The 72,089-nt window shown below is 35.5% G+C and overlaps 5 protein-coding genes, 1 long non-coding RNA gene, 1 other non-coding gene and 2 pseudogenes across 8 annotated transcripts; 2 read left to right on the forward strand and 7 right to left on the reverse strand.

Annotated features, from left to right (window-relative positions):
* Positions 1–2,767: 2,767 nt before the first annotated feature.
* Positions 2,768–7,492, reverse strand: LOC147520075 (putative amidase At4g34880). The gene is made up of 5 exons (XM_086591529.1): positions 6,913–7,492; positions 4,957–5,171; positions 3,923–4,165; positions 3,331–3,529; positions 2,768–3,244 (listed from the first exon to the last, which is right to left on the reverse strand). Exons 1-5 carry the CDS (start codon positions 7,453–7,455, stop codon positions 2,867–2,869), a joined length of 1,578 nt encoding a protein of 525 aa, XP_086447655.1. The 5' UTR covers positions 7,456–7,492; the 3' UTR covers positions 2,768–2,866.
* Positions 7,493–7,704: 212 nt separating this feature from the next.
* LOC147520076 (putative amidase At4g34880) lies at positions 7,705–25,716 on the reverse strand (annotated as a pseudogene). Its single transcript, XR_015212409.1, has 5 exons — positions 24,709–25,716; positions 24,381–24,595; positions 15,857–16,099; positions 8,814–9,011; positions 7,705–8,092 (listed from the first exon to the last, which is right to left on the reverse strand). The product of XR_015212409.1 is annotated as a putative amidase At4g34880 (transcript).
* Positions 19,585–19,964, forward strand: LOC147520077 (uncharacterized). Its single transcript, XR_015214370.1, has 2 exons — positions 19,585–19,658; positions 19,744–19,964. It is a non-coding gene; the product is annotated as an uncharacterized LOC147520077 (long non-coding RNA).
* Positions 22,426–23,943, reverse strand: LOC147520078 (fructose-bisphosphate aldolase 1, cytoplasmic pseudogene; annotated as a pseudogene).
* A 62-nt stretch (positions 25,717–25,778) lies between the features above and the next one.
* TRNAV-AAC (transfer RNA valine (anticodon AAC)) lies at positions 25,779–25,852 on the forward strand. The gene has a single exon. It is a non-coding gene; the product is annotated as a tRNA-Val (tRNA).
* Positions 25,853–25,953: 101 nt separating this feature from the next.
* LOC147520080 (uncharacterized) lies at positions 25,954–27,200 on the reverse strand. The gene has a single exon (XM_086594918.1). It carries the CDS (start codon positions 27,065–27,067, stop codon positions 26,117–26,119), a length of 951 nt encoding a protein of 316 aa, XP_086451044.1. The 5' UTR covers positions 27,068–27,200; the 3' UTR covers positions 25,954–26,116.
* A 1,336-nt stretch (positions 27,201–28,536) lies between these two features.
* On the reverse strand, positions 28,537–34,941 carry LOC147520081 (protein PSK SIMULATOR 2-like). Its single transcript, XM_086591528.1, is given in 12 exon segments — positions 28,537–29,198; positions 29,335–29,379; positions 29,566–29,642; positions 30,402–30,435; positions 30,437–30,516; positions 30,973–31,073; positions 31,340–31,409; positions 31,573–31,670; positions 33,138–33,231; positions 33,763–33,853; positions 33,941–34,362; positions 34,450–34,941. Coding segments are annotated over 12 exon segments (1,881 nt in total). The 5' UTR covers positions 34,720–34,941; the 3' UTR covers positions 28,537–28,699.
* A 24,344-nt stretch (positions 34,942–59,285) lies between these two features.
* On the reverse strand, positions 59,286–65,979 carry LOC147520082 (Pollen Ole e 1 allergen and extensin family protein). The gene is made up of 3 exons (XM_086594920.1): positions 65,744–65,979; positions 64,849–65,290; positions 59,286–60,097 (listed from the first exon to the last, which is right to left on the reverse strand). The coding sequence occupies exons 1-3, from the start codon at positions 65,895–65,897 to the stop codon at positions 59,740–59,742; spliced, it is 954 nt and encodes a 317-aa protein (XP_086451046.1). The 5' UTR covers positions 65,898–65,979; the 3' UTR covers positions 59,286–59,739.
* Positions 65,980–67,879: 1,900 nt separating this feature from the next.
* Positions 67,880–71,974, reverse strand: LOC147520083 (eukaryotic translation initiation factor 4B3-like). The gene is made up of 2 exons (XM_086591530.1): positions 70,593–71,974; positions 67,880–68,282 (listed from the first exon to the last, which is right to left on the reverse strand). Exons 1-2 carry the CDS (start codon positions 71,789–71,791, stop codon positions 68,216–68,218), a joined length of 1,266 nt encoding a protein of 421 aa, XP_086447656.1. The 5' UTR covers positions 71,792–71,974; the 3' UTR covers positions 67,880–68,215.
* Between the last annotated feature and the right edge of the window lie 115 nt (positions 71,975–72,089).

Consider the following 72,089-nt stretch of genomic DNA (forward strand, 5'->3'; position numbering starts at 1 on the left):
CCATTTAGGGTCCATTTATGGGTTAATTTCGGGGTAATTTAGTCGAGTTGCATACTTGCATGTCCTCTAATATGGCAACAAACAAATTACATTGGGTTTGACAAAGGGTCAAAATTCACTTCATTTTCTAAATTAATTTGGTCTTGCCTGTCCCTTCATTGTTTGTGTGTCATGATGACCATTTACGGTACATTAAGAAAGGTGAAAAGAAAACTAACCACCCCACATAATTACAACGCCTCGTTTCCCGCAAACATTTATCTTTGAAATAGTCATCTAAAATTTGATCTCTCTCACATTCTAATATTCTTTCATAGCAACAATCTACCAAAGTTAAAACTTTTCTCTCCATCGTTTTTTATCAACATGCCTCTTCCCGGATGTTCAAGCGGTGAAACCAACCGATTACTCAAGTGACGAAAGCACGAGAAAATGTGGGATAGTTATTTCTTGATGGATGACTAATCGATGAAGAAGAAGACGATGAAGAAGAAGAGATGTATGATCCTTATTTTGTTGAAGACCCTACCGATTACATGTGGGGAAGACCAACATGATGATGATAGTTCGGTTAAGGGGATGATGGCGATGATGAAGACGAGGAGGAAGATGAAGACGATGAAGATTAAGGGTTGTTATGTTCTGTTTTTATGTTCAGTTTTTATGTTGGGGTTTATGTTTTGTCTTAGTTTCTGGTGCTTTTGCAATTTTTGTTGATGATAGTTGTAGAACCAGAACATGTCCTGTGAATGCTGTGTAGATTTTGCTTAGTTTTAAGGGTTTAATACATGGGTTGGTTTAATTCATGATTTTTATCTTATTATTTTTACAAGAATCTTATTATTTTTTACCATTATTCATGTTTTTTACCATTATTCTTGTTATTTTTACAAGAATCTTATTATTTCTACATTTTTCTTATTAAAAATAATTTTTTTATAATAAAAATAGTATATGAACAGTGTTAATGTAAATAACCGTCCATCTTAACGTTTTTAATCTCGAGGCTTTTAAACCACGGATCGTTTCGTGACCGTTTTTGCATCTCTTCATCTCTAAGATAATCGTGATATCTATCCACACACCCATCAAATCACTTCAAATCACTTCAAATAAGGAGAGTGTTTGTTGAGAGAGAGAGAGTGTTGCATGTCCACGTGGGCATTGTTTGAAAATAAGGAGAAGGGCAAAAGTGTCAAAAGTGAGGTTGAAAAGTCAAAATTGAAGAGTGGTTACTACTTGGGAACAGATTGACATTATGGGTTACTAATTGGGAAATTACCCAATAGTTTTTTAACTTGAAAAACAAGTTTTACCTAATTATCATAAAACAAGTTTTTGGGATCAAAAAATGTTTTTTGGATGAAAAACTATTTTTTTTTAAAATAGAAACCAAACACATTTATTTTTTCAAAAAATGTTTTTTCACTAATAAACACTTTTTGGCAATAAATAAATAGGATCCAAACACCTCCTTAGGTTTTCAGCGCTTAGTACCAAAGTGTGTCCAAAACGGGTTTGGAAACACACATTTGGGTTTTTTTTGTTTATTTTTTTAATTTGATGAAAACTTTTTTTGTGAAATTGCTGATGTAGAAAAAGAATTTGTGGTTGAGAACCGCTTTAGACTCACTTAGGTCCTAAGCGGTGAGGATTGAAGCTTTTCTCTAATAGTGGATAGCTGTGACATTATACTTAACTACAGCGTCACCTGTCGTTGAATTGAAGCTATAGGTATTCACAAACGCTACACCACGAGCAAACCTGAAAAGACCGGTTCCACCTACAATCGGCAATTCACGGGGCGACTGTGACGCACCATTCCGGCCCAGAATGCTAAGATTGCTCCCATTGTATTTCCCCTCCATTAAGTGAAGGGTCAATGCCATGACGAGACCAATTTCTTGTTGGTCCGCTGAACCATAAAGCCCCTGCGCTCGGCCCACTATCTTTGATGTCAATTCAGGCCCAACGGTTAACGGATCGTCGACCATAAACAGTGCACCAAACAAGGATGGGGAGTGTTTGTGTTATTTGGTTGAGCTATTTGCATTGCAGTTGGCTTCTTTCCACTTAGTATGTCATGGAAGTAGAAGTGGAGTAGATTCACATGCAAGTCTTTCTCATGTTGGGTCGTAGACCAGTTCTGATCATCGCCTTCAACACAAATCGCAGCTGCAATCATCAAAGACACTAACAGAACCAATATTGTTACCTTCATCATATTTTTTCCTCTCTCTTAGACGAGTTTACAAGTTTGAAGAGGTTAGAAAGGTAATTATAGTCGGCAGAGTATCAAATATAGAAAATATAGAAAGAATGCTGCTACCAAGCAATCTCTTAAAACTTAAAAAGGGATAGACGTGCCGGTGGAAGTGGAGTACGGGAAGGTTGACCTCTAATTCGGTAAGAATTTAAGGAAAAATGGGAAAGAGTCAAGACATAAATAAAAACCAAATAAAAAGTGGACCTCTAATCATTACCATCCTCTCCGATGCGATGCATATTTGCGCGTGTACACGTGGTTGGACTTCGTTGAACTTGGACATATGGAGCCAAATGCCCATTTACTACCCAAGCCAAGTTTTACAGAGTTCCACTTAACTCACCTGGTATATTAGACCATGATGCTTGCGGTTCTTTAATGGTGTCTAAGGGGTGCCATTTACTTTATTTCTATTTCTATAGTTCAGGTTCATGTGGTGAAATCTTGTGATTTTTTATACATACATTTACCTAAATTAGATATCGAGCTACTTCTCCAATAAAACAGCAGATTTATTCAGGCCGTTATAATAAAATAAACTCTGAAGATATTACAGAGATTTTACATTACAGAAAAGTCAGAAAGGCACTTGAGCTAGCTTTAAATTGTAAGTTTGTAATCGTAAGGCTTGAAGGAAGGAGGTTTCCTGATCTTTGTTGCCTGCTCAAAAGAATAAGCAATCTCTATCAACTTAGGTTCTGAACCTTTTAGTCCTCCAAAATTGATACCAAATGGCACCCCTTTCGTATCGTATCCGGCCGGAACGTTAATTCCTGGAAATCCTCCAATGGCAAGAACTGGGGCAATATCAGCACCAGGAGTCACTAATGCATCCAACTTATTCTCCTTCATCAACTTCACCAATCCATCTTCTGACAGTTTCTTCAAATTCTTCAAAACCTGCTTTTCCACGTCCCCAAACCCATTTGTCGTCTCAGATATTAAAAATATCTCCTGACCAAATTCATCAATCATTTCCTGAATACAAGCGATATGTTGTCAGTCCAGTGATTTTATAGTTGCTTGAATCTGAGCCTACAAGTTAAAGCATGTGTCGGTCTTACCAAGTCTGAGACTTTGTCATTGAAGGCTATTATATCTGCCAATGATCTCACTGGAGAAGTTACCAGCTCCTCTAAATAAGCATTTATGTATAACTTGAACTCTGTCACCAAAGCTAAAGCTTCACCACTCACAGTTGAATTCAGGATAATGTCTACATTGCTTATATTCAGATTGTCTACCAGAATTGCACCTGCTTGCCTTTGGGAACAGTAAAGTTATACCATATATCAAATTAGATAGATCAAAGCCAACAAATTTATTTTTGAATTTGCAATTGGCAAGAAAAAAATTCTATGAATCTGTGATTTCATTTTCCTAGTAACTTAGAAGATCACACTCTAAGATTTTGTGTTCAAAAGAGTCGCATTCACATCCCCAGCTGAGTGCTACGCTTTTTGTCTAAGGAACTTATTAAGGGACTTATAGGACCACTTCAAGGGGAATGTCTAGTTACATTCATTTGCAGGAAATAACCTAATTCATGCTTAAAATCCAAATCTAAATAAAACTAGTAATATGCAACACTATGTTATCTAGCAAAATTCTTAGTTCATGTGAGCGGTAACTCCCTAACTGAAGATCAAATTGTACCTTAGAGTGTTGAAATGGTTCTCAAAAGCTTGACTAAGAGCTGATTCACCAATGAAACTGAAGAAGGGATTCCTCACTATGCCCAGTCTCTTCCCTTGGAGCCCGTCTAACTTGAGAAATTGTTGGTAACCTCCATGAGGAATAAACTTCGAAGCTTTTCTTGTTGCTTTGGCATCTTTTGGATCAAAGCCCACAATCGCATCCAGCACATAAACTGCATCTGTTACTGTCCTGCAGATTGGCCTGCCATCCCAGTTCTTACTTTAGTCCAAAAAAACCATTTATGACGAAACAAATGGCAAACCTGAACATAGGGGGATTTACTAAGCATCAAGATTTTTATGAAATCCTAATTTTTCTTGAAAATCCTGTTAGATCTTCCAATATTATTTTCTTAACGTTATTTTATCCCATGAAGTTTGATTAAAATTCAAACCCTTGGCAAACCTGAACGTAGGGAGATTTACTAAGCATATACGCTAAAGCTTGTAAACGGCTTCTTTCGTGTTCTCGTAAACGGCTTCTTTCGTGTTCTCATTTCATTTCGGGTGTGTTTGTTAAATTTTAACTCATGGAAAGGAAATAAAATAGGTGGTCCACTATGGAATAAAATGGAATGGAATGGAAAGGAAATAATTTTAAATGGTATGTGTTTGGTAAATTGGGAAAAAGAAAGTAAAAATTGGAGAAATGAATAATCATGGAAATGAATAATTGTATTGTTGGGTCATGGCCTCATGGGTGTGTTAGTAGTAAGTCCCTAGCTATCTATTTCCTTTTCTTTCTACAAAATTTTCAGGAGTTAACTAAGGACACAAAATTTTTTCCATTTCCATGATTTTGTTTCCATATGGAAAAACTCATTTCTTTTCCATTCATAAACAAACGCCTTAAAAACTATGGAAAATGTGGACTACTCTTATTTTCCTTTCCTTTCCATAGTGTTTCCATCATAACAAACACACTCTTATAACACATTAACACACATAGTTCCACTGTTAGAACTGCTAATGCTGCAAAATCAAATGACATACCCAATGGTGTCCTGTCTAGGAGAGATTGGGATCACGCCAGATCGGCTTGTGAGTCCAACAGTAGGCTTTATACCCACAACAGAATTAGAGCTGGAAGGGCATAGTATTGATCCATCTGTTTCTGTCCCTAATGACACGGACACCATATTTGCGGCCACCGAAATGGCAGATCCACTGCTGGAACCACATGGATCCGCCGATAGAACATAAGGATTCTGCAAAGTTCCCAAAGAAAAACATTGCCTCTATAAATGTTTGATTAGCCTCGGTGAAATATATTTACTATTCTGAACTATAGGACAGCCAAAAACATAAACCAAAGAGAAGAACCAGAAAAATCTAATAATGAGCTAAATGTGTTATGCGACCACTGAAATCTCGACATATGTCGTTGACGACTAAAATTTCGACATAAAAATGCGAACTCGTTATTTTCGCACTCCATATTGCAATCAACTTGTTTTCTTATGGGTTTTGAGACCATAAGAAAGAATCTAACCTTTCCAAGGCCACAGAGCACTCCAACCATTGGGTATATCAAACGACCGAAAATGAGCCCACTCACTAAGACTAGATTTCCCCAATATAATAGCTCCTGCATTTCTCAACTTCTCCACAACACCCGCATCTCGAGGCACAACTGAACCCAACAATGCGAACGACCCGGCACTGGTATTGAGTTTATCTTTCGTACCAATGATATCTTTGATCAAAATTGGTATGCCATGTAACCCAAATGAACTCGGATGTACCATATCCTTTCTTTCCTTATCAGCCTTATCAGCTTGATATAGTGCATCCGGATTCACTTCAATCACGCCGTGAACGAGTGAGTTAAGTTTGTGAATCTCGTCTAGGTAGAACTCAACCAGTTGTCTTGAGTTGAGTTTCTTTTGTTTAAATTGGTTGTGGATTTCAGTTATGGTTGCTTCTTTGATTGAGAAAACATTATTTGTCACTTTGGGCCCTGTTTGATTTAGTATTAGAAATGTTGATGAAAGGAATAGAAAACTTAGGATCGAGTAAGGGAACGCCATCTCACCGATTTAATGAGTGGCCTTTTGTTTTTGGTCGAAACGATCTACACAGTATACATGCAATGCAAGTATGCAACATACACAGTCCAGAAAGAGATTTTTCGATAATTACAGTGTTTGGACTTTGGTCAACTGGTACAGTGATCGAGACGATAGACATACAAATGGAGACAAATACAAACGGGCAACCAAAACAGTACGTGGCGGGTACATGCTCGCTCAAACTCGGTTTTAGGAATTAGGACTTGTTCACAACTTAATTTAGATTTCTTTTTTGAGTAAACCGCATTAAACACATAATTACCAAGAATTAGGTTGTTTCATTATTACAAGGAAAGCTCCCCTAAACTAATAATCAACTTCCGATTGCGAAAATCGAGCTCAGTCCCGTAGTTATGTGTTTTGCTACCCGAAATGACGACCTATGATATCTCGGCATATATCGACATTTTGAAGGAAACATTAGGTCATTAGCTGCTGCACATTGATGCTCACCTCCCTGCTCTAGTAACTGCTGATTTATTTCGTTGTTTACAGGCCTTGGTTAATTTTTTTGTTAATATATTTCATCCTAACAGTCATAATTTTATTTTATTTTGAAATTATCACTTTGAAGAGTTTACTGTTTACCTCGCAACAGTGTAGATGAAGCCATATATACTTAAGCCGGGGACTAAGTCCGCCGTGTCAGTAAATTGCACTGACATTTTATCTTGAGGTTGAGGCTCAAGTGTATAGGAGGTTTAATCTGTTTATAACTGTGAAATGGGTCTCTTCAAAGTAATGTCTTTACAAGTTTAGAGAACTTTTAGTTTTTTTTTAACCATTTGAAGAACATGGAAGACAAAATCCACTTTATTTTTATTTTTATTTTTATTAGAAATAATGGTATCCATAAGCTTGTGAATTGTAAGTTTACCTTTCCTTGGCTACCTCTAGCACTCCAACCATTAGGTGCATTTAATGACCGGAAACCAGCCCACTCGTTAAGATTAGTTTTTCCAAGTATTATAGCTCCTGCTTTTCGTAACTTCTTCACGACACCTGCATCCTGAGGTACAATCGATCCAAGCAAGGCAAATGACCCTGCTGTGGTATTAAGTTTGTCTTTGGTAGAAATGTTGTCCTTGAGCAGAATTGGTATTCCATGTAACCTACTCAAAGACCCGCGTAACTCTGCCTGTCTCTCCTTGTCAGCCTTATGAGCTTGATAAAGCGCATCAGGGTTCACTTCAATTATGCCGTTAACAATTGAGTTGAGTTTGTGAATCTCGTCAAGGTAGAACTTAACGAGTTGTTTTGAAGTGAGTTTGTTGTGTTTGAATTGGTTTTGTATTTCACTTGTGGTTGCTTCTTTGATTGAGAACTTATGAGTGTCTGTGGCACTTAGCGTTGTTTGACTCAATGTTAGTAATGTGGATGAAAGAATGAGAAAGCTGAGGATAGGGTGAGGGAATGCCATGGTACCTTAGCTCAAATGGCGATTTAATGAGTGAAATTGATGTGTTTAAATACATCATTGAAGTCAGGGGCGGATCTATGTGTTTAACTTACCATTGTTTGAGTTGTTTCGGATTGCCCTGCTAAGTTATAGAGATAGATACCATATTCTATTCGATGCACCAAGACGGCTTGGGAAAATTTGTGGTGTTTAGAGTACATGACAATATGACATACTATCGAACCTTTTTATTTTCGTTAAGGACATACTAGTTCAAACTTCAAACTAGTACTTTATGATTTTAAGGTTTAAAAGAAGGAGGTTTCCTGACATTTGTTGCCTGTTCAAAAGCATAAGCAATCTCGATTAACTTGGGTTCTGAACCCTTTAGCCCTCCAAAACAGATACCAAACGGCACTCCTTTCTTATCAAATCCGGCTGGAACGCTAATTCCTGGAAATCCACCTATGGCGAGAACAAAAGAAATATCATATCCAGGAGTCACCACTGCATCTAACTTCTTCTTCCTCATCAACTTCTCTAACCCTTCTCTGGAGAATTTCTCAAAAATCTTCCGAAATTGTTTTTCCACGTTCGCTGTCCCATTTATCATCTGAGCTGCTAAAAAATTGGCTTGTCCATATTCATTAATCATTTCCTGAGGATAAATTTTTTTATTGATCATTAGACCATTAGTATTTGATAGTCTCGTAATGTAAGGATTTTCATATAGACCACCACTGATTTTAACAAGAGCATCACACACTAACTACAGGCACAAACGGGTCCTAGAATTAAAACGGAAATCTACTAAAATAGTTTATTAACAATCAAAACACAATTTTTCTTTTATGAAATTTTTTAATATTCAAAATCAAATAAGAAAGATTTATAAAACTTATCATTAATTGAAGATACTCATTGATTTTATTTTATTTTTAAATTGATTGAATTATAAATTTTATCAAAGTTTGAAGAACCCCAACATGAAAACAAATAAATCTCATAATAATTTACAAATCAAATCTATAATCTTTTCTCCACATTATTACAATTGAAAGCAGAGCAAAACATTTAATGAAATTATTCGCCATTTGAATATGTCTATTCATTCAATTTTATGGAATATGATTAAAATTTTGAATTTTGTCAACATTGAAAAAGCACATTCATTCAATGGAGCCTAAGATAAAACCAAACAAATCAAAATTAATCAATTTTTTTTATATAAAAAAAAAATAAAAATCTTAAGTGGTGCCCCATTTGGTCTCAGGATCTGTTTGGTTTTGTTTTGGGTATGGACAGCCCTTGGTAAAATAAGTGGTGCATTTATGAAAACCCTATTCTAATCTAAATCTTGTGAACTCAACTGATCTTACCAACTTTGAAAACTTGTTATTGAATGCTATTAAATCTGCCAATGATCTCTTTGGAGAAGCCACAAGCTCTTTTAGGTAAGCATCAATGGAAGACTTGAACTCTAGGAGCAAGGTGCCACTCGTTCACCATCACTAACATTCGAAATAATGTCCGTGTTGCTTAATTTCACATTGTCTACCAGAACTGCACCTCCTTTTCTAGAGTTATACAATAGGATAAAAACATTATGAATCAGTATTTCAGAATTATAATTATATACTAAACAAATAGTAGTTTATTTTTATTTTATGGTAAAAATAGTCACTTAATTGGCATAGTATACAACGTACTATACATGTTTTTGCACTTTGGATACTATATAATTTTCTAGGCACTAAACTACATTGTACTATCAAAAAAATTCAGTTATGCACGGGCAAATATTCGCCAAAATCACCGGACGTGGCCAAATTTGGAGGTTTTATAATCCCACGTGGAGACATGTCATTTTATTTATTATAAAAACGTGTGTTGACATTTGCCACACAAGTTGAATAGCCAACAAGCATTTCCCCGTGATTTTCCCTCTCCAACTTTTTCACTCTTTTGATTAGCTTCAAAAATTGGAGATTTCATCGTAAAACCCTAATTGACCAAAATTTGTTGTCTTTAAGATTAAATTGCCTAATTCACACAAACCATAACCTATATAAAACACTAATCCATAGGAATCTAGTCCGTTATTAAAGTAAGTTAATGTTTTTTTATATTGTTTTTGTCATATTGTTGTCGGCTATTATACATGAATATTATACTATGATTGTTGTTATATTATTGATATATTGTTGCTAAATTATGCGAAGGGAAACAGTTGTAATTAATCTCCATCATGGGGGTTCATTTGTTACTAGTCCGGACCTTCATTACCTTGGTGGTAGGATAGAGTGCTTGGACAATATTGATCCAGATAGGTTTGGATATTTTGATTTAAAATCAATGGTGGAGGAGTGGGGTATTATAATGTGAGTAAAATGCACTATGGTCAAGCCAGCCATAAGGGTTATATGTTAATTTTGATGATACTAGTATTATGAAAATGCCAAGAAGAAGCTAGGTGGGAATAGAATTGAGGTATACATTGAACATGATGTTGAGGTGGATTCAAGTGAACAAAATGTTGTGCATGATATTGAAGCGTAGTTGAGTTAGAGAATGGAGAAGACATTGAGATACAAACTCGATTCTGAGTGATAAGGTTTGTATTTCAAATGATAATGAGTCAGGATGAGGAAGATTTTAGGTTTGAGGATTTGCCCGAATTGTCCGATAATGATGAGGAGCTTTATGAAGTTAGGAAAATGATAGAAGAAAGGAAAAACGAAAAAGACTTGAAAGAATGAAATCAATTTGGGATGATGGTGATCATGAACCCGGTGAATGGTAATCGAGTCGAAAGCAAGCAATGAATCTTGAAGGTGATGATGATGTTGAAGCAATGAACGCTAGTATCGGTCTTTGAAGAAGTGGATGGGCTTTATGTTGATGAAGGCAACAATGTGTTTATTAGTGATGATGAAGTTGACCATGGGGATGTTGATAGTGACTATATAGATTCAAGTGATTATGAAAGTCAGATAATCGATTTGAGGATGATGGTATTAGAAAACCAAGAAGTTTAGGTACCCTAGTTTTGATCCCAAAGACTGATGTATTTCATGTGCAACCAAGACTAGGGATGGTGTTTGCATCCCCCCTAATCGGCTCAAAGATTGTTTGAAGGATTTTGCGAGTTGCTCATGGGTACCAACTTTGGTTGAAGTTAAACAACCGAAAAGAATCCTTGCATTATGTGGCCGAGGATTGCCCATTTTAGACTATATGCTAGTTGGATGACAAGCAAGAGAAGCTTCCGTGATAAAGTCCTATATAGAAGAACATAAGTGTTCAAGGATATTTGATGTCCGTGATTGTTAACCGTAAATGGATTGCTAGGATATATGGAGAGAAGATAATGAAGTATCCTAAAATGAAATTGAAGGATTTGAAAGAGCATATTATGCACAAGTTTAAGCTTGATGTGACATTGTGTCGTGGTAGCAGAGCTAAGCCTTAAAAGTTCTAGATGCAAATGGAAAATAGCCGGCTGGGTGTATATGCAAAGTTGTGGGACTACCAATTTGAACTAAGAAGGAGTAATCCCGGAGTACTATTGAGATAGAATTATTTCATCCTACACCTAATGAACCCGCGCAGTGTTCGCCGCATGTATATAGGGTTTGTTGCACTTATAAATGCATGGAAGAGTGGTTGCAGACCAATTATTGGAGTTGATGGATGTTTCTTGAAGGGGTACTGCAAGGGGGAGCTACTGGCAGCCATTGGTAGAGATGCAAACAATCAAATGTTCCCAATAGCATGGGCAGTTGTAGAAGTGGAAAACTCAGATAGTTGGATGTGGTTTTTGGATTTGCTGATGCAAGACTTGGGTTATAGTGAGGGTCAGGGTCTTGGGTTGACTATTATTAGTGACCAGCAAAAGGGTCTTGTACAAGTGATAAAAGACTATTTGCCTTTTTCGAAAGCAAGAAATTGTGCCGCACATGTATATGCCAATTTCAAGAAGACATTCCCTGGTTTACAGTATAAGTTTCTGTTTTTTGGAAGGCTAGCAAATGTGGAACTCCTCAAGAGTTTGAACAAAACATGGATGAAATGAAAAAGTATTCTGAGGATGCATATCACCACTGCATGGTGAAGCAAAACACAAGACAGTGGTCAAGAGCTTTTTTTAGCATGTTTCCTTGTTCGGATTCTGTTGACAACAACATATGCGAGACATTTAACTCAACAATAGTGGAAGCAAGGGAAAAGAACATCATAGAAATGCTTGAGGATATCAGATTGCAAGTAATGGCTAGAATGCAAAAGAAGATTGCAGCAATGGCTAACTGGAAGACTGCCTTTTGTCCTATTATAATGCAAAAGTTAGAAAAAAATAAAGAAGATCATAGGTTTTGGGCTGCATATTACAATGGAAGCAACTCATTTGAGGCTAGGAAGAACAAATATGAGGCCTTTACTGTGGATGCAACTGCTATGAGATGCAGCTGTAAAATGTGGGAACTGAATGGCATCCCATGTCCACATGCCATTTCAGTTATGTATTATCTCAACATTGATCCATTGCAGCATGTATCTAGTTGGTATAGTGTGGCAGAGTACAAGAAGATATATAGTCATGTGTTACAGCCTTTGAATGGTCAAAACATGTGGCATAGGACAAAAAGGCCTGCTATTTTGCCTCCCATAGCAAGGAGGATGCCTGGCAGACCCAAGAAGAATAGAAGGAAGGAAGGAGTAGCAGTGGGAACTGGAAGAGTGACAGAAGACAAGGCTTCTCACCAACTATGCAGGAAGGGTAGGAAAATGCATTGTTCTAGATGCAATAGTGAGGAACACAACATAAGGTCATGCAAGTCTACAGACCCACCACTTAGAAAGAAACAAGTGAGTATGCATTTGTCTTTTACTTTTATAAGTTATTTTTACAAGTGGTTTTGATTGTATTTAAATATGTTAATATAATATTAGGTGAGGAAGAAGAAAGGAGAAGTGAATAATGTCCCAGCTGAGGATGCAACTAATGAAGGGCCAACTAATGTAACAGCTGAGAATGCCAGTAATGAAGGTAGGCATAAAAAAGAGAGAGGTACAAGGGTAGAGGTCAAAAGAGGGAGAGGAAGAAGGGAACCAGTCCCTATAGGCTTTGGAGTATACACTAGTCCCGGAAAGGAGAAACTTACATCAATGTGAGTCTTCTAATATATTTAATGTATTTTTCATTTATTATATTTTGTGCATTATCTTATTCATAGTGTATTATGTGTAGATCTGCTTCAAGATTGACACCCCTTGAATTCAAATGAACCATCTCCAAGTAATGAAGGGTCAAGTACTTTAAACAGGATGAGAGTGCAACTAATCAACAACCAAGTACAAGGGGTAGAGGTACAAGGGGTAAAGGTACAAGGGCTAGGGGTGAAAGAGGAAGAGGAAGAGGAAGCAATGAGCCAACCATCGTTCCACTTTGGTGTAAACACTAATACTATTGATAGAGAAGCTCGACATCAATGTGAGTGTTTTAGTTTAGTTTTTTCAATAAATTAGTTTGAGTGCATTGGCTTATTCATTGTGCATGACTGTGTAGATCGCTTCAAGATTAGTTTGTTCCATTTGCACCAAGAGTAACTGTGTCAATGGGTGATGGAGTACACATATTACCTCCAACTGGAAGAAAATATTTTCATGTAAGTTATTACTTTAAGTTTTTATTCATTTAAGTGTCGCGAATTTAAAATTTAGTTTAGTTTATGTCTTTATTCTTTAGTTTAGTTTGGTAAGTTTTTATTAATTATGCTTTATTTCTTATATAGCCACCACAAGAAAGGAGAGTTGTACAAAGGAAGACTTCAAGTGCAAGTGATCAAGTTGGAAGTAGTCAAGGGTCAAATAATACACCACTTGGAACTCAGGAATCAAGTACTGCAAAGAGTACAGCATAAGGCATCCCATGAATTATTTGGTAAATTAAAATTGATCTAGCTCATTTTGGTGTTTTAAGAGTGTATTAATGGTTTCAAACTTGTTGCTTTAATGAACAAGTGTCACGTTTTGTATGTTTCTCTCAAACATGGTCATGCAAAGAACAAGTGTCATATTTTGAATGTAAGAAAACAGTTTTTTTTTTTTGGTCAAAGAGAATGCTTTAATGAACATATTGAAAACTGATTTGACTAATGTCTTGTAAATAGTGTTATAGTTTTAATTTTGGACTTTATAGTTGGTGATAATTAATGGTGTTTGGTATGCAATCTATAAAACCATCCTAGAGGGGTAGAGGCTGTATGCAATAGGTTTAGATTCGAAAAACAATGCCCCAAGGGTCAGATGATCCATGTTGAGGGTAAGGGAGAACCCAAAACTTTTGAAAGAGCATTGGTTGCAGTTTGGGACCTCATCAAAACAAAGGAGGGGAAGAGAGTGTTCATGGAGGTTGTTTATGAGAATGATGTCATTAATTTGAAGCCTTGTGATGACTGTGGAAGGGTGTGCATCATTGAGCTGTTGGAAGAGGGAGAGTCAAGTCGACCTAGAGAACCAAGTCCAGAAGTTCCACCTGGATTCGAACATAAGCTCAGGAAATCGCCAAGGTTACCAGCAGCAGCAGTAAATGAAGCAAAGATAAATGAAGCAAAGAAGTGGAGGGAATCAAAGACCAACACCATCCAAGCAAAGAAGTTCAAGAGGTTATCCGGGGTCTTCTTGGCTGCTGCAGCCTTATCCCGGTTTTGTATGAAGTCCAAGAAGTTTAAGAAGTCTAAGTCTAAGAAGTGAACTGATGTTTGATGTGTTGTTTGATGTGTTGAAGTGTTGAAGTGAACTGATGTTAGGTTTATCTAGGCAGTGTCTTGTGTCTTGTTCTTGTTTCTATGTTTTGATGTTTTTTTAGCTTGGTTGTCTTGTTCTATGTTAAATTATCAAGTCATGATGTAGTGTAGTGATGTTTAATGTTTGCTTTTGCTATGTTAAATTATCAAATGCATTTTTCATTACATACATACAGTGACAGAAATACAGAAACTGGAAAACTCTACAATTTCATTCCATTTTCATTTTCATTCAACTCATTACATTATAAAAACCATGTTACAGAACATTACAGAAACACAGAAACCAGATAACTCTACAACTTCATTCCATTTTCATTTTCATTCAACTCATTACATTACAAAACCATGTTACGTAACATTACGTAAAACATAGAAACCCGAGATTCAACTCATTACATTACAAAAACCATGTTACGTAACATTACGTAAAACACGTAATCCGTGAGAACTCTATAATTTCATTCCATTTTCATTCAACTCATTACATTACAAAACCATGTTACGTAACATTACGTAAAACACAATGCACTTCACTTATTAACCAAACAAATACTTGTAAAGCAAGAATACAATGACCAAAATCAAACAAGTTTTCTTCATCTTATAATTCGCATTCCAAAGTCAAGTCACCTTTTTTCTTCAACTCGTTCTCTCTTATTCTTCTCAGAGTGAACAATTACATTCAATTTTCCTTGCAACTCCACCTTTTTCATGTTAGCTTCCTCCAAACTTTCTTTCAATTCGCCAATCTCCTTGTACAAATCAATGAACCTTTGCTTTGTTGATTTTGGAACTTTGTCCTCCCAATCAAAGTAGCCACAATCGTGAGTTTTGTAATTTGTACAACCAAAAAATCTTCTTCCCAAATTTCCAACAGTCTTTGACATTACCAAAGGAGATGGCTCTCCACAAAAGCATGAATAATTCGAATTGATAGAGGTGGACGACATTTTGAACTATGCAAATTGAGAGTTAGGGTTTCAAATTGAGAGTTAGGGTTTTCAAATTGAGGAAGAAGGTTAAACTTGCAATTGAGAGTTAGTGTTTCAAGTTTTCAAATTGAGGTACCAGGTCACGTGTATTTCAAAAATGCCACACGTCTAGATGGCCGGACCGTGGCATAGGCGGTGGCCACATCAAAGAAAAATTGACCGGAAATACTTTCAAGTCGCAAAGTGATAATTTTTTGATAGTACAATGTAGTTTAGTGCCTAGAAAATTGTATAGTATCCAAAGTGCAAAAACATGTATAGTACATTGTATACTATGCCAATAAAGTGAAAAATAGTAGTTTATCATATTATATGGAAGCTTTCCTTCCTCTTATGTGGAGGTGTGTATTTTTTTTTATTTTTGTTGATAAGCCTATTTTAAATGAGTTCAGTAACTCTTTGATGCTGACGGAATTCAAGCCCTAGGCCTCTGGTCATCACCTAAAAGTTTTAACGACTTTGCTGACTTTGCTAATAATGCCTATGTCTTGGGTTTTTTAGGATTTTTTCACTTTTTGCACTTGAAAAAAGAACCGATTTAAAATGTGGTGTGGAAATACAATACCGTATGTGTTCTGTTTTGGTCTTTATGGCAATCTCGTGCGCTAAGTTGTTTCGTACCTTAGCGTGTTGAAATGGTGTTTGAAAGCTTGTGTGACAACAGTACCCGTAACAGAATTAAAGAAAGGATCCCTCGTTATGCTCAATCTCTTCCCCTTAAGCCCATCTGGCTTGAGAAATTGTTTTTAGCCTCCATGTGGAATGAATTTCGAAGCTTTTCTAGTTGCATTGGCATCCCTACCATCAAACCCTACGATCGCATCCAATACATAAACTGCATCAGCTACCGTTCTGCACATAGGCCTGGAACCAAATTCTTTGTTAAAAGTGATATTTCCAAAATGCCCAAACCATTCCAAGTTTCAACTGTTGGATCAATCCAAAATCAATATTGGATTTTGAACAAGAACCGATTTGCCAAATTACACGCACCACTTTTTATTACTACTCACGAAAACAACAAAACATATCATGAGACAACAAATACACCAACGCATTTTATTGGCATAATGTCATTGGTTCAAGTTAATTTTTGCCATATCCACTGAAAACCCTAGATGGATTGTGCACGACGCCTACCGTAGTACCGCCTGTAGTGTATGGGAAGAGTTAGACAGTTAGACAAGAGCATATGCAACCCACAATTTTGAACTGGGGGTGTATAAAGCTTCTGTAAGTATTTTGGGGGTGCGAAATTGCAAATCTTTATGGTTTGGATATTTTTCTAGGTAATTTAAATACGGCAATGTAGGTAGGGGTGATTTTGGATCGGATAAAAGGATTTCAGAAAATTTTCTAATTTTTTTGGATGGCAATATCCTTTCCAAATCTAATTCTTCTTTTCCAATTCAGAAAATCGGAAAATTTTCATAAATTTTGGAATTGGCAAAATTCAAAAATAAATCGAAAATTTGAATTATATAATCGAATTCTAGATAACCATTTTTTATCCAGTTAATACATTTATTTTGCAATCATTTTGAAATGTATTAATTCATTAAACAATTTAGATCTTTTAACACGTTCATTCCGTGCAGAGCTACAAGCAGTAAAAATCGGATTGGAACAAGCCCGTCAGCTAAGTGTTTGCAAAGTGGTCGTCTGTTCCGATAATAAGAGCATCGCCCAAGATTTGAATGGAGTATCGCCAGATGTTTCTTGGTCTCGTTGGAATTTTGCAAGAGATACATCATCTCAAAACTAGTTTCGGTTTCGTAAAATTGTCTTTTGTCCTAGAGAGCTGATCAAACATGCCCATCTTATGGCAAAGATCGGCGTCATCTAATCTGTCGATAGTATGTAACACCAAGTTCCTACGGCAGTGAAACTTGGGTTCTATGATGTCCAGTCATGTCTGTATGAACTTTTTGCTCTTGGTTAATGGAATGGAAAGTTTGTGCAAAAAAAAAAAACACGTTCATTCCGTAAGTTTTTTCTTCATGTTAATGTATTAATTTAGTAAATAAGAAGATAAGAGAAAAAGAAACATATACTAAAATAACAATATTGATTTCTTGAAATTGTAAGAGAGACAATATTCTACTTCTCTAGGGTTTTTATTTGGTTTATAAACTATCTGTAGTTTTAATTTAGTAACTATATAAACGGTTTGTCTAGAGTGCCACTCTTATAGTGACACTCTTATCTCACTCTTCTCTTGAGCCGTCGGATCTCGCCCTCAAGATCTGAAGATCTAAACCACTGATAAAACCGATATTTCAATATTTCGCGGTATTTCAAAATAAAAAAAAAACAAAAATCACAAAAATCACTTAAATTCAAAACTCTCTCTCTCTTCTTCTTCCTTCTCGGTTTGAACCAAGCTTCGGATTAAGGTATTTTTCCACTTTTAATTCGTTTGATTTGTTATTTAATTAGCTTGGATTCGCTTTGAAATAAACCTAGTAAACTTTATTCTTGGATGTTGTTTATATTGTTGTTTAAAACGCCAAATTGGGTATGAACTAACCTAGTAAACTTTATTCTTGGATGTTGTTTATATTGTTGTTTAAAACATAAAATTGGGTATGAACTTAGACAAGTAAACAAGTTTAAAACGCTTGGTTCAATTTGTTTATGAACTTAGACAAGTAAACAAGTATGAATTGGGTATAAAATTGTTTATATTGTTGTTTAAAACGCCGATATAGTTCGTGAACTCGCCGATTCTCAGATTGAAGTAAACTTTGCCATATTCTCGTCCGAGTTCGGTGAACTCGCCGAGCTTTCAACTCGGCATTATTCTTCATGTCGATTCTCGCCGAAGTTTTAAACTCTCGTCGAGTTCGGTGAACTCGTCAGATTCTTCATGCCGTGATTCGTCAGAGTTTTGAACTCACGAGTTCGGTGACAGAGGTCGAGTTTTTGAACTCGCCGAAGTTCGGTGAACTCGCCGAAGTTTTGAACTCGTCAGATTCTTCATGCCGTGATTCGCCGAAGTTTTGAACTCGCCGAGTTCGGTGAACTCGTCGAGCTTTTAACTCGGCCGAGTTTTGAACTCTGTCGTGATTCTCGCCGAGTTTTGAACTCGCCGAGCTTTGAACTCTGTTAGAGCTTTCAACTCTGTCGAAGTTCGTGAACTCGTCAGATTCTTCATGCCGTGATTCGGCCGAGTTTTGAACTCTATCGAGCTTTGAACTTTAAAATTATTCTTCATGCCGTGATTCTCGTTAGAGTTTTGAACTCGCGAGGAGTTCGGTGAACTCGTCGAGCTTTCAACTCTGAGTTTTGAATTCACCGGTAAGGATTATTCACGCTCCAAAGGAGCTTCTAGTTCCAATAAACTATCACAATAGAACCAATCATTCTCGCCTACAGATGAATTCACCGGTAGACATCCAGAGCGGTTGTTGCATAGATCTTTGATGGAAGAAATGACAAGCGTAGATTGTTCAAAACACTAGAGCTATTGAAAATATCGGATATCATGCCTTGTGAGGTTTCTAGTAAACCAAGGTCACCGTGAAGGGTGGTGGTCATTCTTTGAGAGAGAGATGGTAAGAAGGCAGCGACAAATGGTGAGGTCTTAAGAATTTGAGGTTAGAAGGACATACAAATGTATATATTACTTGTGGTGTGTATATATGGATAGTGCTTTCGATGGCATGTAAAACCTTATAATAGTGATCCTACTACTTGTATGATCTAGCTTGAGGTAGTAATTACTTGTGCATGGTCGAGGTAATAATCCTACTACTTCATGCTCGTAACAATAAGGAATACAACTCCTTCGTAACGCCAACGCTTCTAAAACAAAGATACTATGATGGGATAGTGAAAAGCTGAAATGCAGTCTGCATTTTGACTGCTCCAAACCCATAGGATGTCTCGATCAAGTGATCTATGCCGGTATGTGGGAAAGTTACTTATAAACCGATTATTATATTCTCGATAGTTATCAGTCCTTACAAAACTAGTTACTAAGTAAAACGTGGATGAAGCTTCGGGATATTGCATAACGGCGGAGATTGCCAGTCTATTCGTGTCATTAATTTGGTTCGCTCCCACCACTACCATAGTACCATGTACTACAAGAAGAATCAACTTAAACTTACAAAACTTATACTGAAGGATTTCATTGAAAAGTTTATGTGACAATCATAACAATCAAAATGAAAGGTCATTCTAAATTCAAGTTCTCAACAAAAGAATCAAATAATCATACAAGACCATTATTAACTCTTACACATGGTCATCATCTTGCCCTGAAAACAAATCCTTACTGATTCATGAGGTTTCTAGATTTGGTGTTGGATTTGACATATGTGGTAGTATTTATACTTGATTCATGTGTTTTTATTGGGGGGTAATTAGGCAAATGGTGGTGGCGGAAGATGGTGAACATGAGGAAGCAAGTGGAGAGGTTAGTTTTTCTGTCAGACCTTAATAAAGCAGTTTGATTTAACTTTGCTTGACTGATCTGTTTATTCAATTTTTTTGTTTTGCAGGAAGGAGATAAAGAACAAAGAGTTAGATATACAACTAAAGTCAGAAAGTTAGATTGGAAATCTCTTTGTAGTCAAAAAATGTTATGTTAGGACTCTTTTGTAAGTGCAAGTTGTTGATATGTAGCAACTTAGCTTTATGTTCAGTAATTCAGACAATGTATTTCACATGGTGTCACATTGTTGAAATATGAAATGATAGTGATCTTGCTTTGGACTTGTCATTCTTTTCATGTTCACCTAAGATCCTAGGGTTTCATGTATTTCATGTCACATTGCCTTTGGTTATGTTTCTGCTATTAGCAGGCATTGATTTTAATAGGACGTCTGCTGTCAGTGGAGTAAACAGTTATACTACTTACCAGGGTTGCGCGTATGTGCTTTGCTTAGATCTCAGTTTATATCCATTCAATGGCTCTTCTTGTGCTCTCCGACAATTTGCGCATTTTAATTTGTCACAGCGAAGTATCTCTATTAATAATCTAATGCAGAACACAAAAATCCCAATGTTATCAACAAAAATCCCAATGTTATTTACCAAAACACAAAAATCTAATGCAGTACGCAATGTTTTTGCCAAAACACAAAAGATCTGTTTTTTTGCCTCTTGAACGGTGTGGCCATATCGTTTGGATTTGAACTTGCAAAAAAAATGGCGTGTCTGTTTGGACTTTGTCCCAAACGGCATGGCCACACCGTTTGGACTTAGTCCCAAATGACATGGCTACACCGTTTGGCCTTAGTACCAAACGGTGTGGCCATGCCGTTTGGCCTTAGTACCAAACGGTGTAGCCATGCCGTTTGGGGAAAAAAACAAATAATAATACGCCGTTTGGACTTTGAACTTGCAAAAAATGGGCGGTTCTGTTTGGAATTTGTCCCCAAACGGCATGGCCACACCGTTTGGACTTAGTCCCAAACGGCATGGCCACACCGTTTTGGTACTAAGCCGTTTGGTATTAGTACCAAACGGTGTGGCCATGCCGTTTGGGACAAAGTCCAAACAGACACGCCATTTTTTTGCAAGTTCAAAGTCCAAACGGCGTGGCCACACCGTTTGGCCTTAGTCTCAAGCGGTGTGGCCATGCCGTTTGGAACTAAGTCCAACGGTGTGGCCATATCCTTTGGATTTGAACTTGAAAAAAAAAATGGTGTGTCTGTTTGGACTTTGTCCCAAACGGCATGGTTACACACCGTTTGGCTTTTTAGTCCCAAACGGCATGGCCACACCGTTTGGTACTAAGGCCAAACGGTGTGGCCATGCCGCTTTTGGGGACAAAGTCCAAAACGCATTACACCGCTTTTTTCGATCCAAGTTCAAATCCAAAGGATATGGCCACACCGTTTGACTTAGTTCCAAACGCATGGCATTCACACCGTTTGGGACTAAGTCCAAACGGTGTGGCCATATCGTTTGGACTTTGAAGTTGAAAAAAATGGTGTGTCTGTTTGGACTTAGTCCCAAACGGCATGGCCATACCGTTTGGCCTTAGTACCAAACGGTGTGGCCACACCGTTTGGGACTAAGTCCAAACAGACACACCATTTTTTTTATCCAAGTTCAAATCCAAACGATATGGCCGTACTAAGTCCATATAATTGATGTTGATGTTTTGGCAATTTATCAGTTTGGTTTGTTTGTGTTGATGTTGATTGATGATCATATGAGTTGAGGTAAATTTGTTGTTGACAAAGCTGGCATTATTATCTTGGTGGTATAGTATCTGCATCAATACATCATATCAACTTACGGAACAAAAATTAAGGTGATGATCTCAAAATGAGTTGGTTTTATATTGGCATGGCATCAGGATATTTTGTGGGGGCTTTGGGAGTTTTCAGTGTCTTGCTATTCAAGAAAAGCTAGAGGTATTCCGGTGGTAGATACCATCCATCTCCAATCACTCCATTTGGGTAGCAATGATGATATGTCATGGCAAGGTGAAATTTCATGGACCTTTGAACCGATGGGGTGGCAAGATGGTCGTAATGATCTGGGTGTAGCGCTTAGTCCATGGGCGACTTCTTCGACTCCATTGGGTAGTCGATGAGGTCTTTCGGCGCTCGCTAATGATTTCTCTCTCACAATCCCAATGGTTACAACCGTTGTGCTAATCCTTCTTATTAAACTTCTTTTTTTGGTGGTGTGACTTATGGTGGAAGAATTGAGCTTCAAAGCTTTGTCGCTAGTCATAAGAAGTCTCCAAGATTTGTAACAATGGGAGCTATAAAGGAGAGTGACGGTGATGGTCGTAGAGTTTCTTTAGCTGAAGAATGAGATCCTCTATTAGAGTCCAAATTCAATCGTTATGTCAAATAGAATCAAAGATGAATCCAGGGGAAAAATATAGGGAGTTGTATACACCACCTAAACTCTCATTGACATTAGCATGAAGCCTAATCCAAATGAAAATGGCGAAAAATACAACAAATCAACACATACACTATAAAGAGGTTCAAAAAGAGCAAAACATAAAATTCATCGAAAGCATTAAAACAAGACAAATCACTTGAGAGAAACATTCGAACTCAACAAACATGCCCCCAAAATTATTAAATCAGCCTCACTCAACTACGCAGGAAAAAGATCTAAACATTAAGCCTTAAAGACGGACTTTATCTCCAAATTTTTCCCTCAGATCTACTCATAAAATCGCAATACTAAAACACAAAACTTCATCAAGATTACTTGTAATCCTTGACATGAAGGCCTTCAAGCACCATCTCCACAATGCATCACCCTTGTAGGTACCAAGGGTGGCCTCCGAGTTTGCCTTACACCTTGCGCGAGGAAGGCTGCTGCGCTTCTTCCACATTTTCCACTTTTCCGCACCATGCCTTGAGAGTACTCTTTGGAGAGCACGCCCAAAGGAGAATGAGAGTGACCATGGCTTCTTTCCTTTGAGCTGGTTCATTGCATTAAGGTTAATTGTGGCTCGCTCTTCATTACGTCACCGACAAGAACACCCTTTGCGAGAACGGTGGGGGCATTGTTTCTGCAAGGCACACATTGTGTATTCGGGAATGACCTCCGGGCTACCTTATTGGCATCGAGAACCAGAGTCACCATGTTGGGCTTCAATAGAGTTCCCTTGAGCGTAACCTTGTGGTCATTCAATGCCTTTGTAGGCAGCAAGTACTTTCACTTCATCACAAGACAACGGTCAATGTCATGAGATCCATCAACCAAGATCTCTCGGCTCAACGATTGAACGAAACCATTTTCTTGACGGATGATGGCATACCGGCCAAACCATTAGCATTCTCATTAATTGATCTTTGGATAGACGCTTCCTAATTGTTCCAAGAGACTCATCAAGAAGAAGGATACCCCTTCCAGGGGTGTACATTGGCAATGAGTTCATCTACAAGGTTAGAAAAAGGAGGATTATTAAAAATTCAAAGACACAAATTAATGGATATATAATCATAGCCTAAAACCTTAAAAAGTAAATAAATATTTACAAGTGATTGATTAGAAACAAACATAAATCACGATTAGCAAACAAAATAAACACCGCATCATTTCTTCTATGGATAAATTGGAGAAAAATAAAACAAATCAAGCCAAACAAGAGCTTGCGTAAGCAAAAGAAAAGACATTCAACCTACACCCGGAAGCCACTAATAACAACTTAAAAAGGGCTATCTGAAAATTTGCACATATTCAAGTTTGCAAATTTCCATTTTATATTAGTAACAATAAATAAAATGTGGACTGACTATGGAAATAACAATCGATAAAGATGGTCAAATCAAACGGCTGCAAATGAACTCTCACAATAATCACTTAGAATTTCACATTCTTCCAACTACTACTAACATATTAAGCAGGTTTACAAAATATCTAAATCAATATAAATTTAATATCTTGAACATTTTACAACGGATCTAAATAAAAAATAAAATAAAAACATTAGATCTTACCATAGAGCAGATATTGATTTCAATTTTAGGTTTCCATTTTCCATTTTCGGCCGGGGTTTGGTTTCGATTTTCAATTTTCTATGGGCGATTTGGAGATCGTTTTTTAGCTTTTAGATCCAAATTTTTGTGAGGAGGAGTGAGCTTGAGTGAGTGAGGAGAAGAAGATGGGGGAGAGAGATCCAAATTTTTTGGAGAAGAAGGGTTGGGGTGGGAGAAGAAGTCGACCAAACTTTTGGATTTGAGATTTTTTATGCGAAATGACCGATATACCCCCATTTGTTTTTGTATTGGGCCAAAGATTTTTAGCTTTTAGATCCTTTGAGATCAGGATGTAATCCAACGGTTCAAGAGGAGTATGAGATAAGAGTGTCACTATAAGAGTGGCACTCTAGACAAACCGCTATATAAAATAGACAACTATATGTTAAAAATTCATAAATTAATCGGAAATCGGATCGGATCGGATTTTGAAAACATATCCAATTCCGATCTAATAATTTTTCGAAAAAATTGAATATCGAAATTTCAGATATTGAAACACAAATATCATTGCCAAATTCGAAAAAATATCATATCGGAATTCGGAAAATTCGAGTTTTCGGGAAAAAGTGGCACCCATACATCTAGGAGTACAGGACACATGCTACAGAAAGAGCCCTCTGGTTCCTGAGATTAGAAAAGATGTTTAGTTCAACTGTTCAAGTACGACGTACCCAACAGAGTCTTGCCTAGGAGAGATTGGGATCACGCCAGATCTGCTAGTAAGTCCAATTGTAGGCTTGATTCCCACTACTGAATTAGAATCGGAAGGGCACAGAATCGATCCATCTGTTTCTGTTCCCAATGACACCGCCGCCATATTTGCTGCCACTGAAATGGCAGACCCACTGCTTGAGCCACATCGGTCAGCTGATAGAACATAGGGATTCTGCAAAGCCACCATAAGAGAAAAATTATACAAAATAGACACACAAAAATTAGTGTTTCGCACACAAGCGAGCGCGCCAGACACAAAAATGTTCATAGTAAAGTGCGAGTTACCCGTCCTTGGCCACTTCTACCACACCAACCATTACGTGCACCACCTGATCGAAAATGAGCCCACTCACTAAGACTAGCTTTCCCTAGTATAATAGCCCCAGCTTTCCTCAGTTTCATCACAACACCGGCATCTCGAGGCACAATCGATCCCAACAACGCAAACGACCCAGCTGTTGTATTGAGTTTGTCTTTAGTTGCAATGTTGTCCTTAAGCAGAATGGGAATACCATGTAACCAATTCAAAGTCCCAGAGGCCTTAACTTTCCTCTCTTTATCAGCCTTATCTGCAAGGAATTGCACATCAGGATTCACTTCAATCACACCGCGAAGGAGTGAGTTGAGTTTACGAATTTGGCCAAGGTAGAACTCGACTAATTGTCTAGAAGTGAGTTTTTCGTCTTTGAACTAGATTTGGATGTCACGAATGGTAGCTTCTTTGATCCTAAAATGATGAGTACTTGTGACCGTGGCACTTAGTATCAATAATGATGTTGAAAGAAAAAGAAAATTGGAACTCGAGTAAGAGAAAGCCATTGTTGGTTTTTTTTTGTTCGATTAAGTGCGACTAGTGAAACTATGGAAGCATGGTTGAATAAAAAGCAGCAACAAGATTTGGTGATTGATCCAAGAGACCAATTACTGGAGCTAGCTAGTAGCCAGTACAAACTGTGTCTGGACGTCTGGTTTATGCATTTTTACCTTAAACTAGTGGGAACGCACGAGCCTTTTCTGAGTAAAGTGGCGCATCACTATATGTGGTGGTCTTATCCTTTCCAAAAGAAAAAATTACCAATTATCACTTGCCATGGACCAGCAATTATGTTCACAAATTTCGCACTTCATTCTGCACTGTGTTCATGAGATCGTAGATAAAAAAATATCCAAAAAGGAATATGGCAATGTCTAGTGTCTTCTTTGGTCATCTTTTTGCATGTGGCTGTAACAAGAATGTCATCTAATTTATCGAAAAAGAGAAAAAAGAAACGAAACCGAAAAAGGTGTCATGAGCATTGGATTCTCAGTTGATTTATTTAAAATTAATATATTTAATTGATCGAATTATCGTCAGAGGTTTCGTGGTGTAGTTGGTTATCACGTCAGTCTAACACACTGAAGGTCTCCGGTTCAAGTCCGGGCGAAGCCATTTGGTTTTTTTTTCCTCCTAAAAAACAGATCATGAACAGGCATAGTTTTTAGGGAATTAATTACTAATAAAAGAACATCTTTCAATTCATCATTTGAGTATTTAACACTGCCAAACAAATCAGTTAAGAATTTAACACTGCAAACAAATACATACTTTCTTACAACAAATTGACACCACCACAACCAAAAGAAAGACAGGACACTGAGACACGAACGCACCCACAAAGGATCCCCTTATTCACAAAACTAGATAAAAACCCACCTAAAAGAGAAAACCGAAGTAACCCATCAAACCAACTAAGCAAACCAACCCCATTTCAAGCTTGACCCTTGAACACCCACTATCAAAGGGAGTGTTATCTACAAGGGGTTGCTGATTACTAACTCCAAAAGGCTGGTTCGATGAAGAGAAAGGCTGGTTTAAACTCTGTTGAGAAAATCCAAGTTGTTGTTGCTGTTGTGGTTGTGGTGGTTGTGGTTGTGGTTCTGATTCTGGTGCTAGTTCTTGCTCTTGTGGCGGTTGCTGTTGGGGAATGCCGAATGGTAGTTGTTGTCCTTGGTTATTTACTTGTTGTACTTGGTTATTTACCTGTTGGCCAAAGGGACCTTTTTGCCCATGAATAGGAGAACCAAATGGAGGATGAGCTGGTGACAATCCAGGTGCTCCTATAGACCCACAGTTTTGGTTAACAATCGGATTGTCACTTGCCTTCCATTTAAGTTCACCTTCTTTGTCCATTATCCGCATGTCACCAGTATCTATCAAGACTAATGTCTCCAAATGAGCATCGTCGTCCTCAACATCCGTATCCCATGCAGAATTGCTTCCGTCGTATATCTCAAGACCTGCATCAGAAAACACTAGAGTGCATGTGTTGACATTACTTACTACAGTGCACTCTGATTCCCATACACTTATGCCCGAATCCTGAACTTGAACATAGCAGAAATCCGTCCCAAAGCCCCCCGCACCTGGAGAGGTCTCACGACGTAGGAGGAACACGGCGTATTTTCCTGAAGGAGAGGTGAGGAATAATTGGGAAGAACCTGTTGGTGTGCTTTCATGACTTGGTGGAATGCTTGCAAGGACTTGTTGTTTTGTAATCCTTTGAATTGTTCCTGCAGGACTGAGAGCCTGGACAAGAAGAGCATAAGAAGAAAAGAAGAGAAGTGAAAGGACCAGACTTGTTTTTTGGACGTTGTAGCTCTCCATGTCTGAAGATTAATGCAATGGGAAATGGCTACGGAACTGATGGATAGAGAGATGTTTGGGAAGATTTATATAGGAAAGTTGGTGCAAGTGTGCAACTGGTTCCAGACTGAAGTAGGAGCAGTTGAAGAAAAAGAACATAAAAGTATTTTGATTGCATGACGAAGGGAGCGTATGGCCCCGTTCAGTTTATACTCTAAGCATTCAAGTCCTCCTAAATTCATAGCTAACAGATTATGATTGCAAGTCAAATATCATTCTTTTAAGAAATGGGATTAAGAATTAATATGTGATGCATAATGCACTCACAACCTTGACTAATAGTCTAATAATATTGGTTTAATATGGAAATCACACCAGATTACCATGTCGTACAGTCGTTGGTATGAGAGTACCTCACACCATTTAGATGAATGTGACAGTTACCATTCTAGTGTATTAGGCCTAACCGATTCAATAAGCATGTATACAATTTTAATTAATTGAAAGGTCGCAATTGTGTCAAAACTAATTATTTGATATATTAAGTAGGTATATGTGGTGGGAAAAATAATCTTCGGTGCTACTAATTAATGATGCTGGAAAGGAAGAAGAAAAGAGAAGATAGTGTTGTACTAGTTTGTATATTGTAAAGTGCAATGCATGGGGCAGATGGAAACATCAGCTCATTGATGACTGGGCTGCATGCCTGACTGTGCAGTGGTTCCAACTTCCAACACTTGTGATCAGAATTTAGCATTTACTTATACTTCTGAAATCTCCAGCCAAATTTTGGGTCGTGAAGAAGCATAAAACCTTAAAGCTAATAAAATGCCAATGCTGGAAAGGCATGAGAAATACCCGAGTAAATACTTATTACCAAACCCTGTAATTGGGTAAGATGGTGGTTGAAAAACTCGTGAATTGCTAAGAGAAAGGGTACCTAGAAGGACCTCAGCAAAGCATTGGAGGATCTTATTTTCAGAAACTTAAGGTTAATTTGTTGCACTCTTGCTCAAAGGACTAAGAATGGTGGTGGACTTCATCAACAATTTGCAGCTACCAATTAAATGAAAAATTACTACCGAGCTGCTGTATCATTCTAAGATCTCATAGCATGGACAACAGAATTCTTCCAGACACTTGGGGCGTAACAATAGAAATCGACCTAAATATGCTCCGAACCTTCTGCCAACACTAGGCAGTGCCTTTATTTCCAAGTATTCCAGGGCCAAGAAAGTCAGTGAGCTTTTACCTCAAGAAAGGGCTAATACCGGTCATCTTTACTTTCATCTCAAATGTTCCATTTCTCACGATTTGCCCTCAAGTTTCAGTACAAAATGGTCGCTCAATTGTTAGGCAAGTATTATATAATATAACAATCATTGCTCGCGCCAGTAACAACAAAGGAAGGATGGAAAACTTGTAATGTAGATCTTCTGTGACCTAAGAAAATTCTGTTGACCTTCAGCTCTTCTGAACAGTCGGCAATGGATTATCAGCACTAGCACCTTTATTCAGAGAGATAGCTCAAACAAAATTTGCAATACATATATTTATACACAGTAAAATTTTCATACATGAATATATCTATACAAAAGAACTGAGGAAAAATGAAGCCGAAGACACATCTGGCAATAGGTAACTGAAAGAGTCTCAACGGGGCGTATGCAATCCGTCCATTACATCCAACAAATTACTATTAAGTCGCTCCAAGTCTTGAGTTGCACTGAATCCCCTAGTTGGAGAGCTACCACTACTCCTAAATCCCAAAGCTTTGGTCCTCTTCTTCTTCTTGACTGTCGAAAACTCCTGACTTTTACTAATTCCAGGATTTAACTTTTTCGAGCACACATGTTGCAACATGTCTTGATCTACTTGAGAGAGCTGCAGAATTCTATCAGTCTTACTCTTAAGCGATGGGCAAGGTTCTCGCTGCATTTGTGATGGTAAAATAAGGATCTTGTGCGTTGGGGATCGAACAGGTACCATTGGCTTGAATCCGAAGTCTCGTTGTCTCACTAGGCTTATCAGATGGTGAAGCCATATCACCAATTCAAGGATGTATGAATCTGTCTTCTCCCTCTCTGCGTGATATAGAGTCTGGAGGCGGACAAGGTTATATTGACCAGATGTCTTCTTATTGAACTCGTTACTGTCATTAAACAACAACCTCGTAAATCCTCACTTCATAAATGTGGAGATTAGATGCATTCTGTAGTGCTTGAAGAAACGAATTGTAAAAGCAAGTAAAGGAATTAAAGAAATGAAAACTGCAAGTGTCGACTCACCCAGTGTTTGCCCACTCTCCAACCCATCCAAAACCTTGATGTGCTCTGAGGGACAAAATTCCAACAGTAAATTACAAAAGAAATGTACAGGATTTCACGTCAAGAATAGACGGTAATGAACAGAAAAAATAGAAGAAGTATTTATTCCCAAAATATTCCAGTTCTGCATCATTCAAAAGAGAACTGAAAACGTGCCGACATGCTAAAAGTGCACAGATTCATTCAACTTACTTGGTTGTATTTGCAGCTACAGGAACTAGCCACTGCAGGGTTTTTTCCATCTCAGCTTTAATCTGGGGGACTGTGAGCTGCACATAACCAAATGATGGATTAGTCATTAAACAGTAGTATAAGACACAAGAGAAATAAAAGTAAATGTTAGTATAGCTTCTACTGAAAATTTATTTAGCAGATCTTGATTGTCCCAGTAGAAAATGGAAAAATATGATGCTCCATGAGAAGTGCTAACAATTGATATTTCCTCTGCCAGTCGACATATCTCAAGTACATTAAGTTCATCTTCAAAACTACCGAGACACAGCTTCAAGTTCACTCAGTGCTTACGCCTTGCGGAAGGACGAAATTGCCAAATAAGAGCAAGTCCAATGGGGAGCTGTTAAAAGGGCGCAACATAGGATTATTTTTGGCCCTTTTAGCATGCAAGTCAAATTTTGCCATGCCAAAAACTTAAAAGTTGTTCCAATGGACGTTTTATACTTTAAAGTGCTAAATAGATATGGACAGCACAATTTCTGCCGTATGTTCATTAGTTGTACACATAAGTTGAAATTTATGGCAAAAACGGCACAATTTTGTCACAATTTAACACACGGGCAGCAGGAATTGTGCCGTCCGTCTCCCGCAACTCAATTGTGGCAGCTGCTACACAAGACAAGGCCACAAATTTAGCTGGGTTTATCACACCAGCCAAATATAAGACCCTTCTAGCGTCCCATTGGAATGGTCGTTTGGTGTTTGAGGTGCTATATGGCCTTTAGCAGCCCGATATAGCCCCCATTGGACTTGCTCTAACCCATTCTAAATATGAAGATTAACCAAGCATATACCTCTTCTTTGCAATCAAATGACTGTAATCTGGAGCAGAGAAGCCTTCACACCAGATGGCAATCCATGGTATAGTGTATCCCTCATGTTAGGAGGAAGAGAAGTTGGCCGAGAAACCTAGCAACATATGGATATTAAAGTGAAACATCACCAGTATATTCCACGAGTTTCTAATTAAACAAAAATCAGTCATAATTTTCATAAACAATGTCAACAACAAAGACTAATTTAAACAATGGGCCAGCTAGCCAGGGCCAGCTAATTCTGTTTAATTGCATCATCATTATAAGTTTTTCAAAGTTTTCCTTACAATTGATGCCCCTACAAAATTTACCTACCTCTTGATGTTTTGATGTTCAAAATACTAAGCCTTTGAACACGCGAAGGAAATGATAATGATGTTCAAATTTAAGAGGTAAATTTACCTCTTAAATATTTCAAGAGGTAGGAAATATTATGACTGATTTTTAAGAGGTAAATTTGAAAATATCAAGAGGAAATATCAAAATATTTTGAACACACGAAGTCATCATCATTTGAACACACGAAGGAAAAACAAATACTGATACTTACAATGTTATCTATCTGATTGATAATGTTGGCATAGTGCAATGCAAGACCAGATACCCCTAGTCTTTGAGCACTCTGATTTGTCGCCCTCCCAGCTAATGTATCTGGCACGACATACACCCAAGAATATTAGATGCCACAATCCATCTAATTGTACATCTCAAGCTTCACCAATGACAAAGTGATTACAACACTAACTACATTGTTTGAGTTAACGGAAATATGTCATCTATCTAATGAAAAATATTCTATGAATCCCACGAGACACCATTTCCATGCAAAAAGGAAAATGAGATCAGTGTACGAATTACAACTCTCATGAATTCAACAGGGTGGAAAGTGGTAAGTTCCCAGGAAAAAAAAAACATACTGCTTTTGCCAAAAGCTTCAACGATCTCTTGATGTATAAAGGTAACAACGTCAACAAGTTTTTCCATGACCTACAACAAATCCAACATTAAGAAAGAAAGTGAACTTTAACATAAATAAGAAAGTTAAGTACAGTACTAAAATTTTCACATATGAGAAAATGCACTGTAAGGAAATCATCGGGATAGATGGAAACTAATTTGCAGTAACAGATAATTGTTCATATAGATATACCTCTTCCAAACTTTTGGACCAAAGAGATTTCTTTTTTAAGCCTCTTACAAGCTTTCTTTGCTGTTTAAGCTCGCTATGTAAAATCATGAGACCCTCTCCTACAAAAAAAATGAATGCTGATTCAGAAAGCATGCAAAGTCTTAACAAGAATTTTTATAACTCGGTCAAGAGAGATAAAACAGAACAAAATGAAATTCATACACAAGTCATTGTTTACATGATAGAAGCATCGAATTGATAGCTCACATTCTTGTGGTATATTACAAATTAATGAAGATACAGTGCAAGGATAAAATTCAGACATGTTTTTTCCTTTCAAAAATAATCAGCACTGTGCTTGAAATGATATTTCTTAATATTAAAGGTCAACATTGTAGAGTACAAAAACACCTTATCTAAGGGGAAGCACCCTATAGTGGGTGGTATGGGTTCAAAAAAATAAACAAAATATTCACTGATAAAGCAGTGTCAAAGTAAACTTAAAGAAGCAATGGCACTACTTTTAAGTTTTAACAAGTGGCATAAACAATGTCATCACTATATCTCCAGAAAACAATGGTGCATGGTCACCTGGAGAAAGCAGACAAGTATACAAGTAATATCTTTTCACTAGCTTAACGTCAAAAATGAGATCTATAGAGGGGGCATAACAACGTAAACGCTGGTCTAGCATGGGGTACAGACATTTTATCAACATCACTGTGGGTGTACAGATGCTCACATACCCCCCATGAGCACTACAGCTGGTCACTAGACTGCACGTTTGAACCTACAAACTCTCAGGGACTACCATTGTGACACCATATTACTACTACTTTACTACAAAATCGAACGTAAACAAAGATATGTGCAATACAGTAAAACAAAGATTCACATGTAAACCATTTGGGTGGAAGCACACTTAACAACAACCCTGGTGGCACACACCAAACATCATTATTACCAGGATACCAGCCTCACTGCAGTCTAAACAATTTCCTTTTCAAATTGCATGGACTTATTTCATTGGTGAGGTAACCATACAAGTCATGTTACTTTCAAGTTTCAACACTTAACAGATACTATTGACTCGCAAATCTCTTCTTTCGGTAGTATGTACGAGACAAGTATTTATGTTTTCTAATTTTAAGGTGCATCGTGTGTGATATGTATAATAGTAGTTCCTATAAACAAAAGTTGGTATAATATTTTCACATATAAGAAGCATAACAATGATTAATTAGATCATAGGTGTTAAATAAACAAGAAGGGTCACAAGGTTGCTCTTACAATGAGCTTGACTTGAAACTTTGCAATGGATACCCATCCTTGAATTCGGTTTTCTCTCCGTTGACAGATAATCAATTGACAATTATCAAGGAAATATACTTGTGAACATTATTTAATCGGAACAAAGGGAAACATGAAATATTTGTGCAAAACCATACTCTCTTTCAATGTCATGCAAAAAACTACATGCTGTCATTTTCGAGAAGACCATTTGATTCTGACCACCAAACTGTTTCTATGAAACCAATGATAGACTAAGAAAATAAATAAATAAAAAGATGCTGCAAGTGATCAACCTTTTCGAGGGAGATGTAAAGACTCTACTTCCTCAAGCTTCCGCCGATAATCTTGCTCAAATCTGTCTAAAGCGTGCAACTCGTGATACAATTCCTGTATATGAAAGATAAATCAGTTTGAAGTACTAAATCTAACAACAACTGAGCAGACGATTAATCATGAACACAAGACAAAAGCACAGACACATGTTCATGTTGCTTTGTGATACATACCATCACCTGTCACTGTGTACACCGTACCCAATGCGTATCTTGTGATGGCATTGTATCTTACATTCTTACAGAGACATGAGCATGTGGATGAGGGGTTCTATCAAGTTCTTTTATATAAGAGAGCCACTTCAAAGTACCATTCCTACAGAAGTTATGAAAATCTAAATAGTTGGGAAAGGATCCTCCACTTATATCCCACCATACCTGATAACCAAGAGACACGAAACCTTTCGGAGCAACTGTTGTTCATTAGGAACTTTACTGGTCAAGACTTAGGAGGTTTTGGGTCCAAGGTCTTGGATTCATTAATTTGACGACTTTAGGAGCACTGGTAGTTTGAGGGAAATAAAATCTACAAAGACATTCTCACAGCAGTCACTGAGCTAAATAAAATATACAAAGACATACTTACAGCAGTATGTTGAGCCAAAGTTGTAAGCTCTTGGATTGTCATTTCCGCCTCTTCTTTATGTTCTTTATGCGGTGCGATATCGGTATCCAGTCTGAAACATAAAAACCATTACAGGACATAAGTTTAATGTCAGATATTAAACTTGTAAACATCAAAAGGTATCCAGCATATACCTTACTTTTGAAAATATCGATTCAGAAAGTGCCACTGAGGATCTTTACACTTGTCTCCAAATCTAACAACTTCTCTAGAGAAAACATCAAATTCTTCCCTTTTGTCAGCAGCAGCAATTCTAAGCAACTCCTCGACATCAGTAGACACAAGTAGTTGTACTCCATCAGAATGAAGGACCCCTTCTTTCAAGAACTGTGTATTTTCCTTTGAAAGAGACTGTAACAGATTTGCTCCTTTAACAATTGTATTAGCTACCTCAAATGCCAGAATAGATATTTTATTCCCACGTGATGCCATTCCAGAAATAAAACCACCACTGCTAGGGTTCAAATTTGACATACTACTTCCGAGTGTGTCTAAAACCTCCACAGCCTTCTCCAGTCCAACAATTCCTGCCCTTCCCAATAGGTATCCCATTTGTGGTACCTGTAAAACCCACTTCATTATTATTATTATTAACATATCATATAAAATTAATTTTAAAAAAAATGAAAACTTATATATACTACCGACCTTGTAAGTAGCTGATCTGGCAGTAGTAGAAGGATTTAATTGATTCCGCTTGTTAGTAGGTATACCCAATTCCCCAGAATGATAATCCATTGGTGAATAAGATATCGATGGTGTATCATTTTCTTGCTTACTATTATTATCATCATCATAAGTCGGAGTTCTGATGAAATTACTCGAATACCCTGAATTGTTATTGTTATTCTTCAGTGACGACGGCTCTATTACTAAACTTCTTTTTGATACCCTCCCACTCGAACATACTCCCCCCATCTTCAAATCCAACTGAACAGAGAGAGATGGGGTGAAATCGTGTTTGTTGAGGTTGAATTTAGAATTGAATTTCAACTAGAATTTAGAGGATGAGTCATAATTGCGGAGAAAGAGAGAGATAGTGTCAAGTAAAGTAACTTGATTTTTACTACTTATTGCGTGTGAATCGGAATTGCCAAGTCCCGCCCGCCGCCGTGTTTGTTTGGTGCTTCATGTCCCTATTTTACCCTATTGCCCCTCTTTAAATTGCTTATCCAGTCAAATCAGTTATTTCTTTGTTCCAAACGTAGTCTCAATTCTCAAAATCAATAGACTTTACGGATTTTAGAAAATCTCGACATAATTCGTGATGAGTTGGTTGAAATTTATGCTGAAACTTTTTAAGGATTTAACAATTTATCATTATTTTTAGGGTTTTGTTTAGTTCGTGAGGGCAGAAGTCAAAGTGAAGTCCACAACAAAAAAATAAACAAGTGTTTTGCCGGCATTTGAACAAGAGATGAGCCATCGTTTGAAAACTTCAAAATGGAACTTTTGCCGAACTTAATAAAATTGAGGACATTCCCGTCATTTGAAAGATTGGTATCTATGTCACACGTCGCATCTTAGATATTACTTATTCTTACTTTTCCAAGTCTTGAATTAAGATAAAGTGTACCTAATTCTTTGAAGTGGTCTTCCGCATCTAGTAAGCTCAATAGTATAGTGCATCTCCAAATTATACCTCACACATAGATTGAGACCGAGGTTAAGGTTTTATAAATTTTTTTGGGGGTTATGTATTATCAATATAAAATTTAGTTATTTTAGTTATGTATTATCAATATAAAATTTTTTGAATACATAGAGGTTCGTACTCAAAATAAGGGAAAAGGAAAGAAAAAATATTTTCGTGTTTGTTACCTCTCTCTCAAAAATTTAACTATGACGACACAAACCTTTTCCATTTCTATGAAGCCATATGGGAAAAACATAGTCTTCTTATAATAGGACCACTCTTATTTTTCTTTCCTTTCCGTGTAGGGCGTAGGGCGTCATATCAAACCCAAGTATTTTATCATTAATCTATTCTTACTCTTAGAGAATATAAAGGGACGGACCGATAATAAAAATCAAGTAACACACAATTAAATCGAGGGCAGAAAATCTTTGCAAAGTCATGGCTTATTTGTTCTATCCAAATATAAAAAACTAAAGCTTTTATTATACTATTTATTTATACTTTTTCTTTAATAAGGTCTCATTCTGTCTTCACTATTCACTTTACTATTATGAGTTTAAAAAAAAAAAAAAAAAAAAAATCGGTCGTTTTAATTCTTCCATAATTTCTAAAACCAATTTATTTCAATTCACAACAAAGATTTGCTAATTCTGATGGAAAGAATTCAAGAAATGATATTAGAATAAGATATAAGCATTTAAAAACCCTAATATTAAACTATTTTTTTCAATTCAACAAATTGGCTGAGTTTTTTAGAGACAAAAAAGCTCAGAGTGCACGTAATATATGGAACAGACCTATTAAAACAGTCTATATAAGTGACTGTGGAGAGTTTAAAGTGATCAAACCTTTGTTTTATCCCAGTCTGCCTTGATTGTTCCTTTTCAAAAGGTATGTTTATAATTTGAATGTTTTACTTCATCTACTAATACGTTTTGTTATCCCTTGTTAATTACATGGTCAAAGTGGTAAACACGCTTCATGCTATTTTATTTTCTGAAATAGTATAAGCACTCCCCTAAGTCAGATTCGGTCGACCTTGTATTTTGATTATGTGTATACACTCCCCCCCCCCCTAGGTCAGATTCCTGGCTCCGTCCCTGCCTCCACGTAGGCTTCACGTAAGTGTGATTAGGATTTTATAACTCTAATTGCATACTATTGTATAATTTATAAATATCCACACTCTATACTCTCCAATACTCTTCCAATGGAGAAATGTAAAAAAAAAAAAAAAAAAATTGATTTTAAACTCAGACGTCACTTAAAGTGACGTTTTCTTTAATTTAAAGTGGGGGCGCCCACTTTAAAAAAATTACAAATTATAATTTTAGACCTAAAAAGAGACGTGACTTAAAATAACGTCCGAATTTTTTTGTTCGGACGTTGGTTAAAGTGTCGCCCGAACTATTTATCAATTGATAGCGAGATAAAGAATTCCCCACTTCTTTTATCAGCTAATAGTCTATTACCTACGGTATATCACCCCATTGGAAAAAGTTTTTTGATACTTGAAATATAAACTTTACATTCTATACGGTTACACCCTCCATTGGAGATTGGAGATGCCCTTATAAATAATACGAAATATAGATTACGGAATTCTGAGACACTCTCAACGTAGTCTTACTGCCATGTTATCGGGAAAAAAAAACGAAGTCTTATTCCAACTTTAAAAAAAAAAACTGCTTCTGAACTATTCGGCCTCAAATATTTTGGACGTACTGATTCACAGCATCTTCATCTTAAATGTTCCCCTCTGCTTGTTATACAAGATGAATGACAGTTAATGCATTAGGCTGTTTTTGTCCGTTTGTAGTGTTTACTGATTGCCGGTGCCATTTTTAGTAGACGTCTTAGAGCATCGTTAGGAGAGCAACTGAAAAAATACTAAAATTTTGAACCAAACCAAAAAAAACACCAACCATCTTTAGGAGCAACATCAAAAAGTTGACATCAAATGACGCGATTTTGGATAAACTGCGCCATATAGCCCACACGGTTTTCCCAACACCGCGCCAGTAAAGCCCATCTTAAAAGCCCAAGCCAAAAAAACCGCGTGATCAACTTTCTTATTTTTTTTCTTTTCCAATCTCTGGCGCGATTTTGGCAAAACTGCGTGATTGAAGTCAACAATATAGCCCAAGCCCACGCGGTGTTAGTAAAACCGCGTGAGTGATTTGATACAGCACCAAAACTAGAACCAAATATTGGCCGATTTGGTGTTTGGTTTGATTTTTTTTTGTATTTTCATCCATATGTGACTCTCCTGAAATTGAAAAAATACCAAATTGTTAGAAATTTAATGTTTTGATGCTAGGTTAGTATCACTCTTAGAACATTACTTAGGAGCATAGTACAAAATATCAGGATATAGGTATTTATCGATATTCAATTTCTGGATATGTATCGTAGATATATTCTCCTCTTTGGGGATATTTGACATTGTTTCACATGCAAATATCGTTGATATATCCAAAATATTGACAAATATTATGGATATTGTGGATATTTATTGATATATCATGATACATTATTTATATTTATTTGAAATATAATGGTAAATATTAAATAAAATTGTTATATACACAAAATATCTCAAAATATCGCAAAATATTCTCAAATATTATAAATATCGTCCAAATATCATCCAAATATCACTGATATTTACAATCATATATATCTCTACATATATCGTGATATTTATATATCTTTATATGAAATCTGAATAGATATCTCTAAATATCGCAATATATCATAATATTTTGTACTATGTTTATGAGTCCACGCGCACGCACAGATGAAGAATGGTTCGGCCATGTGTACTCATGGGACATGATGACTTGATTGGGTTCGCCATCAGATTCTGAATCTGGTCAGAGTCGTACAATATGAAGAGTACTCCAATACGAACGCTTTTCGTTTGACTTTTTCCTCCTTGAATCTGATGAGTAAAATTATTGGATTGTATATTCAGTCCAAACTCCAAAACACAACACGTGATCCATGACAGTTTTACCTTTTACCTAACTCGTATGACGAACTACGGTACTGTCTGACATTTACTTCACTGCCCAGTAGTTCTTCACTCTTCTTCCCCTAAAGCAAGTCAGAAGGTAGCCATGGTACTGAAAAGTGAAAACTCTGAATCCGATCTCTCGACCCGGTATGTTTTCATTACACATTAACTAGTCTGATGCAGGTGCTCCTCTGGTTAAACACAAGCATCTGAAATCACTGAAATTTAATGATCAATAAAAAGGGCAAACACAGTCATAAAAACGAAACGAAGGGCTAAATCGTTCATATAGAAAAAGATCAGAGTAAAATAGTCATTAATTTTATTATATTTTTTTTTAAATAGAGACAAAATCGGTTCACAAAAAAAAACCCAAGAGTCGCGCATAAAAAAAATGTTATAGTACTATTGCGTAAATATCTTTATATATATATTATAGCTCTATCATCTTCAATTGAGGGCGTTTAACAGGTCCACGCATGTCATGACTAATTAAAAAAAAAGTAGGAGATAAATAAAGAAAACAATCCCAAGAGTTTCATTGAGTCTCTAACTTTTCCTAAACAAGATATAATTTAATTACTTAAAAAACAACCCCATCTAGAGTTTCACAGAATCTCCAACTTTTTCCTAAACAATATAACTAATTAAGGAAAAAAACCCCCAAAAACTAAATTGCTAAAACAATAGTTTCCACGAATCTGATTTTCCTAAAACTCTTTTCGATTTGATCACGACATGTTTTTATGGGGTTTAGACATTTATTCATAGTTAAGAATTCAAAAAAATCACAATTCGACCACAATAATTACGACATATTCCTAATTATTTAGATATATATTATAGTTATACCCTCACCAATCTATTTTTTGGAGCACTCGGAGAGATTCTAATTTTTTCTTAACTTTATTACTAATTATAAAAAAAAAAATGATATAAATAAGGAAACAATCACATTTAGAGTTTTACAAAGTCTCTAACTTTTCCTAAACACTATAGCTAAATACTAAAACAAAAAAAAAAATCTCATTTAGAGTTTCACAGAGTCTCCAATTTTTCCTAAACAATATAGCTAATTACGAAAAAAAAAAAATATGAGACAAACAACTAAATTGTTAAAAACAATAGTTTCTACCGAAAACGATTTTCCTAAAAGCCTTTTGATTTGATGCGCCATCCACTGTGGAAATTAGACATTTATTCATAGTTAAGGATTCCAAAAATAACAATTCTTGCCACAATAATTATGACATATTCCAATTAAATTTATGAATTTATAATTTTTCAGCACTATAATATAATTTTTCAACTCTATAATGTTATATATTCGGCGGAATAACGAGATTAAGTTAAAGTGGATATTGGATTTAAATAAATTATATACCAAATCAAAACAAATTACATGTGGAAAATTAAATTATACAAAAAATAACATCACAAAATATATAATAGAAAATGAAAAAAAAAAAATAACGGCAAAACAATAATGACAAATATTTTAAAATATATATAATATTAAATGAAAATAACGTCAAAAAACAATTAATGGGGAACCTAAAACCTGGATACAAATGCAAATTAACTAAACCTCAAATAATATTTAACGTGAAATCGAAACCGGATGTAAATACAAGCATTAAACTAATTTTAAAAAGTAATTAATATAAAATTATAATATAGATACAACTGCATTAAACTAACCTCAAAGAATAATTATCGGAAAATCAAAACTTGGATGCAAATACATCAAACTAACATAAAAAAATAATTGTCGGAAAATCGAAATTAGATGCAAATACATTGAATTAACCCTCAAAGATTTAATTAATGGGAAATCGGAAATTAGATGCAACTCCATTGAACTAACCTCAAAGAAAAATTAATTGTAGAGAAACATGATGCAAATCATTAGAACTAATCTAAAAAAATAATTAACGGAAATTGGAAACCGGATGCAACCGTGATATTTGAACTAATCTCAAAAAATAAATTGGATGCAAATACATTGAACTAATCTCAAGAATAATTAACGAAAAATCGGAAACTTGATGCAAATTCATTGAACTAACCTCAAACAATAGTTAACAGAAAATCGGAAACTAGATGTAAATGCAACCTTATCAAATAATAAACGAGAAATCGAAAAATCGGAAAGCGGGATGCAAATGCATTAAACTAATCTCACATAATAATTAACGGGAAACTAGAACTGGATGCAAATGCATTTGGGCCGACTTCAAATAAATAATTAACAGGAAATTGGAAACCTGGATGCGGCTATATTGAACTAACCTCAAAAACTAAATAACGAGAATCGAAATCGGATGCAATTGCATTGAACTAGCCTCAAAATATAAATAACGGAAAATCAAACCTGGATGTAAATGCATTGAACTAACCTCAAAACATAGTTGGGTTATATATATGTTGTGGGAATATCTCGATAAGTACAATTTTGCATTTAAAATAGTGTTTATCTTATCTCTTTCCATATGATTAAGAACTCCTTGCTATTCAAGTAGCTTCAATATATATAAATTTAGCTTTTATTAGACAATCTCACAAAACTTCAATCAAACTTCTATTATTAAACAACAAAATGAAGTTGAATTGAAGGGTTTTATCAAAGGTGAGTTTTTTTTAATGGAGAGTGAGGTTTTCACATTATAAGAAATTTGGATGAGTGATCAATATAATATTAATATATAATAGTTCTGTATATTTGCAAATATTTTTCAGAATAATTAATATAACAACACCCATTCGTAGATAATCTTTGAAGATTCTACATAGTGAGTCATGCATATAATTTAAAGAATAATTGACGGGAAATCGGGAACTGGATAATCTTCGATGATCCCACATAGTAAATCAAGCATAATTTAATTTTTATGTCATGTTTGCAATGACACTACAGATGGATCATTAGAAGTTGGTATTACACACTACATTGGATAATTAAAAGAAAATCGGAAACTGAATTCAAATACATAACTGAGCTCAAAGAGTAATTAACGGGAAATTGGAAACTTTATACAAATGCAATAAACTAAACTCAAAAAGTAATTAACTAGAAATCGGAAACTGGATGCAATTGCATTAAACTAACATCAGAGAATAACTAACGGAAAATTAGAAATTGGATGTAAATCCTTGAAAAATATTTAACAGGAAATTGGAAATAGTATGCAAATACATCAAACAAACCTAAAATAATAGCTAATGAGAAACTGGATGCAAATGCATTGAATTAAACTCAAAAAATAATTAAAAAAAAAATCAAAACCGAATGCAACTGCATTGAACTAACCCCATAGAATAATTTGTGGGAAATCATAAACTAAATACAAATGCATTGAAATAACCTCAAAGAATAGTTAACAGGAAATCAGAAATCGGATGTAATTACAGCGAACTAACCTCAAAACATAAATAATCATAAACTAGATGCAGATGTATTGAACTAACCTTAAAGAGTTATTAACGGGAAATAAAAAACTGGATGCAAATGCAATGAACTAATCTCAAAGACTAAGTAACGAAACATTGAAAAATGGATGAAACTGCACTGAACTAACCTAAATGAATAATTAACGGGAAATTATAAATTTGATGTAACGCATTGAACTAACCTCAAAAATGAACTAACCTCAAAAAATAATTAATGTAAAATTGAAAACTTAATGCAAAAAACATTGAACTAACCTCAAATAACAATTAGCATAAAACGGAAATTGGATGCAATCTGTATTGAACTAACCTCAAATAATAATTAATTGAAAATCAAACTGGATGCAAATTGCATTAAACTAAAATCGAGAGATTAACTAACAGAAATCGAAATTGGATGCAAATGCATTAAAATAACCTTAAAGAATAGTTAAGTGGAAATCGGGCTTAGGATGTAAGCTGTATCTGCTTGACCTCAAAGTATAAATAACTAGAAATTGTAAACTATCGAACTAACCTAGAAAAATAATTAACGGAAAATCAGAAATTGGTTGCAGATGTATTGAACTAACCTTAAAGAGTAATTAATAGGAGATTAGAACCTGGATGCAAATGCAATGAACTAATCTAAAAGACTAATTAACGAAACATCGAAAAATAGATGCAACTGTATTGAATTAACCTTAATGAATAACAAATGAGAAATCATAAAGTGGATGCAATTGCACTGAACTAATCTCAAATAATAATTAACGAAAAATTGGAAACTTGATGCAATTATTACATTGAACTAACCTCAAAGAATAATTAATGAGAAATTGGAAACTGGATGGAATGTACTACATTGAACTAACCGTAAATAATAATTAATGGAAAATCAAAAACTTGATGCATATGCATTGAACTAATAACCCTAAAACATGTTTGTATTACATGTAGGGGGAATGTCTCGACAAATATAGTTTTGTATTATAAGTAGTGTTTATCATAATTATTTTATTATGATTGAGAATGTTTTGCTCTTCAAGTAGCTTCAATATTATTTTCGTCACATTTGGCATTCTCACAAAACTTCAATGAAACTTCTATTATTAAACCTAACAACAAAAAGAAGTCGATATGTTTTATCAAGATATGGTGTTTCCTTTTTATAGAGAGTGGTGCAAGAAATTTGAATGAGTGATTAATATAATTTTCATATCTCATAGCTATGCATAGCTAATTAACTATGCATATATGCATAGTTGCTAATATTTTTTTAGAATAATTTAATATAAAGGCACCCGTTCGTAGGACGGGTTTGAAAGCTAGTTATATTGTAGGTGGGAGCCCCAACTTTTAAAATAATTAAGACTAGATTTTGGATATGGGCATACGCCCGAGATTTTTAAAATATTTTACTTTAAATAAAAAATTTCTTTTTTGGTGTGCAATTTTTTAAACATATTGGAAATCAATTGGTAAATATTAAATCAATCAATTATGATAAAACGTTAGAACATTGCTGACTTAATCTTGATTACTTGTCATCCATTCCAAAATAACTCCTCTGAGCTGCTCTTAAGTACACAACTATTGTCCGACCTATCATTTCTTAATCAATTTTTCATATTCATTTGTTCCATTCCCCATTCATCATTTCTTTATCATTCATACTAAACCAATCAATTATGATAAAATGTGAGAACATTGCTGACTTAATATTGATTATTTGTCATCCATTGCAAAATAACTCCTCTGAGCAGCTCTTAAGTACACCACTATTGTCCGACCTATCATTTCACAATCAATTTTTCATATTCATTTGTTCCATTCCCCCTTCATCGTTTTTTCATCCTTCATGTAAGCCTCAATACTAAAGAAGTTTATATTGCACCTTTTGAGGATAGGAATGTATTATAATATTTTCATAGTAATTATGATATAACTACTTAATCTCTTTACTAATGTTGTGCTTACTGAAAGTATAGAACAATATATTCACGGATCCTCCTTATTAGATCTTTTGAAATGATTATGATTGTTCTATATGTAGAAATCTAGAGTTGACGATAGCATTTCTATAATTGTTGTATATAGAAAGGCAAAGTCAATTCAAATAAATTTTCTAATAGTTTAGATATCTCTTAATTAATTAGAGTTAGAACATGCAATGTAACTTTTCAATATTAGGAATTCTAGATACCATTGCTCATAAATTACATTGTGCTCAAAAATTTAGATCCTTACAGAAATGACAAAAAAAGTAAAGAAGTTCATTGAAGATCAAAGCCCAAGCATAGAACAAAAAACAAACTAAACAGAACTACTGCTATAATTAAACAAAATGGCAACTAACATTATATGATTTATAGGCTTTGACTTAGCTATAGAACTTGGATTTCTCCACCATGGTCAAACTTTAAGTGTATGAATTTGAGCTTGATTTCCTCCAAAACTGGTCTTGAGGTCTGCTTCAATAGTGATTGTCTTAGAGTAACAACATGCATGCTTCTTTGGTGCCGCACAACATCCCTTTATTATTAAGTTTGGGGGAAATTAAACCTCCCATCAGAGTAATGTCCTTCTTAGTCCTATCATACTCACTATCAACAGTATTCATGTGACTCATGATAAGCCTTTCCAAACTTGTATATTTTCTTGTTCATCTACGTATAATAATGATACCCATTCTTCTCTGCCCTAGCTAGCTATAGAGAATGAAACTCTAGCTGGATGCCAAGCACTAATACAGGCTACCTTCAACAAATACCGGCCTATGAATCTTGCCAAGAAGGGGACTAACACCCCCATTGATTCGCCACACCCTCATAGCCTATGAAACACGGACAAATCTCTTGGCGGGTTGTAAATATGCAAGAGAGGTGGAGAAAGGGGAGTGAACCGAATGAACCCAGTTTCAAAACTTATCGATATTTACAGATCGAGACAAATAAACTCAAGAGTGAGTAGTACAATTGATATTCTTATACTCCAATAGTTTTCTCCATAATTCAATGCCTACTAAATGTTGTCTGCATGAGGTCAAGCTAGATTAGATACCTAATTACATCATATGAATGTAATAATAATTAAATAAAACCTCAAAGATTTGCAAAATTAACTTGTGAAGCATTAGTAGTAGGTGCGTATGACAACTCTTTTGCACGTAATTCTTTCTCGGCGTGAAGTTTAAAAGACTGCTAATATATAGTTCCCATTGGGTGATATATGAACTTTTCGTAATAATTAACACATCTTAAAAAACTCGTGAGTTGTTTGGGTAAAAATCAACATAACCACACCAATTCAATCAGTTCCGAGTCTTAAATTTTAATCAGCTTATAAAACTCTTAATAATATACTAAGCTGCATGTATAACAATGACCCAATGATTAAGATTATAATCTTTTTAATTATCTTATAGAATATTTCTTGCCTAAATATTACGCAAAATGGCACACCTCATTTTATTTTTTATTTTTTTATTATTATTTTTTTGTGAATTTCCAATCGGCATTAAACTTTTAACCTTATTATGGTATATTATTAGTGGATGTATCTCGACGGAATTTCACCTTTTTTTTATATAGATGTTAGGCATTGGTACATAATGCTAATGTTGGTGTTCGTTATTTTGTTTTTCCAACATGATGTGGATGCCGATGTATTGAAGGCAGTGATCTTAGCTGATGTTGCAATGGTGAATGTTAAGGGTGCAAGATCGGTTAGCTTGTGTCACTAACTCGACCTTCCACTTCCCTTAAATGGCTCCAGAAATGGTCCAGTTTCTGGAATTTTAACTCTTGTTGAACATCTCCGTCTAGTTTCTCATAGTGTACCAAGGTGTTTGAAAAAGTACCAAGGGTGGGTGCTTGCTCAGTACCATTAAATAGGTTAATAATTTTAGCAGAGTCTGTCATATTACTCTTATTCTTTGGTATCCAATGTCAAGTGTTATAGCTTAGCATCGTCTGATTATTCTCAATCAAAAGAAATAATCAATCAATAGTAGTGGACAAAAATCCCACGACAATGCGGTTTAGTTTAATGATATGAAATCACCACTCAATTCATCATGCATGAGAACGTCAAAGGATTATTTAGACGTGAGAAGACGTATATCTTCTATATTTTGGTGAATACCTTATCACAGTAGACTTATCTATAATGTTTTCATTTTCAATTAAATCTCGAGTTGCATACCACCCATACAATGTACACTCTCAAGGCAATTATAGATAATCTCCTAATATCAAAGAAAATTATGCTGTGAATTCTCAAAAGTTCCAAATCAAGGTCGAAGTGGCACGAAGGAGTCTAGCAATTTTTGGGTCCAATTGTGTAAACAGGTACAGAAAATGATATGTTATAAACAGATACATGTAGTTAAATCAAATGAAACTATAGTATAAGTAAATCGAGCTTATGTCCCTTAATGGGAATGAATATACAAAGGCCATAAGAAATAATATAATTTGTTTCTACTTTGATCGATCAACTAAGGTAAGTTCTATTGGTCATGCCATGTGTAACGCCCGTATTTAAAATACATATTTATTAATTTATTTATTTATTTATTTAAAATTTACTGGATTGGATTTGGGATACGTGGGCCTGATTTCTGGGCCCGAGTCTGTGTTGGGCTTGGGTTTCAAACCCAAGTATATAATCACACTGTTTTAGAGAATATGGTTTTTAGAGAATAAAATATAATAAAAATGGAGGCGGCTTGTTTGCTAGAGCGTTGGAGCGCGACGACTCGGATTAGGAGGGATTCGTCGAGCTGTTAATTAAGGTGAGTAGTTAGTTTTCTACTTCACCGGTATACAGTAACAGTTTTACTGTTCATCATTATTCGTCATGTCGTGTTATTTATTAAACTTGTTAATTATTAGTATATGGTTTTGGTTATTTTTGAACTGTTGCGGCTTATTGGGCTATTGAAGCTCGAAAGAGCATCAATGGCGGCGTCGCGAGTCCAACAGCAAGAAATCACCCAGTATTTCTATTTGAACCTTTATTTTTATGTTACACTGTGATACTGTGCCTTTGAACTGTTGAAGCTTGAAAAGCCGTTAATGGCGGCCAAAGAAATCGCCAGTAAAGTTTATGTTAACTGTTTTTGTTGTTGTGCTATTGATTGAAGATGGGTGGTAATAAGGGGATGAATGTTGGGTTGTTGTGGTATATTGGTTGAGTGATGCCAGGCTGTTGAAGCTTGGAAAATGGTGTTAATGGCGTCCACTGTCATACTGTGGTTGGAACTTTTGTAGTTTTGCTTGTTTGTAATTTGTTGGCTTGAACGGGTTGTGGGTGATGGGTAGCTAGTGAGGGTGCGTGAGGGCTGTCGAGTGGAGCTTGTGGAAGCCATTAATGGAGGTCGATGGATTCCAGATCTAGTTTGGTTGAAGAGTTTGGAATTTAAGAATTTAGGGTTTCGATTTTGTTAAAGTAGTGGGGGTTTTTCCCCTGAGCATTTTCGAGTAGGTTGGGAGGAGTGGCGATCGGAACTGGCGGTGGCCAAATCGGTGGCTGCTGGTGGAGGGAGAAGAAGAACTATTGGTCGGTTTGGGCTTGGGCTTGGGCCAAAGCCAATGGGTTTCGTTTTGCTGGGCCTTACTTGGTTTTGGTTGGGCCAAAAATCTATTTTTGTTTTGGGCCGGTTTTTATGTTAGTTGTGGGCTGAGTGCTATTTCGGTTTTGGGCCAAACTAATTAGTTGTTATGGGGGCCAGTTCTAATTTTTGTAACCATGGGCCGGTTTTCTTTTATTTTGTGGGCTGGGTCATTTTGGTTTTTAAGTGGATCTGTCCCCTTTAGATATTTCTAGTTGGGTCCGAACCATGACCTTTGTCATGAGCCCATGCACCTTTGACCTTAACCATGAACCATGGCTATGACCATGAACCTGTTGAACATGGAAACGACAGTTTGACTTTGACAATTATGTGTTGACTTTGACCATTGATCATTGACTTTGACCATTGACCGTTGCCTTTGTCATTTGGCCGTTGACTTTGACCTTTAACCATTGACTGTGGAATGTTGACTTTTTCTAGATTTTCACATATTTAAGAATATGGACAAATGTAATAATAAAATATTGTCGTAAATTGTATAACTTGGTTTGTCATTATCTAATTAAGATTTGACATGAGTAGTGTGTAAAACATATAATATATTGGCACGTAACAAGCGGGAAATTTTTATAAGACTTAGATATATATGTTTTTATGAGTATTAAACTACATACGGACTTAGATTCATGGACTTTAGATTTTTGGGGATTTGATTGTGGACTGTGGACTGTTTAATTGTGCTACGTTTTATGTTGTAACTTGTATGGACAAATCAAATGCTAAAATGCTGTGGAAGGTTGTATAAATTTGGTTGTCATTATCTAAGAAAGATTTGACGTTGATATTGTGTATATTTTGACACGTGACGAGATAGAAACTTTAGGAGATATAATATTCCTAAAACGCTATAAAAATATTATACGATACGTTTTGAAGCAATTGTGACATTATATAATATGTTGGGATATATATATTAAATGCAATAGTTGTGGAGAAATAAATGTATAAACCCTCCATTATTTTATCTGTGAGATGCTAGTAGAGTATTTGTGGATATTTTCCACTGGAGTGTGGCGTAGTGCAATAATACATTGGCACGTGAAAGAATGAAAGTAGTTACGAGATATAATTGAGATATTTCTAAATATTGTGGTTTAGTGCAATAAGGTATTTGACCTGCACGTGATATAGTGGAATTATTATGAGTCATAAATGTATGGCACCTGAATAAATTACGTAACGAAAATCCTAGAACCTAGCTACCACAACTCATGTGATTTGCCCTATGTGGGCGTGTGCAATTTGATTGGCCCTTATATAAGGTGTATATATAAGATGTTGATTGACCCATGTGTTGGGCAATCATAGCCGAATGGTGGCTTGATTATTCCGTTCGTAAAATTAGAACGAGACGCGCGATATTTTATGCCGAATAGTGGCAGTACTTACATAATGGCTTTCGTGTGAGGGTTACCTGGTGTGCGGCATCCCGCTTAGGGTAGTTACACACGGAGTGGTTCATTATGTAAGGGGAGGCATGTGGATGTATATGTTCGGCGTTGAAAAGCGATTGTGGTAGCCAGGGAAACTAGGTAAGACATAGATACGACGTGAATTTTAGGGACACACAAAGAAAGCTTTAATTAATAATTATGGTAATATGTTGGTTAATGATATATCTTTAGATAGATGATTGTATATGGTTTGGCAGAAGGGTGGGTCAAACTAATTACTTGTGCAGAGACGACTCACTCTGTAATTGAGCATAAAATGAGGTAAGTATGGAATATGCTTGGTTGGTTATAGTTTAGTTAGAACCTAAGGCGCCTCGCGGAGGAACTAAATGCCTTTTTATTATGCGTATGGTTTGTTGTGTGGTTAGTATAAAGTTAAGGTGCCTCAGTGGAGGAACTACCTGCCTTAATTATTGTACTTAAGGATGCTGTATTAGTCGTTGAAAGTTAAGGCGCCTCGGGGAAGAAACTAACTGCCTTATAGATTGTGTATGTATATGTATAAGTATATGTTGTATTTTAAAGCTACTCACACCAGCATTTTTATAATGCTGACCCGATTTGCATGTTTGCTTATCGAGTGTGTTCATTAAATGAACATAGTTGATAAGTCTTGACAGGTTTAGTGTTGAAGAAGGTTGGTTGCTGCTTGTGGTTGGCGTTAGCGTCACTTTTCAAGATAGGTTTTGTTTTCCCTCGAGGTGATATAGATTTTCAATCTAGACAATGTTTTTGTATTTTCATTTGTAATTTTAATTAAAGAGTTATTGAAAGGAGAGTTGTAACCTAATCTTATTTGTGAAGTTTTGTAATGAAGATGACTTTTGTTAAATGTTAAATTCTTATTAGTTTTTAATTATCCGCATATTTAAACTGTTTATGGGTTTTTGGAAGTTGAGAGTGCGTCACACCTCGGAGATCAAAGAGTCGGGAACAAATATTGTTTTTCCGAATTCTGTCGAAATTCGGGGCGTTACACCATGCCTTCAATATAACCAAGAGAATAGAAAAAGATCTATATCATTATTACACATTATTGCGGCATAGGGTTTTCCCAATGCTTTGTATTAGGACAAATAAATGTAAATCGATTAGGTAATGGTTATTACCTGACCAATTAGTATGATCACAAATTAGATTCAATGCAAAGACTTTAGATTATTTAATTTTTATATTTACTTTCTCACAGCTAACGAAAAACTTACATGCTTATGTTGATCTTAATTTAATTCCAACATTAAAGGGAAATCTATATGTACATAATTTGTGGGGGTAATTATAAGATTATGTTTTATATTTTTTAGGAAATAATTTATATAAACTCCAAATTAAAAGAGAATTCCTATTTTTGAAGTTCTTTCCTATTTTTGAGGAATTAGGAATTGGAATGTTTTAAGCAATTCACAATTTTATAAGATTATGTTTCCTATTTTTAAGAAAATAATCCAAATTGAAAGAGAATTCCTATTTTTGAAGAATTAGGAATTGGAATGCTTTAAGCAATTCGCAATTGATGGACTCTTATGTGAGAGTGACAAATAGATATCCACATCACCACAACTCCATTAGGAGAGACCACCTAGGAGAGAGAAAATTTTATCTCTCATATTAGAGTGTCGACTAAGAGAGAGAAAAATCTCTCTTAGAGGTCTCTATTTTAGTATATAGATAGTAGATAAGTCCTCAAAATTTTGATTATAATCACATCCTCAAAACAACCATAAATCGTGATTTCAGATGGAATATCGGAATTCTATATGATATTTAAGCTTTTTAATATATCAAAATAATAGTATTAATATCGAAAATTACATAAATCCTGAAGTTAAGTCAGAATATGTCGAAATTCTGATTGTTTTTGGAACTCCAAAATCCTGAACATAGAACATCATCAACACACTGTTATTTTTTATTGCCAATGTGACATGTAGTAATTTTTCTAGCAATTTCGTTCACCAACGCACTGCCAAACACCTATTTATGTAAGCAATTGTTAAATTCTCGACCAAAATACTCATAAATTTAGCAGCCACTCGCATAGGTCAATTTCAGTCGTCTAGATAGTGGACGGGTCAAGTTTTGCCATCTAAAAGTTTTGGCAATTTTTTTAATAAAAAATTAAAATGGTTGTAATAAAAAAAAAATCATCTTCATTTTTTGAAATTTTTAAACGGATCAAGTTTTGCTGTTTCAAGGTTTTGATTGTTTTTTAGTAAAAAAATTAGGGAAAGACAGGACAACTATTCCCGTTTGAATATTTATTTGTTATTTTAATGAAAAAAATTGAAATGCACAGGACAAGTTTTGCCGTCCGAAATAAAAACCGAAAATATCGAAAAAATGCGTTGGTACATAAACTGGTTTTAGCAATTTTGACCGAGCTAAAATGCTAATGTGTCGTAATTTTTTTTAGCAGCGCATTGATCGCGAGTTGATGATACTGTTATTAGTTTACAACTCAATAATTGAAATGAAGCTTACATGTTACAATATTGTACTTGGTAAAAACTAGAAAGTGGTATATTATCATATTTCTTAGTACATGTAGATCTCTACTACTAGTATATCTATAATGATTGTGGCCTCTTAAATTCATCCGGGACTTTTTCTTACGCATAATACCCTTGATGAATAATAAAATAAGATGCCTAGCTATTTATTAATAAGGACTACTTTGTCTTTTTATGTATTTATAAATTTTTAGTACCGATATTGTCCTTAAATAAAACAATTGCTTAACACTTTTAAATAGGGCCAATCAGTCTTTTCATGTAGGAGTATATTAGAAAACCAAATCCACGCCATTCTCATTTTATGCGCATTACTATTAATGTCATTTAATTAGTAATAATTGTGTTATTTAATAATAGGTTAAGAAATGGAAAAGTCTAATTAGAGAATAAGAACCGTTTCTTTTCCATTCTCTCCCACATCTGTAACTATGCTTACCCTTCTTTGTCTCACATAAAATCTCTTAGAAGACCTCTCCCATCTCAAAAAAAATACAGGGGTCAACAACACGGCTAATCGAGCATAGAAATAGAGAAAAGGATGGGCGACTAAAAGGCGGATATTGTAAGAGTACCCGAACAAGAAAAAATGAACCAACTGATTGCTCAACAAAGCTCGACGAAGAGGTTGTTGAGGAGCAGTGAAGGTGAGGGTGGGTTGGTTTTTTTGCAGCTTGAATCGACTCACGCCAGTTTAGGAAGTTGCTTTCCATTGGTAAGTGTTATGTTATTATTTTTTATTTATTTTGGTGCAATTTGTGACTGTGTTGTGTTGTGAATTGTTTATGTATAGAAAGCCCGCCAATTGAGGAAGTGATTCAATCGGGGGTGGTTCTGCGTTTTTGTGGAGTTTCTTAGGAGTGAGGACTTTACACAACTTTGGGGTTTGTTAAATGCTGTTTTCTGAGTGTTTGAGTAGTGAGTAGTATTTGTGTTGATTATAATGTTGTTTTGGTTATTTTTGGGTTTGAGCGGTTTGAGTTTTAGGCACTTACCAATATTGCTTCCGAACGCCCGAGAACACGGGGTTGTAATTGATCATGGGGCTGTTCCTATCTTTGTGCAGCTTCTTGGTTCTCCGAAAGTGATGATGTGAGAGAGCAGGTTTTCTATTGGTTGTGTGTTTGATAACTGAAAACAGAGGTTGTGCATTTTTGTAGAAACTTAGCATGCTGACAGACTATTTTGTTTTTGGCAAATGTAGGCTGTTTGGGCATTTGGTAATGTTGCTGGTGATTCTCCCAAATGTCAGGACCTTATCCTTGGACATGGGGCATTAATTCCTCTGTTGGCACAGTTGAATGAGCATGCCAAATTCTCTGTTGAGAAATGCAACATGGACTCTATCCAATTTCTGCAGAGGCAAACCACAACCTCCATTTGAACTGGTTAGTGATGAGTTGCATTTTATTTATTTGTGGGGTTATTAAGAGGTTGGGATTACTAACGATGTTATGTTCCTTTCGAAAACAAGATGGCAGACAAAACCTGCACTTCCAGCGCTTGAGCGTCTGATTCATTCAAATGATGAAGAAGTCTTAACTGATGCGTGATGTGCATTATCTTACCTTTCTGATGGTACAAACGATAAAATCCAAGCTGTTATTGAAGCGGGAGTTTGCCCTAAACTTGTGGAGTTGTTCCTGTGAGTACTGAATTTGATTCAATTAAGTAATTTTCAATTAAGTTCGGTTTCCTACCATGCTTTATACTTGAGACCTAATTTATGAAAAAGCCTAATTTTGAATAATAAGTTACTTCATTTTAGTTGCATAGAGTTCCGTGCTTGCGTATTGATTTTATTCAAAGGCATTTTCATAAGTTTAAACTAAAAAATAATTCTAAAGTTTCTTAGCATGTCTAGAATTGGTGTCCCATCTCTACATGTAGCTGTCCACGACAATGGGGCTATATAATCATAACTTGATAAAATTGCGGCCTAGAACTTGAAGTCTTGATCTAAATAAATTCACCCTATTTGTCTAATATTTTTGAAAGTTAAAAATAGCTTAATAAAACAGAATAATATTTAAATATTTGCTCTATCAGAACCGATCTAGATTGTTTAGCATAGTTAGCAGTAGCATTTAAAGATGAGAAACTGGTGCTGAGATACCGCTTCTACATATTTGGTGCTTTACTGAATTAAAGAAGTCAAAAATAAACTTTATGGCCTCCCTTTATACTAAAGTCACTATTATGAATTATTTTTTTCCTGTTTGAGGAATAGGTAGCAAGGGTTGATTCCTTTATTACCTTTTGAACTCCTACTGAGGGCAGAGCGATTGGGCAAGGTTAGGGACAGAGTGATATTGCTTTGAGATAATATAATCTCAATCAATAACGAATTCTGGCATAGATATAAGTCTTGGGGTAAGCCTTTCAGCTTCATCTCAACATGCATCCAACTCTTCAATTTCAAAGTGCATGCAAGCTACTCATCAACGCAATGATATCATTTTCATTGTTTCTTTTCATTAGCGAGAGAACCGATGGTACAAAATACTCAAAGTGGATTGATTTTCGATGAGATTGGTGGATGTTAAAGGAATGAAGTAAATAAGGTCTTTTGGCATACATTATTAGTTACATCATTCTCGTTAACATCCACTAGAAGATCTTGAATTTTTACAGGCAACGGTTGCTATTCAACATCTGTTGAAGTAAACAAAAGCATTAGCATTGCTCATTGCAACCGGGCCGGCGAAATGAAATGTATGAAAGAGAAAAAGGGATTGCTTTTCTATTAAATTCGTCATTTACATTACCACATTACTCCTTGTAGACTTTCAAATTCAAGTTTCTCTTTAGTTTAGAACCTCTAATTTACTATTAAACATGAGGTTTCGCAGTATTGGAACAGATAACTATTTATCTTTCAGGAATAGAGCTTGTGTGTCATCTATTTTCAGTACCTTTCCACCCAAAAAAAAAATCAGTACCCACTTTAGTTTAGACAGTTGAGATCAATGATGTCTTTTGGTGAGAAAAGGGTATCATATCTATATCAACTTTTTTTGCTTTCAGTACAATGACGAATTCCAACAGGAAGTGCTTGGCAGAATCTTACAGCTTGACGACTCTGCATTGTTTTGTTCAGATTGAATTTCTCTACCTATTTCAAATTTTATTTGATATATCAAGAACAACCTGGTAAATTATAAGAGTGAAGGGAAAAGGTACACTGTTTCTCTCCTGGGGTCGTCTATGTTGTCATGATTTTTCTTTTTCTATATTTTCCTTTCTTTTTTCGCTTAAATGAATGTCAGGTTTCTAAAGAGCCTGCTAAACATGAAGTTTCCAAGAACTTGCTAAACAAGTTGTGTGTTGGTTGCTACTGTCTTACAAGTATCTAGATGAGAAGTGATTTTGTTAGGTTGTGTGGTTACCTACTAAAGCGCACATGGGGAGTTACAACCCATGCTACTTACAGTAGTAAGACACACAGATATTTGTATAAGGACAAAATTGTATAGTTCATAGTGGCACGTAGGACAATTCCCTGTTTGGATTCTCCCTGAGCTGGTTTCTTATTATGGTGCATATGTGCAATAGAACCGAGAGTGTGGACAGTTCCCATTTTAAGTTTTATGAATTCAACTATTGTTAGGTTTATGGTTGATGCTAATTGATTCTTTAGTTTTTGAATTCGCCAAAAGGATAGGATTCATGTACTAATTGGTCTTTATTTTTCACTGTAGGGATGAAGAAGTAGATTACTGCCCCCCAATAATATCTCAACCTACTTTCTTTGTCAAGGTCTACATGGAAGGAAATCAAATTGGCAAGAAAGTTGATATGCTCACGCACCAGAACTACGATGAATATGGCAGAGATGGAAGTGTAAAGTCAGAGAACTTTATCAGGTTACAAACTATTGCATTTTGAAAAAAAAAAAAAAAATCTTTATGCATAGTAATTCACAATCAAATGTTTACAAGTATATTACTGTGTTTGTCATTTGATATTTAGTTTTAAATTGCAGGGATTTCTAATTAGATGCCAACTTGGTGAACGTGAATTGGACTGGATGTCGAGGCAAGTATGTTGTTCACCAAAGCTATTATAAAAAATGAGATTGTTTAGGAGGTCCTGGCGACAATAGTCCAGTCTTTAGGAGGGCGTTTGTCCACTCATCGAATCAATACTGCAACTTAATTAAGTATTTTTGTTAATATTAGTGTCATAATTAAATAATTATAATATGAAGGCCTCTAATTAAATATTGACAAGGTTCAAAAATGATCTACAAAAGCTACTATATGAGATGAGAATTTGGTTGTCTCATCTCACAAGTAGTGCTTCTACGGCTAACCTTGTGCATTGAAATTTATAAATTTCTTTTTGTATGGTAGCATGAGTACATGACACTGTTAGAAATGACATACCCAAATATTCACTTTGTATTTACTTCTCTTCCTACTTGCTAATTGATTTGTATTAGAAACTGTTTTTGTTTCAAACAGGCCAGGACTAATTAGGGGTGTCAAATCTTATGGGATACATTTTATCTGAATGTTGTGAAGTTCTGATATTATTTCCATCTATAAACTTTCTACATGTCTATTGTATATATATGTTGTAGTAATTAAAATCAGGAACTGACATGAAATGCCCCTGTTCATATTTGTGAGGGAGATACTATGCTTATGCAGAAAGTTTTCCTTGATTAACTTCTTCACTAACAGTTTTGCAGGTTGACACAACACTTTTTGTTAATCCTACATTGATATATGAATTTGTATATGCACTTAAATGTTAATAGTATTATTTGACTGTTTGTTTTCTGGTTGATTTAAGCGCATGCACATGTTGACAAGTCAAAATGTGTATTCTTGTGTACATTCAGATACCAATAGAAGATTGACCAAATGTAATTTTACACATTTCCTATGGAGCACAATTAAGAAATTCTTGATTGATGAAGATGGGAAGCCCTTTACCTTTGCCGATGACAAGGTCTGTAGTACTTCACCTTACACATTGAAGGGCTGTAGGGATCTAACGCACTTGTGGGCTATTAGATAACCTTTAGCATAAAATAAACCATCTTGACTAGCCTTCGACCATTGTGTCTATTTTTTTTTTGTCTTTGTTTAAATGTTTCTTTATGCAACATAATTACTTGGATACATCGCCTCTTCTTTTGTTGTCACAAGATTTTACTCCTATCCTTCTTCATATGGTTAAGTGAAACCTTTGAAGCACTATTCAGATTTGCCACCTCCAGGAAACAAAAGGTCGTACTTATATTTGCAGCTGTACGATTTTCCTGCGTCCCACCAATGGAGCGAAGCAAGTAATGAAGAAGTGGATTGAAGAACTCCAGGGTCAGCCATGGTCCAGAAAAGCCAAGTCTAACGACCAACCCGCTTTCAACTGCACTTTGAATAAAACTGCTGGACAGGTACTCAATTTCTTTTCTCTTGTTATTTCCCCACATTTTATATTTTTGTTGTATAGTGTGTTTGATTTGAATTGGAATGGGAGAAGTGTTTGATGGAGTGAGTATACGGTAATTGTCCATTTATTATAAATAAACCTTTCTGTTTTTAGGATAAAAAAAAGGAAAGAACAGCTCTTAAAATGGAAATGTTATTCCTCATTCTCGATTGGAGTTCAAGATGAAAAATGATATACTTGAGATGGATCCTTGGGATTGTTCAGTCTGTGTAACCCGCAGCTCATTTACAATTTGAACCACTTTATTTCTGAGTTCATGATGCTAGAATTACAACAGGAAAATGGAGATAAATAACTGGAGAGCAAATTCGGTCCTTATGGCGCTACTATTCATTAGAATGAATAAATAGAGAAGCAAAAATTCTCCCAAACTCATGAGGTGAAAGTGAGATACTTAGGTTCATCATTTGGCTGATCGTCAAGAAAGTTAGTCAAATCGGGATGATCTGGATCACATAATTAGCAAACAACTTCTGAAACTGTCTCCTTTGTGGCTTTGCCTCATCTGTTTCTCCTTGAATAGTGTGTGATTTTTTATGTTTGAGTCTGGAAATAGGTCCCTAAACCCTAACATATGTTTCTAAGCTAGACTGTGTTTTTCCATCCTCTAAAATGACGATGTACAATATAACACTGGATTGCTTATATACAAACTAATTGGTGACTGAAATCATAAACTAAACACAATCAAACGCAATTCGAAAAGGATTGAAAAATGGTGAATGAATAAGTTGTCCGTAACAGACAGTTCAAGATAATTAGTTGGAGTAGACTCCTCTGGTGAAGGTGTCAAGCTGATTTTGGAACCATCAGCTGGTGGTGAGCAGACTACACTAGAAGCTGATGTTGTTCGATCTTATCTCAGCTGGAAGGAATCCATTCACAGCCGGGCTTGATCTTGACAAGATTGGTGTAAAACACCGATAATGTTGGTCGTATTATCCGGTGAATGGCTTTGCCACAAATGTTCCGGTGTCTACGCTATTGGTGATGTCATTCCCGGTCCCATGCTAGCTTACACAAGGCGTAAGAGGATGGTGTTGCTTGTGTGGAGTTTATAGCGAGGAAAGGAGGGTCATGTTGATTACGACATGGTACACGGGGTTGTATACACTCACCCCGAGGTGGCATCCGTTGGAAAGACCGAGGAACGGTGAAGACTTTTGGCATTGAGTACCGCGGTGCATCAAGTTCCCTTTCTGGCAAATAGCGGGGCCAAAGCTATTGATGATGCGACGAAGGGTTGGTGAAAATAATTGCCGATCGAGAAAGAGTCCGACAAGATATTGGGGGTTCACATCATGTCTCCTAATCTTTGGGGAACTCATTCATGAGGCGATCTTTGGCCATGCGGTATGGAGCTTCAAAGCGAGGATATTGCTAGGACATGCCATGCACATCCAACAATGAGTGAAGCCTTGAAGGAAGCTACAATGGCCACTTCACGACAAGGCCATTCATATCTACTCTTGGATTTTTCTAAATTTTATATAGCTCTTGGGAATGATTTGGACAAGTTTCTTTTGCACGACACTAAAAGTTTTACGCATTAATCGAAATCAATTGTTCATGTTATTACATACTAATATTTCTTTTTGTGTTTGTCAATGCCAAAGTGAAATTGTAAGGGAATCATTTCTTTCCGATTTACTGTAAGTGGGGAAGCAATTGACGATTGATACTTGTTCATATTGTTCTATGCCATCTTTTCTACTTAAAATAGAATTATGAGCGGACTTCCTTATGTTATAACCCCAATTTGTTTAAAAGAAAATTCTATATAATGTGTTTGTCTTTTGTAAATAATAGTTGTGTTCTCGGCGAGGGCCATTTGACATTCTTTTCCCAATAGTATATACCTATTACAAAACATTACATATGTTCTTTTACTTACGCTTCTTCGGTTTATGATGATTATGCTTTCACATTCTGCAGACAATATTCGAAAAGCTTGCCTAATATGTCTCCTCCCATGCTTGCTCTAAGGAGTCCACCCTCTGTTCACCATTGCACAATTGTAAACTCTATTAAAAAGAATAAGTTCTACAAGGAGAGCCAGAAACCCAGTGTCTACTAAAACTTACATCGTCGCAGAGCTGCAATCAACTACAAGCAGTTTCAGTGAGTATCACCTTCTTGGAGAAAAATGGAGAGGGATCACTCGGTTCTGTTTTATGTCCAATGTTACATCCAGTGAGTTAGAATGTTTAAGACGACTCACCATTTAATTAGCTTATCGATGTTTTACATATTTACAATGTTTTATGTAAAGGAAGACGAGTGTATATAATTAATGAACTGCAGTTTATGATATTTATGTTATGCATGATTGGCGTTCAACTTGCTGGTGTGCTACTTTTATGCAAAAATAAATGTAGAAGGAGTGCTTTATATATGTGATTGACTTAGTGGGTGTTCGAATGTCAGATATTGCATCAATGATATGGATGTCACATGGATGAAATAGCATATGTAGCTATTTCTTTGGTTTTGCATTGAAAGTTGAACACATTTATAATGATATACAATGGGATCTAAATACTACCGAAAGAAATTTCATTGTTGCATTTGTCACAAAATCTTATTTTTATTATTTTCTATTTTGCTTATAGGGCCAATTTCAGAGGCTACTGTGTGAACAGAAGTACACTTACATAAGTTCATAAAAGAATCTCATAAATTGATGATATGGTTTATATGCTTCTTTCATTTGTTATTCATGTGCAGAGCACGTGCATTTTGCTAGTATGCATAAATACTAATGTTTCTGTAGCAATGTATTATTATCCTCTGCAGGGAGTTAAATTGCAGCGGGAACTGTTTCCATACCCCGAGTTGGCCCTCTTAAACCGCAACGCCATAAGAAGGGCTTGCCGAGGAGTACCAGTTATGGCCCAGTTCATGCGATCGACTACAGCAAGTGCAGGATATCTAAACTGAATGCTGTTGTAGGAATTAAGAAGTGCAGTAGTTCCTTCCCTCAAAAGTGTTCTGTAAATGTCACCTCTCCCTTGAATCCCTTGCCATAAGCTCATATCTGTACCATATCTTCTAGCTGCAATAACACCAAATGCAACAGCTACCTTTGTATCTGGTTGCACCAACCTCCAGTGACATCTGTACTCTGGCCTAGTCCATATCCTGACCAAACATACAAATTAAATAACATTTAAATTAGAACATTTTCAGAACTTTCTTTTATATTCAATGGATTACAGAATGTTTTCGAACTTGAATTTAAAAATAATTTATGCGTTCTTCTAGACTTATACCAAGTACAAATACACGTATATATTATTGGCAATTCAAGGATTCATGAAATAGGCAGACTTTTAAATTGTTCACAACGAACACAAGTACTGTACTTTCCACTCAAAATTCAAAGTTGGGATGTTGACAAGAAAATTTTCCCTACGCCAAACTGTCATAAAAAAACAGACATCAAAGCAAATATATCATAAAACCGTTATACTAACATAAATTACATAATTGTGGTGAGTTCGTGAGTCTTGAATAATTGGTCAAATTTATTCCCTATTCAGAGTTTCAGACCATTTGTAATTTATTCAAATAAAATATCGGAAAAATCAACAATAATCGTTGGTAATATTATTATAAAGCATTGATCAAATTTGATAGACAGTACTGTTCAAATAATACGAAATGAGCCATGGACTTCACCAATAATTTGAAATAGATAGGGTCAAAATAATTTTTTTTGGTAGTCAACTAAAATTTTATTTATTTATTAACAATAACACGTTCGTATACGGTATACCCATAACATCAGACTAGCTTTTGAACCCGTCCTACGAACGGGTATTGTTATATTAAATTATTTTAAAAAATATTAGCAACTATGCATAGTTATGAGATAGAAAAATTATATTAATCACTCATTCAAATTTCTTGCGCCACTTTCTATAAAAAGAAAGCACTAAACCTTGATAAAACTCATCGACTTATTTTTGTTGTTAGGTTTAATAATAGAAGTTTGATTAAAATTATGTGAAAATACCAATGTGACGAAGATGATATTGAAGCTACTTGAATAGTAAAACATTTTCAATTATAATAAAAGAATTATAATAAACACTACTTAAAATGCAAAACTATATTTGTCGAGACATTATATTTTCCCTATATATAATATAATTATGTTTCGGGGTTAGTTCAATGCATTTGCATCAAGTTTTCGATTTTACGTTAATTATTATTTGAGGTTAGTTCAATGTAGTTGCATCTAGTTTCCGATTTTCTATTAATTATTCTTTGAGGTTAATTCAATGTAGTTGTATCAAATTTATGATTTTTATTTAATTATTCATTAATGTTAATTCAATGCAGTTGCATATAGTTTTCAATGTTTCGTTAATTACTTTTTGAGATTAGCTCATTGCATTTGTATCCAGGTTCCAATTTTCTGTTAATTACTCTTTGACGTTAGTTCAATACATCTGCATCCAGTTTCTGATTTCCCGTTAATTATTTTTCAAGATTAGTTCGCATCTAGCTTCCAATTTCTGGTTATTTATGTTTTGAGGATAGTTCGATGCAGTTACATCTGGTTTCCGATTTCTAGTTAACTGTTATTTGAGGTTATTTTAATGCATTTAAATCCAGTTTTCGATTTTCTGTTAAATATTCATCAAGGATATTGCATCCAATTTTTGATTTCAATGTAGTTGCATCAAGTTTCCGATTTTTCGTTAATTATTGTTTGAGGTTAGTTCAATGTAGTTGCATCTAATTTCTGATTTTCCGTTAATTGTTCTTTGAGGTTAGTTCAATTCATTTGCAGCAAGTTTTCGATTTTCTGTTAATTATTTTTTAAGGTTTGTTCAATGTAGTTGTATCAAATTTATGATTTATCGTTAATTATTCATTGATGTTAGTTCAATGCAGTTGCATCCATTTTTCGATGTTTTGTTAATTAGTCTTTACATTAGTTTATTGCATTTGCATATAATTTTCGATTTCTCATTAATAACTCTTTGAGGTTAGTTCGATACATCTGCATCTAGTTTATGATTTCTGATTATTTATGCTTTGAGGTTAGTTCAATGCAATTTTATCCGGTTTCTAATTTCTTGTTAACTATTCTTTAAGGTTATTTTAATGCATTTGCACCTAGTTTCTGATTTTCCGCTAATTATTCTATGAGTTTAGTTCAATAAAGTTGCATTCGGTTTTTGATTTTCTGTTAATTATTTTTTGAGGTTAGTTCAATGCATTTGCATCCAGTTTCCGATTTTCCGTTAATTATTATTTGAGGTTTGTTTGATGCATTTTTGCATACCATTTTTTATTTCACGTTAAATATTTTTTAAGGATTTGCATCTAATTTCTAATTTCCCGTTAGTTATTCTCTGACGTTAGTTTAATGCAGTTGTAGCAGTTTCCGATTTCTAGTTAATTACTTTTTGAGTTTAGTTCATCGAATATGCATAAAGTTTTCGATTTCTTGTTAATTACTTTTTGAGCTCAGTTAAATGTCTTTGAATCCAGTTTTTGATTTTCTTTTAATTATCCAATATGGTTTGTAATACCAACTTTCTACTAATCCATATGTAGTGTCCTTAATTGCAGACATGGCATAAAAATAAATTATGTTTGATTTACTATATGGGATCATCAAAGATTATCCAGTTCCCGATTTTATATTAATTATTCTTTAAATTACACCTGACTCACTATGTGGGATCTTCAAAGATTATCTATGAACGGGTCCTATCATATTAATTATTCTGAAAAATATATGCAACTATATATGCAGAACTATTATATACAAATATTGTATTGATCACTCATCCAAAATTTTTATAACATGAAAACCCTATGTACTTTCTATTAAAAAAAATAATTCACCATTGATAAAACCCTTCAACTTCATTTTGTCATTTAATAATAGAAGTTTGATTGAAGTTATGTGAGATTGTCTAATAATGAGAAGTTCATATTGAGGCTACTTAAATAGCAAGGTGTTCCCAATCATAATAAAAAAGATAAGATAAACACCGTTTTAAATACAAAACTATACTTATCGAGACATTCCCACGACATATAACACAACTATATTTTGAGATTAGTTCAATGCATTTGCATCAAGTTTCTGATTTTATGTTATTTGTTTTTTGAGGTTAGTTCAATACAGTTGCATCCAGTTTCCGATTTTTCATTAATCATTTTTTGAGATTAGTTTAATACATTTGCATCCAGTTTTCGATTTCTCATTTATTATTCGATGAGGTTGTATTTGCATCTAGTTTCCGATTTCCCATTAATTATTGTTTGAGGTTAGTTCAATGAATTTCATTCAGTTTCCAATTTTTCGTTAATTATTTCTTGAGGTTAGTTCAATGTTTTGCATCCAATTTATTTTTTGGAATTAGTTCAGTGTAGTTGCATCCAGTTTTCGATTTCATGTTAATTATTTTTTAAGATTAGTTTCACGCATTTGCATCCTGTTTCCAATTTATAGTTAATTTTTTTTAGGCTAGTTCAATACAGTTGCATCCAATTTCCGATTTTCTTTTAATTTAATCTCTGAGGGTTAGTTCAATGCATTTGCATATAGTTTTCGATTTTTCGACAATTATTTTTTTATGTTAGTTTGATGTATTTGCATCCAAGTTTTAATTTTTCATTAATTATTCTTTGAGGTTAGTTTAATACAGTTGTATCCATATTCCGATTGTTCATTAATTACTTTTTAAGATTAGTTTAATGCTTGCATGTGTATCCAATTTTCGATTTTCCGTTAAATATTATTTGAGATTAGTTTGATGCATTTGCATCTAGTTTTATGTTTCCCGTTAATTGTTCTTTGATGTTAGTTTCATACAGTATTATATATATTTTATAATATTTGTCATTATTGGTTTGCAGTTTTTTTTTTTTTCATTTTCTATTATATATTTTGTGATGTTATTTTTTGTATAATTTAATTTTCCACATGTAATTTGTTTTGGTTTGGTATATAATTTATTTAAGCCCAACGTCCACTTTAACTAAATAAATAGTTATATAATTTATTTAAGTCAACGTCCATTTTAATTGAATCTTGTTATTCCGTTAAAATTGGAAATTATAAAATTCAGAAATTTAATTGGAATATGTCATAATTATTGTGGTCGGAATTATAGTTTTTGAAATCCTTAACTATGACTAAATATCTAAATCCCACAGTGGATGACACATCAAATTGATCCAACTTTATTTGTTAGGCCCATATATATAGTGCATACAATACAATTTTATTTGTTTTGGGTGTACACCTGTACTGTTACTTATTTTATGATTAGTTTATTTTTTTTCCCTAGTCACATGTATAGTTAACAAATGCATAAAGTAAATGTTCAAGCAACTCAATTTATTTTTTTCTTTGTTTTTTCATAGTTTAATTGTCATTTTCTAGAAAGAAACTTTGTTATGTTGAACTTCACATGAGATTAGTGTGGAAACTATTCTTTGTCGCGTAAGGGTTTTAGGAAAATCATTTTTGGTTGAAACTATTATTTTTAGCAATTTAGTTTTTTGTATTTTTTTTTTCGTAATTAGTTATATTGTTTAGAAAAAGTTGGAGACTTTGTGAAACTCTAGATTGGATTGGTTCTTTATTTATGTTATAAAAACTGGAGTCTCTGTGAGTGTCCAAAAAATAGATTGGTGAGGGGTATAACTATAATATATATCTAAGGATTTGGATTTTTTTTTTTTTTTAATTAGTATTAGAGTTTACAAAAAATTGGAGACTCTATGAAGCCTTGAAAAATAGAAACTAAGAGGGTATAGTTATAATATATATCTAAGGATAACACAAAATAGATAGGGTCAAAATAACTTATTAAAATATAATTAGGAATCCTAAGTCCAAGTTCAAATTAACTTACTCGTGAGGGCAGGCTGAAGCTTCAAAGAAGGGCATAGGTGGGAAAGTAAATCTCGGTGGGCTCGGAGGAAATGTAACCCTTGGTGGGCTCGGTGGGAATGTAACTGTTGGTGGGCTGGGTGGAAAAACCGGTGTAGGCATTCTTCGATATGGGCTGGGCGGTGGATTGGATGACCTTGGGCAGAAAGACATGGGCTGAGCTGGTTGAGATAGCAATGAGTCCACTGCGTACATTTCCATGTCAAACATCCTGAACATAAGTCTTAGTTGCTGGGCTGGGCCTGGCACCGCCCCACAACTTGTCGAGCCCTGCCCATTTCCGGATAGTTGTGCATAGCATCTGCTTAGGTCTGGACTGCCCTCGAACCTGATTGTGTAGCTTCCAAACCAATTAGTTGTCTCTTCCCTCTCCGTCGAATCACAAGTTATTCTAACTTTCATTCCTGAATGGGGAAAAAAACAGAGAAGAAGATGCTTTGAGATTTATAGCATGGGTCACAGAAAACCATGCCATTTGCAAACTATACGAAAAACAACAGCATAGACATTTGAAGCCGGTGCGTTGCACAGTTCAAACATTTGTACATAAGTTAATACCTCGTATAAGAGCGTAGACTTTTACTCTATTAGCATTGTCGTTAGTATGAAAAATATAACTTGTTTTACTTCAAATCCATGCAATGCTGATTAATTTGATGCACCATGGATCCGCCATAAAATTGGAAACATTAAGCCTTAGAAGATAATGTAGCAGAGCATGTCTCACAATGTGGAACGTGTTTAAAATGTGTTAAGACCATGCTTATTTCATTGTGAAAATGAAGGGAAATAAAAAAATAAGCAAATGAAAAACCTGAACCCTATGAGTTAAGTGCTCAGTTTTATTTCGGACTAACCAGAGAGTGGATAGTCAAAAAGACTTCTCTGCCCATCTTTGCATTGGTCACAGAAAACAGTGCCACTAACCATTGCATCACCTCTTGTTTCCTCAACAAATGCCACCAAGAGAAGAAGAATAGAGGCTATGAGTACTTTTAGGAGAGAGTCCATGGAAATGGATGATATGAAAGAGAAGAAAGAAAAACAATGTTCAATGCGGTTCAATTCTGAATGAACCAAGCACTTCAGTTTTGAAGACAGTGAGGAGTAAATAAGTATTCAAAATGAAATGTATGGCACTTCTACACAACTCTCAACTGCATATATTTAAGAAGGGGTAGATAGAAAAATTGAAAAAGAAGACATTAATGTCCCCCCCCACGTAGTACAAGTAACGATTATACCACTACAGCACTACTTAAACTCTTAATAAAGCTTAAAAGTAGTCATATTAATACAGGGACCAGGGTTACTTCATCAACTATTGAGGTTTTTTATCTAAGCGCAACGCTCCTTGTACCATGTACAATTTAGTCCAATAAATTCTCAACAACCAGTGTGGCGTGTGGTACGCAACCTTGAACGTTTATTTTGAACGATCAAGCGGACAAGACACAGTTTAAGGCGTGGCAGGTCCATGACTACCTTAAGACTTCAGTGTTTGGTAGAATATAGCAAAGCACAAGTACATCAATCATCAATGTATTATCGTCATTTTAGGTGTAGGAATTTTAAGAGGACAACTTGTGAGCTTGTGGCACTTTTTTTTTTTTTTTTTTTTTTTTTTTTTTGGGTATATATATATATATATATATATATATATTTCCAAAGAGAAGCAATTAAGGTAATTCAATAGGAGCGCTCATTCAATAGCCATTAGGGTCAGTACTTTTGGTTGTGCAATTGGCGTGAAGGGATTAAGCAGCATTGAAAGCAAGAGAACTAGAATCTAGAGAGTAAATGCAAAGCTTTAACATTCAACTACGAACGAAATGGAAGAATAAAGACTTAGTGTCTCATCAACGTCTCTTTTCCTACTATTGTTATTGTGTTTTCACACTTATTTTCATTTCTTTCTCGTGCTAACAATGTGAGGTATTTATGGAATTGTGGTATACTGGCATTTACAATGGGAGATACGAAGGTTCTATGAATGAAGACTATCACCATAGAGTTCCACCGACTTGTGCACTTTATGCCAAGTTGCTACCATACATACAATTTCCTGGGTTATACGAAGCAAACGAGGTCGGCCCAAGTTTCAATTTAGCCATCATAGATAGCGGACAGCTGGTATAATCTGAATGAGTGCCACCGACTTGGATTTCTGGTGCATTTATTTTTCAGTAATTGGAATGAAACATGATTTCGATGTGTAAGTGTGTAACTGCATAATAATATGCATAACATCGAAGAAGTCCTATCAATGCACCAATAAGGAAAATGGAAATGTCGCAAGTGAAATGTATTGGCTTGTATAACAAGGTGAATTCCTTCAGATTCAACTCACTCCTAGCAATGCCTACGATGCTAAAACTATCATAACCAACATTGTTATAGTGAAGGTCAGCAGAAGCTAGTTCACATAATATAGAAACTAATTAACAAGCTACAATTTGGACGGAAATAATCCTAATGTTCATGAACGCAATCCATTTTCTCTCGTAACTCAGATAGTACAGATTGGTAATACGAAAAACTAGCTTGGAAAAGTCAAAGACGCGATCACACTTGTACATTTGCTCTTGCAGAGTAATTGGTCCATTGAGAGAGGATGTGCGCACAACTGCACATGCTGCAATGGTTGAGTACAAATCTCAAACTAGTGTGCCTTATACTGTAGTTTTTGCGTGCGCACAACAAACAACCAACTAGACTCCAGAATTCAGATACTACTTACTGGATAACAGAAGTTTCATTTTTTGAGTAGAAAGTGGTGCAGAAACTTCCAATGGTATTTTTTTTTTTGATAGGAAGACTTCCAATGGTCAGCTGATACATAATGGCATCCTATCAAGAGGTGAAGGAGCTACCTGTCCAATGTCAAACCCCAGAAAGAAATAAAAATTCAAACACACACCACTACACCATCATTAATCCTAGAACATAAAGTCATACATGTATTCATACAAAACAAGCTAAACAACTGAAACGATGAACAACAGAGACAAGATTTCCTTACAAAATTCGCGGACATAGTTAGCTCTCACACGCAACACAACACGGTTCAAAACAATAATTAAAGAATTCGGTGTCACAACAACGTTACAAACAGGCCTTTTTGGCACTAAAAACACAAATAAGATAATTGAGAAAACACTAAGAAACCTGTCTCCTTCCAAAGTTCGACAACCAAAGTGTATAAGCTAAATAATAAAATTAAATTTTGAGAAATAAAACATGTCTAATAACTTTCCCGACAAAACCCATCAAAATTAGTAGCCATCTCCAAATCCAATTTCCAGGATGAATTCATTTAGTGTCTCCCTTTAGTTTCCACTCACCACACTGTCATCGTCTTTATCAGGATTCTCAGCATGCTCCACATTCTCCACACTACATCCAAACATTAAAAAATTTAAAGAAACAGGTCATCAGTGTAAATCCAAAATCAGTATAATGACTGGGCGCAGATACATGAAAAAGGAAAGAAGTTATTTCTCAATATCTCAGCTTGAAAAACATGCGCTTCGCAATATATGCACACAAACATGAAAGATGTGTATGCCATAGGGATGTGCCTGCTTGGCTCTCAATCACACCAAACACCATGCAATCTTGTCAGACATCACTACATGCAGCCAAATAGTTACAGGAGAGATAACTAACTCTTCATAGTATCTCCTTGTTTTCTACCTCATTCCTTTAAATCTGGAACACTTGTTTACATACTAAATAAATTTCTTCATCAAAGTTATTTAATTATCCAGTCAACAAAAGCTTTCTCTCAAGTAACGTACAGATTGACAATTTCATACTTCAAAAGTGTTTTCTTCAAGTTCAACTGTATAAAACATTTCATTTTAAAAGACTAATAATTCAAATAAGCATTCCCTTTGTTATCTGTTATACAATGTGCCTGCTCTAGGACAATCGCTACTATCTAAACAAAGTGAGCAGTGAGCACATCAATGCAAACCTTTATAATCAAGTATAGATCGTATGGTTAAAATAACTGAATCATTAGGACTGCACGGCGTAACACAAAAAGCTAAGTCACATTGACACGGTACGCGTGTCGGTGTCTAACACGGCGGCCTATATGAAGTAGGACGGTGGTTTAACCCAAACTCATAGGATCAAATTAGGGTTCAATACCAATTTTTTTTTTGGTAGGCGAAAAATGTGTGGGCAAGCCTGTTTTTAAAGAGATCAGTAACTCAATTGTGTGTAGCGGGGTTCGAACCCCAGACCTCTGGTATCATCACCCAAAGGTTTTACCAACTAAGCTAGTGGCTACACTCAATACCAATTTATCTCAAGCATCGTATTATCTGGTAATAATGCATGCAGTCTGAGGCTATTATTGTGAAAGAGTTCTTTTTCCGGGTTTATCACAATGGTTTCCATCAAGGCAAGTGTATTACATTGGCAAAAAGTTGTAACGATGCTTCAAAATACGGTGCTCAATGCCAACCATAACAGTATCAACTGCGCCGTTAACCTCAATCCCAGTTTCTCATTTTCTTCAACAAACCTCATCTACAACTCAAATAACCACCCCAAATGGGTTTTACAACACAACTTTACTCCCACATCCAAAAAACCAAATTCACCATTTGCAACCCTTTCTCATCATCAAAATAGAAAAACTGATCTCACTGAGACACCCGAAGCTATTTGTCTTTCGTTGCATAAGTGTACAAACATTCTGAGACTCCATAATATTATTTTCACAAAATCATCGTATTGATGGGAGGATTGGAAGCCAGTCATGCCGAGGCAATCAAGGCACCAAAGATGCCTAGTGAAAACTTTTTCAAATGCACTACATGGGAAGAATAGTGTCTAGCACCTACCCGTGATGACATACTAAAAGGATACAACTGCTGGTGCTATGGAGTTGAAGAATATACGAACAAATAATTAAAGTAACACCAAGGCACGTTAATACTTGATAGTGATATGATTGACACTGAAACCATATTGCACAGTAGCAGACTAGTAGTATACTAGTACATCTTGCCACTGCAAAAATAAGCACATCATTCTTTTATGAAAATCATTGTTCACAACCCCAAAAGAATAAATCAACAAGATAATGACCTTATATGGAATGCACTAATACCAGATGACAGGGTTTGAGACCCTAAAGGCCTAGAATGACCCTTAGAAATGGGGATCAACCAGCTAGCTGACCTTTTGAATTTCAAAGGGTTATCCCTAACAGTTTCACTGATCTGCTAGCAAAATCTATACTTATACTAGGAATAAATATCCCAAATCTGTCATAATCCCTATTGGAAATAACTTCATAGATAAGTATCCTATTACTAAAGATCTAGTACTTCATATATCAGTCTACTAATAAGAAAATTATACTAGCATCCTAACCACCTTGTGCAGTCACAACAACCATAACTCTCAAGTTGATATTAATAGCAAAAACTATACATCTATTTCAAACAATAAAAGTCTGTAATCACATCACAAGTGACAATGCATAAAACAGCAAAGCTAAAAGTAATGAAACCCTTATGTTAGTAAGTAACCTCTTGGGCAGTGAACAGCGATACCCATGCAAAAACCCAAAGTATGCATGATCACATGTAAGCAACTTCAAATTTTCAAATAGGAATTGATGCAATAATCCAACAGCAAAAAAACAAGAGTCTATCAGGTATTTTAGTTTGATGAACAGCAAACCTTGGAGTGGAAGATTCAACAGAACTAGTCCTCCTCCAGCTCCTCTCAGTCCGATCCTCGGGTGAACTCATTCGCCCATTACCACTCCCAAAACTCTTCTTCCCAAAAGAAGGTTCCTCTTTAATTTCCTGTATCTCCTTTATTTTCATTTCTTCAAGATGTTCATCAATCTTCTTCCAATCCTCACCTCTCTCTCCCAATACTTCTTCCCTAGGCCGTGCTGCCCCAAACGGGTTACTCTTCGGTCCAGATGCCGACCCAGGTCGTGATCCAGACCCAGATGTCGGCCGCTGCTGCTGCTGCTGCTCCCCATTACTTATCGGAACAGACCTCGGCTGTAACACCAGCCTTGGCCTCCCAACACTCTCACTCACCTCTTCCCCTCTCTTCTTACCCCAACTATCTCCATCCGCACCACCCCCAATTGGAATATCCCTCTGATACCCACTCTCAAATCCTCCTCCTCCCCTTCTCTCTCTCCTCGGCTCCACAGGTGAAGGCGAAAAACTCTTCTTAGCCAACCAATTATCAGCTTCATCCGCCCTAGACCTCGAATCCGAAAAAAACCCACCACCACCACCACCCCTTTCCCCTCTCTCACTCCCCCTACTATCTCTCCTATCAAAACTCGTTGCACCACCCATCGATTTCTTCATTGCACCCCAATCATCAACCTCATCAGCCTTAGAAGGCGGTAAAGGTTCTCGCTCCCGACTAAACCCACCTTCGCCACCTCTCTCACCCCTATCTCTCCCCCAACGTGACGAATCATCCCCATTACTCGAACCATACCTACTACCACCGCCCACTCTATCAGAACCATATGACTTAAACCCGCCACCTAGGCGTCCACGCTGTTCTAATTCCTCAGCAGATCTTTCTCTTGGCCCAGTTGGGAGCCTTGAAAGTTCATCTGGGGTTAACCCTTTAACAGAAGCAACCCCTTTATTAGAAGAACCATGAGTTACAGATTTGCCGTTATTAAATTCAGCAAGAGAAAGCGTTTGGGGCTTCTTCTTTTTGGTTTTGGTAACTGCTGCTGCAGAAAGGGAAGGGAAATCAGAAAGGGGTTGTGATTGGATTAATTCTTCTTGGTGATGTTGTTGAATTAATTCTTCTTCGTGTTCTTCTGAATCTAAAGCCCATGTTCCTGCTGCTGCTACTGCTGGTTTCTTCCATGCTGAAACACTCGTCGCCATCTTCGTTCGTTCGATCTCTTTTTTTCTCTCCAATTTTTTTTTCCTTTTGATATCGTTTTGTGTTTTTTTAGGGTAGGCCTCGTTGATGGCTCGCGTTGTATTAAAGCAATTTTTGGAAACTCCTCAAATTTTAGAATTTGTTCATCTCGAGTCCAATCCGACTGTGGATATCAAGTCGAGTCAAAATTGTCTGTTATTGGAATTGGCTGTTATATTTCGATATTTTTCGGTTTACCTGATTTTTTTTACCAGGTGATGGTTGTTTTGTCATTTGATTAGCCAAATATTAATGTCCCAA

This window comes from Coptis chinensis, chromosome 2 (assembly GCF_015680905.1).
Source record: "Coptis chinensis isolate HL-2020 chromosome 2, ASM1568090v1, whole genome shotgun sequence".
Taxonomy (NCBI): Eukaryota; Viridiplantae; Streptophyta; class Magnoliopsida; order Ranunculales; family Ranunculaceae; genus Coptis; species Coptis chinensis.

Bases quoted from the DNA above. Each gene is read 5' to 3' on its own strand.
- LOC147520075 (XM_086591529.1), bottom strand. From the start codon at position 7,455: ATGGCATTCCCTCACCCTATCCTCAGCTTTCTCATTCTTTCATCCACA. The intron at 4,166-4,956 runs GTATGTCATTTG...CTGGGATGGCAG, and splicing joins CCTAGACAGGACACCATTGG to GCCAATCTGCAGGACAGTAA. The intron at 3,530-3,922 runs GTACAATTTGAT...CTGTTCCCAAAG, and splicing joins AACCATTTCAACACTCTAAG to GCAAGCAGGTGCAATTCTGG.
- LOC147520080 (XM_086594918.1), bottom strand. From the start codon at position 27,067: ATGGAGAGCTACAACGTCCAAAAAACAAGTCTGGTCCTTTCACTTCTC.
- LOC147520082 (XM_086594920.1), bottom strand. From the start codon at position 65,897: ATGGACTCTCTCCTAAAAGTACTCATAGCCTCTATTCTTCTTCTCTTG. The intron at 65,291-65,743 runs GTTAGTCCGAAA...TTCCCCATTCAG, and splicing joins TTTTGACTATCCACTCTCTG to GAATGAAAGTTAGAATAACT. The intron at 60,098-64,848 runs GTAAGTTAATTT...ATGTTTGGTCAG, and splicing joins GCTTCAGCCTGCCCTCACGA to GATATGGACTAGGCCAGAGT.
- LOC147520083 (XM_086591530.1), bottom strand. From the start codon at position 71,791: ATGGCGACGAGTGTTTCAGCATGGAAGAAACCAGCAGTAGCAGCAGCA. The intron at 68,283-70,592 runs GTTTGCTGTTCA...GTTTGGATGTAG, and splicing joins GTTGAATCTTCCACTCCAAG to TGTGGAGAATGTGGAGCATG.